Raw genomic sequence first — 72,089 nt, 5'->3', positions numbered from 1 at the left:
AAGCAACGAAGAGTGGTGGTGGTGGGAGACTCACTACTGAGAGGCACCGAAGCAGCCATCTGCAGACCGGACATAACTGCAAGAGAAGTATGCTGCCTTCCAGGTGCGATGATCAAGGATGTGACCGATAGGATACCAAAGCTCTTCAGCTCCAAGGACGTCCACCCATTTCTTCTGATACATGTTGGCACCAATGACACGGCAAGGAAGGACCTACCGACAATCTGCAAGGACTTTGAAGAGTTGGGGAAGAAAGTAAAGGAACTGGATGCACAGGTAGTTTTTTCTTCTATCCTTCCAGTAGACGGGCATGGCACCAGGAGATGGAACAGGATCCTTGATGCAAACAACTGGCTAAGACGATGGTGCAGACAACAAGGATTTGGATTCCTGGACCACGGTGTGAATTACTGGTATGATGGACTCCTCGCCAGAGACGGACTACACCTCAACAAACCTGGGAAACACACATTCGCCAGAAGACTCGCTACACTCATCAGGAGGGCGTTAAACTAGAAGAAGAGGGGACGGGAAGAAAAACATTAGACTCGAACAAAGACGACCCAGGAAAACATACTCAGAAGGGAGGTAAGAACATTTCTAAAACAATCCACAGTGAGGAGATTGGAACAAAACAAAATCCTCTAAACTGCATGCTCGCAAACGCCAGAAGCCTGACAAACAAGATGGAAGAACTAGAAGCAGAAATATCTACAGGTAACTTTGACATAGTGGGAATAACCGAGACATGGTTAGATGAAAGCTATGACTGGGCAGTTAACTTACAGGGTTACAGTCTGTTTAGAAAGGATCGTAAAAATCGGAGAGGAGGAGGGGTTTGTCTCTATGTAAAATCTTGTCTAAAGTCCACTTTAAGGGAGGATATTAGCGAAGGGAATGAGGATGTCGAGTCCATATGGGTTGAAATTCATGGAGGGAAAAATGGTAACAAAATTCTCATTGGGGTCTGTTACAAACCCCCAAATATAACAGAAAGCATGGAAAGTCTACTTCTAAAGCAGATAGATGAAGCTGCAACCCATAATGAGGTCCTGGTTATGGGGGACTTTAACTACCCGGATATTAACTGGGAAACAGAAACCTGTGAAACCCATAAAGGCAACAGGTTTCTGCTAATAACCAAGAAAAATTATCTTTCACAATTGGTGCAGAATCCAACCAGAGGAGCAGCACTTTTAGACCTAATACTATCTAATAGACCTGACAGAATAACAAATCTGCAGGTGGTTGGGCATTTAGGAAATAGCGACCACAATATTGTGCAGTTTCACCTGTCTTTCACTAGGGGGACTTGTCAGGGAGTCACAAAAACATTGAACTTTAGGAAGGCAAAGTTTGAACAGCTTAGAGATGCCCTTAATCTGGTAGACTGGGACAATATCCTCAGAAATGAGAATACAGATAATAAATGGGAAATGTTTAAGAACATCCTAAATAGGCAGTGTAAGCGGTTTATACCTTGTGGGAATAAAAGGACTAGAAATAGGAAAAACCCAATGTGGCTAAACAAAGAAGTAAGACAGGCAATTAACAGTAAAAAGAAAGCATTTGCACTACTAAAGCAGGATGGCACCATTGAAGCTCTAAAAAACTATAGGGAGAAAAATACTTTATCTAAAAAACTAATTAAAGCTGCCAAAAAGGAAACAGAGAAGCACATTGCTAAGGAGAGTAAAACTAATCCCAAACTGTTCTTCAACTATATCAATAGTAAAAGAATAAAAACTGAAAATGTAGGCCCCTTAAAAAATAGTGAGGAAAGAATGGTTGTAGATGACGAGGAAAAAGCTAACATATTAAACACCTTCTTCTCCACGGTATTCACGGTGGAAAATGAAATGCTAGGTGAAATCCCAAGAAACAATGAAAACCCTATATTAAGGGTCACCAATCTAACCCAAGAAGAGGTGCGAAACCGGCTAAATAAGATTAAAATAGATAAATCTCCGGGTCCGGATGGCATACACCCACGAGTACTACGAGAACTAAGTAATGTAATAGATAAACCATTATTTCTTATTTTTAGTGACTCTATAGCGACAGGGTCTGTTCCGCAGGACTGGCGCATAGCAAATGTGGTGCCAATATTCAAAAAGGGCTCTAAAAGTGAACCTGGAAATTATAGGCCAGTAAGTCTAACCTCTATTGTTGGTAAAATATTTGAAGGGTTTCTGAGGGATGTTATTCTGGATTATCTCAATGAGAATAACTGTTTAACTCCATATCAGCATGGGTTTATGAGAAATCGCTCCTGTCAAACCAATCTAATCAGTTTTTATGAAGAGGTAAGCTATAGACTGGACCACGGTGAGTCATTGGACGTGGTATATCTCGATTTTTCCAAAGCGTTTGATACCGTGCCGCACAAGAGGTTGGTACACAAAATGAGAATGCTTGGTCTGGGGGAAAATGTGTGTAAATGGGTTAGTAACTGGCTTAGTGATAGAAAGCAGAGGGTGGTTATAAATGGTATAGTCTCTAACTGGGTCGCTGTGACCAGTGGGGTACCGCAGGGGTCAGTATTGGGACCTGTTCTCTTCAACATATTCATTAATGATCTGGTAGAAGGTTTACACAGTAAAATATCGATATTTGCAGATGATACAAAACTATGTAAAGCAGTTAATACAAGAGAAGATAGTATTCTGCTACAGATGGATCTGGATAAGTTGGAAACTTGGGCTGAAAGGTGGCAGATGAGGTTTAACAATGATAAATGTAAGGTTATACACATGGGAAGAAGGAATCAATGTCACCATTACACACTGAATGGGAAACCACTGGGTAAATCTGACAGGGAGAAGGACTTGGGGATCCTAGTTAATGATAAACTTACCTGGAGCAGCCAGTGCCAGGCAGCAGCTGCCAAGGCAAACAGGATCATGGGGTGCATTAAAAGAGGTCTGGATACACATGATGAGAGCATTATACTGCCTCTGTACAAATCCCTAGTTAGACCGCACATGGAGTACTGTGTCCAGTTTTGGGCACCGGTGCTCAGGAAGGATATAATGGAACTAGAGAGAGTACAAAGGAGGGCAACAAAATTAATAAAGGGGATGGGAGAACTACAATACCCAGATAGATTAGCGAAATTAGGATTATTTAGTCTAGAAAAAAGACGACTGAGGGGCGATCTAATAACCATGTATAAGTATATAAGGGGACAATACAAATATCTCGCTGAGGATCTGTTTATACCAAGGAAGGTGACGGGCACAAGGGGGCATTCTTTGCGTCTGGAGGAGAGAAGGTTTTTCCACCAACATAGAAGAGGATTCTTTACTGTTAGGGCAGTGAGAATCTGGAATTGCTTGCCTGAGGAGGTGGTGATGGCGAACTCAGTCGAGGGGTTCAAGAGAGGCCTGGATGTCTTCCTGGAGCAGAACAATATTGTATCATACAATTATTAGGTTCTGTAAAAGGACGTAGATCTGGGGATTTATTATGATGGAATATAGGCTGAACTGGATGGACAAATGTCTTTTTTCGGCCTTACTAACTATGTTACTATGTTACTATCTACATTTTGGGTAGCCAGACGAGTCCTTTTTTCTGTTAGTATTGAACCTGCAGCACTGAATACGCTTTCTGATAGGACACTAGCTGCCGGGCAAGCAAGCTCCTGCAATGCATATTCTGCCAATTCTGGCCAGGTGTCTAATTTTGATGCCCAGTAATCAAATGGGAATGACGGTTGAGGGAGAACATCGATAAGGGATGAAAAATAGTTTGTAACCATACTGGACAAATGTTGTCTCCTGTCACTTTGAATTGATGCTGCAGTACCTGTCCTGTCTGCGGTCATAGCAAAATCACTCCACAACCTGGTCAGAAAACCCCTCTGGCCAACGCCACTTCTGATTTCTGCCCCTCTAACTCCTCTGGTCTGCTGGCCCCTGCAGCTCGTGTGAGAACGATCACGGGCGCTGTGTGCAGGGAATGCCAGAAGCAAACGGTCAACAAGAGTTGATTGTTTGGTTGCTAATATTAGTTCCAAGTTCTCATGTGGCATTATATTTTGCAATTTGCCTTTATAGCGAGGATCAAGGAGGCAGGCCAACCAGTAATCGTCATCGTTCATCATTTTAGTTATGCGTGTGTCCCTTTTGAGGATACGTAAGGCATAATCCGCCATGTGGGCCAAAGTTCCAGTTCTCAAATCTGCGGTTGTGCTTGGTTGAGGGGCAGTTTCAGGCAAATCCACGTCACTTGTGTCCCTCCAAAAACCAGAACCCGGCCTTGCCGCGCCACCAATTTCCACTGGCCCCGGAAAAGCTTCCTCATTAAAAATATACTCATCCCCATCATCCTCCTCGTCCTCCTCCTCCTCTTCGCCCGCTACCTCGTCCTGTACACTGCCCTGACCAGACAATGGCTGACTGTCATCAAGGCTTTCCTCTTCCTCAGCTGCAGACGCCTGATCCTTTATGTGCGTCAAACTTTGCATCAGCAGACGCATTAGGGGGATGCTCATGCTTATTATGGCGTTGTCTGCACTAACCAGCCGTGTGCATTCCTCAAAACACTGAATGACTTGACAAATGTCTTGAATCTTCGACCACTGCACACCTGACAACTCCATGTCTGCCATCCTACTGCCTGCCCGTGTATGTGTATCCTCCCACAAAAACATAACAGCCCGCCTCTGTCCACACAGTCTCTGAAGCATGTGCAGTGTTGAGTTCCACCTTGTTGCAACGTCTATGATTAGGCGATGCTGGGGAAGGTTCAAAGAACGCTGATAGGTCTGCATACGGGTGGAGTGTACGGGCGAACGGCGGATATGTGAGCAAAGTCCACGCACTTTGAGGAGCAGGTCGGATAACCCCGGATAACTTTTCAGGAAGTACGGCATCACCAGGTTTAAGGTGTGAGCCAGGCAAGGAATGTGTTTCAGTTGGGAAAGGGAGATGGCAGCCATGAAATTCCTTCCGTTATCACTCACTACCTTGCCTGCCTCAAGATCTACAGTGCCCAGCCACGACTGCGTTTCTTTCTGCAAGAACTCGGACAGAACTTCCGCGGTGTGTCTGTTGTCGCCCAAACACTTCATAGCCAATACAGCCTGCTGACGTTTGCCAGTAGCTGCCCCATAATGGGAGACCTGGTGTGCAACAGTGGCAGCTGCGGATGGAGTGGTTGTGCGACTGCGGTCTGTGGACGAGCTCTCGCTTCTGCAGGAGGACGAAGAGGAGGAGGAGGGGGTGCGAACGGCTACAGCCAACTGTTTCCTAGACCGTGGGCTAGGCAGAACTGTCCCAAACTTGCTGTCCCCTGTGGACCCTGCATCCACCACATTTACCCAGTGTGCCGTGATGGACACGTAACGTCCCTGGCCATGCCTACTGGTCCATGCATCTGTTGTCAGGTGCACCTTTGTGCTCACAGATTGCCTGAGTGCATGGACGATGCGCTCTTTAACATGCTGGTGGAGGGCTGGGATGGCTTTTCTGGAAAAAAAGTGTCGACTGGGTAGCTCGTAGCGTGGTACAGCGTAGTCCATCACGGCTTTGAAAGCTTCGCTTTCAACTAACCGGTAGGGCATCATCTCTAACGAGATTAGTCTAGCTATGTGGGCGTTCAAACCCTGTGTACGTGGATGCGAGGCTAAGTACTTCCTTTTTCTAACCATAGTCTCATGTAGGGTGAGCTGGACTGGAGAGCTGGAGATCGTGGAACTAGCGGGGGTGCCGGTGGACATGGCAGACTGAGAGACGGTGGGAGATGGTATTGTTGCCGCCGGTGCCCTAGATGCAGTGTTTCCTACTACAAAACTGGTGATTCCCTGACCCTGACTGCTTTGGCCTGGCAAAGAAACCTGCACACATACTGCAGGTGGTGCGGAAAATGGTGGCCCTACACTGCCGGAAGGCATGTTGCGTTGCTGAATAGCTTCATTGGCCGAGGGTGCTACAACCTTAAGGGACGTTTGGTAGTTAGTCCAGGCTTGCAAATGCATGGTGGTTAAATGTCTATGCATGCAACTTGTATTGAGACTTTTCAGATTCTGTCCTCTGCTTAAGGTAGTTGAACATTTTTGACAGATGACTTTGCGCTGATCAATTGGATGTTGTTTAAAAAAATGCCAGACTGCACTCTTTCTAGCATCGGATACCTTTTCAGGCATTGCAGACTGAGCTTTAACCGGATGGCCACGCTGTCCTCCAACAGGTTTTGGCTTTGCCACGCGTTTTGGGCAAGATACGGGCCCGGCAGATGGAACCTGTTGCGATGTTGATGCCTGCTGCGGCCCCTCCTCCTCCGCTTCAGAACTGCTGCCGCCTGCACCCTGTTCCCCCAATGGCTGCCAATCGGGGTCAAGAACTGGGTCATCTATTACCTCTTCTTGTAGCTCGTGTGCAACTTCGTCTGTGTCACCGTGTCGGTCGGTGGTATAGCGTTCGTGATGGGGCAACATAGTCTCATCAGGGTCTGATTCTTGATCATTACCCTGCGAGGGCAATGTTGTGGTCTGAGTCAAAGGACCAGCATAGTAGTCTGGCTGTGGCTGTGCATCAGTGCACTCCATGTCAGATTCAACTTGTAATGGGCATGGACTGTTAACTGCTTCACTTTCTAAGCCAGGGACGGTATGTGTAAAGAGCTCCATGGAGTAACCCGTTGTGTCGCCTGCTGCATTCTTCTCTGTTGTTGTTTTTGCTGAAGAGGACAAGGAAGCGACTTGTCCCTGACCGTGAACATCCACTAACGACGCGCTGCTTTGACATTTACCAGTTTCACGAGAGGAGGCAAAAGAGCTAGAGGCTGAGTCAGCAAGATAAGCCAAAACTTGCTCTTGCTGCTCCGGCTTTAAAAGCGGTTTTCCTACTCCCAGAAAAGGGAGCGTTCGAGGCCTTGTGTAGCCAGACGACGAACCTGGCTCCACAGCTCCAGACTTAGGTGCAATATTTTTTTTCCCACGACCAGCTGATGCTCCACCACTACCACTACCCTCATTACCAGCTGACAATGAACGCCCCCGGCCACGACCTCTTCCACCAGACTTCCTCATTGTTTTAAAAACGTAAACAAACTAACGGTATTTGTTGCTGTCACACAAATTACACGGTGAGCTATAACTTCAGTATGATTTAGCTACCCCTTTACAGGTGAGTGAGACCACAACGAAAATCAGGCACAATGTTACACACTCTGTTGTTGGTGGCAACAAATGAGAGAGATGCCACACACGCAGGACTGTCACTGAAGCACAAATGTAAATATTAATCTCCCACTGTTTTTTTTTTTTTTTTTTTCAGGGAGACTTTAGGAAAAAAAAATAATAGAATAAAATGATTTTTCAGGAAGAATTTAGAAACCAAATAAAATAAAATGATTTTTTCAGGGAGAATTTAGAAAACAAATAAAACAAAAAAAGGCTTTCTATGGCCCACTGAGTGAGAGATGACGCACACAGGAGTCAGGAGTGGCACACAAGCCCAGAGGCCAATATTTATCTCCCACTGATTGATGTAGTGATTTTTTCAGGTAGATTTTGGAACCTAAATCAAGCTAAAAAAATAATAGGCTTTCTATGGCCCACAATTGGAGAGAGAGAGAGATGGCACACCCAGGAGTCAAGACTGGCACACAAGCAGAAAGGGCAATATTAATCTCCCACTGATTTATTTTTGTTGTTTTTTTCAGGGAGACTTTATGAAAAAAAGTAATAGAATAAAATTATTTTTTCAGGAAGAATTTAGAAACCAAATAAAATAAAATGATTTTTTCAGGGAGAATTTAGAAAACAAATAAAACAAAAAAAGACTTTCTATGGCCCACTGAGTGAGAGATGACGCACACAGGAGTCAGGAGTGGCACACAAGCCCAGAGGCCAATATTTATCTCCCACTGATTGATGTAGTGATTTTTTCAGGTAGATTTTGGAACCCAAATCAAGCTAAAAAAATAATAGGCTTTCTATGGCCCACAATTGGAGAGAGAGAGAGAGATGGCACACCCAGGAGTCAAGACTGGCACACAAGCAGAAAGGGCAATATTAATCTCCCACTGATTTGTTTTTGTTTTTTTTTCAGGGAGACTTTAGGAAAAAAAATAATAGAATAAAATGATTTTTTCAGGAAGAATTTAGAAACCAAATAAAATAAAATGATTTTTTCAGGAAGAATTTAGAAAACAAATAAAACAAAAAAAGGCTTTCTATGGCCCACTGAGTGAGAGATGACGCACACAGGAGTCAGGAGTGGCACACAAGCCCAGAGGCCAATATTTATCTCCCACTGATTGATGTAGTGATTTTTTCAGGTAGATTTTGGAACCCAAATCAAGCTAAAAAAATAATAGGCTTTCTATGGCCCACAATTGGAGAGAGAGAGAGAGATGGCACACCCAGGAGTCAAGACTGGCACACAAGCAGAAAGGGCAATATTAATCTCCCACTGATTGATTTATTGATTTTTTCAGGTAGAATTTAGAACCCAAATAAAGCAAAAAAAAAAAAAAAAAGGGCTTTCTATGGCCCACTGAGTGAGTGATGATGCACACAGGAGTCAGGACTGGCACACAAGCCCTGAGGCCAATATTTTTCTCCCAATGATTGATGTAGTGATTTTTTCAGGTACATTTTAGAACCCAAATCAAGCAAAAAAATAAATAGGCTTTCTATGGCCCACTATTTGTGAGAGAGATGGCACGCTCAGGACTGGCACACAAGCCCAGAGGCCAATATTAATCTCCCACTTTTTTTTTTTTGTTCCAGGGAAAATTTATAAACCCAATAAAAAAAATAATAAATAGGCTTTCTATGGCCCACTATCTGAGAGAGAGAGATGGCACGCTTAGGACTGGCACACAAGCCCAAAGGCCAATATTAATCTCCCACTGATTGATTTATTGATTTTTTCAGGTAGAATTTAGAACCCAAATAAAGCAAAAAAAAAAAAAAAATGGGCTTTCTATGGCCCACTGAGTGAGTGATGATGCACACAGGAGTCAGGAGTGGCACACAAGCCCTGAGGCCAATATTTTTCTCCCACTGGTTGATGTAGTGATTTTTTCAGGTAGATTTTAGAACCAAAATCAAGCAAAAAAATAAATAGGCTTTCTATGGCCCACTGACTGAGAGATGGCACACACAGGAGTCAAGAGTGGCACACAAGCCCTGAGGCCAATATTTTTCTCCCACTGATTGATGTAGTGATTTTTTCAGGTAGATTTTATAACCCAAATCAAGCAAAAAAATAAATAGGCTTTCTATGGCCCACTATTTGTGAGAGAGATGGCATGCTCAGGACTGGCACACAAGCCCAGAGGCCAATATTAATCTCCCACTTTTTTTTTTTTTGTTCCAGGGAAAATTTATAAACCCAATAAAAAAAATAATAAATAGGCTTTCTATGGCCCACTATCTGAGAGAGAGAGATGGCACGCTTAGGACTGGCACACAAGCCCAAAGGCCAATATTAATCTCCCACTGATTGATTTATTGATTTTTTCAGGTAAAATTTAGAACCCAAATAAAGCAAAAAAAAAAAAAAAAGGGCTTTCTATGGCCCACTGAGTGAGTGATGATGCACACAGGAGTCAGGAGTGGCACACAAGCCCGGAGGCCAATATTTTTCTCCCACTGATTGATGTAGTGATTTTTTCAGGTAGATTTTATAACCCAAATCAAGCAAAAAAATAAATAGGCTTTCTATGGCCCACTATTTGTGAGAGAGATGGCACGCTCAGGACTGGCACACAAGCCCAGAGGCCAATATTAATCTCCCACTTTTTTTTTTTTTGTTCCAGGGAAAATTTATAAACCCAATAAAAAAAATAATAAATAGGCTTTCTATGGCCCACTATCTGAGAGAGAGAGATGGCACGCTTAGGACTGGCACACAAGCCCAAAGGCCAATATTAATCTCCCACTGATTGATTTATTGATTTTTTCAGGTAGAATTTAGAACCCAAATAAAGCAAAAAAAAAAAAAAAAAATGGGCTTTCTATGGCCCACTGAGTGAGTGATGATCCACACAGGAGTCAGGAGTGGCACACAAGCCCTGAGGCCAATATTTTTCTCCCACTGATTGATGTAGTGATTTTTTCAGGTAGATTTTATAACCCAAATCAAGCAAAAAAATAAATAGGCTTTCTATGGCCCACTGACTGAGAGATGGCACAGACAGGGATGGCACTCTAGCAGAAATGTCAATCTTAATCTCCCACAAAAAAAAAACAGGGAGTGTCCTTCAATTACTATCTCCCTGCAGTAATCTCAGCCAGGTATGGCAGGCAGCAATAAGGAGTGGACTGATGCACAAATTAAATAAAAAGTGTGTACAAACAAAAAAGATAGCTGTGCAGAAAGGAAGGAACAAGAGGATTTGTGCTTTGAAAAAAGCAGTTGGTTTGCACAGCGGCGTACACACAGCAATGCAGCTATCAGGGAGCCTTCTAGGGCAGCCCAATGAGCTACAGCGCTGAGGGGAAAAAAAAAAAAATGTAGCTTCCACTGTCCCTGCACACCGAAGGTGGTGTTGGGCAGTGGAAATCGCTACAGCACAGGCGGTTTGGGGGTTAATGGACCCTGCCTAACGCTATCCCTGCTTCTGACAAAGCGGCAACAACCTCTCCCTAAGCTCAGATCAGCAGCAGTAACATGGCGGTCGGCGGGAACGCCCCTTTATAGCCCCTGTGACGCCGCAGACAGCAAGCCAATCACTGCAATGCCCTTCTCTAAGATGGTGGGGACCAGGACCTATGTCATCACGCTGCCCACACTCTGCGTTTACCTTCATTGGCTGAGAAATGGCGCTTTTCGCGTCATTGAAACGCGACTTTGGCGCGAAAGTCGCGTACCGCATGGCCGACCCCGCACAGGGGTCGGATCGGGTTTCATGAAACCCGACTTTGCCAAAAGTCGGCGACTTTTGAAAATGAACGACCCGTTTCGCTCAACCCTATATGTTTGGCCTCCTCTCCTCTGACAGCCCCATTCTTGAGCTAGATAAGGGTCCCATGGGTGGAGGCAGTGTCTATCATACATTTATGGTAAATCATGGTGAAATTACTTCATAACCTGTTTCGTTCTCCTTTCGCAACCAAAGCTGCTTTGGAATTCCTGTTGGTTGACCATGGAGGCTTCTGCGTAGCTCCAAACTATTGTCAGATATGAGATAGTTGTCAGGTGAGTAATCATGAAAGGATGAAGAACTTGTAAAAGGAAGGAACCTGGGAATAGATGAAGACATTAACCTGTCTAGTTCTGATATGACACAAGTGTCTCGGGGAGGAATCTAAGCCTAGAAAAATGAAGAAGTTGCCGAGGAGGAAATAACCCTAGACCGTGCCACTTTAAAAATGTGGTTATCATAAACCAGAAGGACGGATATAGACAGAGACAAGAACTGAGTGATACAGATACCACAAAGACGAGGGTCATCATTTGGCACAGCTCTTGGTGACGTCACACTGAGGAAAAAGCCCCACAATTGTAGGTCAAATCGTGCCAACCAACTGGCACCCATGTTGTCCACCTGACAAATTTTGTCTTTTAGATGCTATTTTTGCATCACTAGACAGTTTTCAAGTGTTTAGAAAAGTAGGTGCCCTAAACGGAGTCCTAGATAGAGATGAACTAACGTGTTCGGAAAATGTTCTCCAATGACACAAGGTCTTCTTTAATTGGCTGTTCAACTCACATGTCCCTGGGGCCATGTAAAAAGCGGACATCTTGTTTTGCTAGATCCTGTCCTGTGTGAAATCGATCTTCCAGAATTGAAGTACATTCTGAAAAAACCCATGTGTCAGTCTCCGGAAGCCTCGTTAGATACTCCAAATCGTTGGTGCTAAAACTGTGTTTCAGTAGCAAATCAGAAGGCCAGATGTCAACTTAAAAAGTGTTAGGTATAACAGTGTTGCTCAGGCACGCTATCTAAGAAAATGGTGACTGAATGCTGTGGGCCTACGGTTGTGAAACAGCGGGGTACAAGAGGGGAAGGGAACTTACAACATGAGTGGGAAAAAGCAAGGTCGTGGTGGAAGGGGGAATAGGCTTGGTGTTTGACGTGTACAGTGGGTTAGGCGTTAATACTAATGAAAGATCAACTGAACAAACATCATCTCATCCTATCCAAAGACCACTGACAACATCTGTTAGAGACCTTTCTACTCGACTCCCTTTCTCTGGAAGCCTCACAGCGGTACACCTTGTGGATAAAGGACAGAAAGAGCATGTGCTACAGTGGATGACAAGCGCTGCATCAAGTGGCCCCTCCTCCTCTTCCTCCATCTTAACACCACACACAGTACAATCCTCAGAGGTGGCACCCCAATCACCCTTGTCAAAAATTTCCAAAAGCTCAACTGACTGTCGGAAACCTCAGATGTAGGGTCAGTAGGGTCTGAGCAGAATCCAGACCCTCGTCAACAGACGTTAACCATCAAGGGTGGAAGTGATCCTGATGAGACTCAGATGCCAGAGGTGCATGTGGACTGTACTGTAGTGTCAGGACAGGAAGAGGAGGAGGAGGGTGACTCTCAGGGTGAGGAGTGTGAGAACAGAGAGGATGATGATGAGGTTGCAGACCACACTTGGTAGTTAAGCAGCTGAGTAGCTCAGCAGAGAAGGTGGAGGAGGAAGGAGGTTGCGTTGTGGCTTCCCATATAGACATGAAGTGATGCAATCACGGCAAGCACTGTATCCTCAACTCCAACTCTGGCTGTGGCCAGCAGCAGTTGCGAGTGTGCAGTTTGCAGGGGTGGCAAAGAAAAAAGTTACCAGTAAATTTACTCTAATTGTAACCCATAAGTAGTAATTAATAACTTAATTGTCCAACGAGGAAGCCCATGTGAAACGCGCACTGGGGCTGAGGATCAGGAAGCAAAGAGGAATAATTATGGGTGCTAGAATTGTGTGTTTTTAGTGCCTATATCTGCATAGTATAGGTACTTTTCCTAGTTATTAAATACTACTTATGGTTTACAATTAGAGTAAATTTACTGGTAACTTATCTGTAGGAATGTACTATTGACATGATATGGGAGACACTACAATTACATGTGGCCATACATAGAGGCATTATTCCATGTACATAGTAATTACCTTTCACCTGCTCTCTATATCCCTCAGAAATACGCTATGATTGCTCACCCCATTACCTGAGTCTTTTTATTAATCATCTTGTTTGTTGTATGTATTTATTATCATTACTTACGTTTTTTTATACAGTAGAATCTAATAAACTTTTCCAGTTTCTAATTGACGATCGCTGACTCAATGTTTTCTATATTTAACGTTGGCATAATGATGTAGCAGAGTTGGTACCATAAGGTATCAGAGTTGGAAACATGATGTAGCAAAGTGGAACCACAATGTAGCAGAGTTTGCAAACTGATGTAGCAAAATTAGAACCACAATGAATAAGAGTGGAAGTACAATGTAGCAGAGTATGCACAATGATGCAGCACAATTGGATAATGATATGGCAGAGTTTATTATTATTATTTATTTATGTAGCACCATTAATTCCATGGTGCTGTACATGAGAAGGGGTTACATATAAGTTACAGATATCACTTACAGTAAACAAACTAACAATGACAGACTGATACAGAGGGAAGTGGACCCTGCCCTTGCGGGCTTACATTCTACAGGATTATGGGGAAGGAGACAGTAGGTCGGGGGTTGCAGTAGCTCCGATGGTGTTGAGGTTGCCGTATAGTCTTTACAGGCTGTAGGCTTTCCTGAAGAGGTGGGTTTTCAGGTTCCGTTTGAAGGATCCAAATGTGGTGGATAACCGGATGTGTTGGGGCAGAGAATTTCAGAGGATGGGAGATATTCGGGAGAAGTCTTGGAGGCGATTGGGTGAGGAGCGAATAAGCGTGGAGGAGAGAAGGAGGTCTTGGGAGGACCGGAGATTACGTGAGGGAAGAAATTGAGAGATTAGTTCAGAAATATACGGAGGAGAAAGGTTAAGGATGGCTTTGTAGGTCAGTGTTAGTAGTTTAAACTGGATACGCTGGGAAATTGAGAGCCAGTGAAGGGATTTGCAAAGAGGGGAAGCAGGAGTGTAGCGAGGAGAGAGATTAATTAGTCGGGCAGCAGAGTCAGGCCGGGATCACACATGTCAGAAACACGTCCGTGTCTCGCATGTGAAACCCAAGCTCTGGCGCCGGCACTCCAGAGCGGAGCGTGCGGCCGCATAGGAACACATGGAGCCGCACGCTCCGCTCCCAAGTGCCGGCGCCAGAGCTTGGGTTTCACATGCGAGACACGGACGTGTTTCTCGCATGTGTGATCCCGGCCTTAAGGATGGACTGGAGGGGTGCGAGAGTGTTAGAAGGTAGGCCACAGAGAAGGATGTTGCAGTAGTCTAGGCGGGAGATGATTAGGGCACGCACAAGCATTTTGTTAGTGAGGGTTGAGGAAAGGACGAATTCTGGAAATATTTTTGAGCTGGAGGTGACATGAGGTGGCAAGAGCTTGGATGTGCGGTTTGAAGGACAGGGCAGAGTCAAGGGTTTCTACGAGGCAGTGGATTTTGGGGACAGGGGAAAGTGTGATTTCATTTATTTTGATAGATAGATCAGGTAGGGAAGATATACGAGATGCATGAAAGATGATGAGTTCAGATTTGTCCACATTGAGCTTGAGGAAGCGAGAGGAGAAGAAGGAGGATATGGCTGATAGACACTCTGGGATTTTGGTGAGCAGAGAGGTGACGTCTGGGCCAGAGAGGTAGATCTGAGTGTCATCGGCATATAGATAGTACTGGAAGCCATAGGACCTTATCCTAGACAGAGGGTATAGATTGAGAAGAGTAAGGGTCCTAGGACAGAGCCTTGGGGGACACCAACAGAGAGGGGGCGAGGTGAAGAGGTAGTGTGGGAGTAGGAAATGCTAAATGTGCGGTTGGTAAGGTATGAGGAGATCCAAGATAGGGCAAGATCTTTGTCACCAAAGGAAGAGAGGATCTGTAGTAGGAGGCAGTGGTCAACTGTGTCGAAGGCAGAGGACAGGACTAGGAGGAGGAGTGTAGATAATTATCTGTTAGCTTTGGCTCTAAGTAAGTCATTAGTAATTTTGGTCAGGGCAGTCTCAGTGGAATGGTGGGGACAGAAGTCAGATCGTAGGTTGTCGAAAAGAGAGTTAGATGCAAAGTGAGAGGAAGGTTGAGCGTGATCTCAACTCAAGAGCTGGAACCATGATGTAGCAGAGTTTGTAAAATAATGTAGTAGAGTGGAAACACAATGTAGCTGAGTTGGCATAATGATATAGCAGAGTTTGTACCATAATGTAGCAGAGTTGGAACGATAATGTAGCAGAGTGGAATCACAGTGTAGCAGAGATGGCAAACTGACTGATGTAGCAAAATTCGAACCACCCTAAAGCAGAGTGGAGCCACAGTGTTGCAGAGTGGGCACAATGATGTAGCAGAATTGGATAATAATGTCGCAGAGTTGAACACAGGATGTAACAGAGTAGAAAATTTTTTAGAAAATTAGAATTGTGTAGCAGCAGCGCGGAACCACAACATAGAAGAGGTGAAAGCATCTTGTAGCAGAGTAGATACAGGATGCAACAGAATTGGCACAATGACAAAAGATATTCTGTGAAATGACAGAATGTTAATGATGGAACAAAGGTACATGAGTAACGCGCTCATCAGTGGGGGATTAATACTCAGCACTCCCACCTATAAGACGCCAGATGTAAGCATAGTGATGGCGCCGTACATCACCGCTGCCTAGTGGCCATTCTTGGGTACTGCAGATCAGGTCCATTCCTTTTAATAAAGCCGATCTGCACATAAGATATTAATATATATTTATAATATTTATATATGAAACAGCGTAAAGCGGGGTGTTGCTCTCATTGGCTAGATTTCAAAATGTATTTTACTGCCTGATTGGTTGACATGGGCCCCACCCCTGCTTTCCTCAGGTACTGGCTCTCCTGAATGGCTGGAGCTATGCGGATGTGTTTGACATGGTGGCATCACCGCAGTTCTTGTTGGGGTATAAAAGTCGCCATGTTTGGAATGAAAGGCTCAGTCTGATTTTCCACCTTATTTGCCAGTAAATAAAAGCTCATTGTTTTAGTCTTTCGTTAACGTTGCAAACAAGGCAACGGGGCTTATAAAGTTTGCATTTTATTGCCACAATCACGTTGTTGCGACCGCCTGCCATGCAAAATAGTTTCACTCTAAGGAAATTTTACCCATTTTATGGAACGTGAACCAAGTAAATGAGAAAAGAGGAACAGCCGTCACATTTAGTGTTTTTCTTTTTGCAAGTTTTTCAAAAGATTAATATTCTTACGAACCTTTGTAAATTACAACATCTGTGTTACAAAAACAAAGATAAACTCTAAAGAATGAGTCTGACATTCAGTGTCTCATATTCAGTATTTCTTCCCACTCTCGTTCTGTGTGGTGTCGGCTATCGTTCATTATTTATTCAATGTCCTGTAACGCCTAAGGGGGGTACTAGAGAAGAAGCCATGCAAAATAAGAAGTGCTTCCAGGACAGTGCAAGCTCAGTCTCCCATATAGTCACTGTGTGCCTCCTTGTCTAATTAATGACCTTAACCCTTATCCGGCTGAATAGGTACAATTGTAACTATTCCGTTTTAAAATTGCAATAACTTTTTTTTGAAAAGACGTAGAGGGCTGACATTTCGTGACATCTCTACATTTTTGGTCCAGAATATATTGGCCAAATTTCAATAAAATATCTCCACCCGCTTCCGAGATAAGGGGTCGAGATCTTTTTGCATCCATAACAAGCTGCATAGGTACAAATGTACCTCATATATTTTGAATGAAGATAATGCAAGGGAAAAAGCATAAATTTTTTTTTAATGATAATGCTATTTAACTATTATAAACAAGTAAAAAACTGTTCATTTACATTATAAAAGAAAATGTAAGAAACTTTTTTTTATTGATTTTCTTTGCAAGTAATGCATGTTGGCTTTGCTACAGAGTGTTCATCGCAAATGGGTTTCACACAAACCACACAAGACTTTCTAGTCTTGCGTTGTTTTCGCCTCAGGTCTCTGCAGACATAGCAACTACCAACAACAGGGGAGGGTCCACGACTACCATGAGGTATTTTGGGGCCAGCTGCTGGCTGCGATGCTACCACAATGCATCGTCCAAGCACCATTTCTACTGCACCTCGAAGAAAATGGTTTCTCATTATCATTTTGTTTGTACTACGATCTTCAATTGCAATCATACACAGCTGATTTGCGAGATCTTTCAGGAACTTTCTTCGTTGATCCTTTGCCCTGAAGCTTGGATTGTGTTCTCTGTAGATGATGTAGGATGCTAACCCACTGACATCAATCATATTGTAGAAAAATGCCAAAGTCCAACGTGATGTTCGTCGTTTCACAGTGTACTCTCCCAACATTTTATCCATAACATCAACGCCACCTTTTGTTATGTTGTAGTATTTTATTATCTCTGGCTTGGCTGCTAGTGTCTCTTCAACTTCTCCCGTCATGTGCATAGATGATAGAAGCACGACTGATTTGTTCTTCTTTGGTACATATGAACAGACTGTTGCATCATGATTGTAGGCAAAATTTGTCGAGTATACAGGCCTTTCTTTGGCAGGCTGCATGTTGTTAGGTAGGAACCTTTTGTTTTTTCTCACTGTACCAACTAGTGTCATGTTCCAGGAGTTCAATACCTTAGCTAGTTCCATGGTTGTAAAGAAGTTATCGGTGGTGACATTTCTTCCAGAGCCTTTATACGAGCTCACTAGGTCCAATACTGTTCGTTCTCCAATGTTTACTTGTCGAGGACCATCAGTTGGTTTCCCAGTGTAGAGCTGACCTTGTAAAGGGTAGGCATTTGATGAGTCACAAGCCCAGAAAATCTTTATGCCATATTTAGCTGGTTTTGAAGGTATATACTGGGTAAATTTAGTATGACCTCTAAATGGAAATAATTGCTCGTCGACGGTGATACAATGATATGGCTTGTAGGCTCTCTCCAGATTACTGTTCAGCATTGTCCAGATGTCCCGTATTGGTGCAGCTTTATCTGTTTGCACACGTTCTGCACGTGTATTTTCGTTGTCAAACCTGATAAATCTGAGTATCATCTTGAAGCGGTCACGAGACATGGCTGCACGTATAAGAGGCAGAGCAGCAACATTCCACATTTCCTCCAGATTCTCTTTGTTGGCTCTGTGCACACCAGCAGCAATCAGTATGCCCAAAAATGCATGAAGTTCAGTTTCAGTAAATTGCTTGAATGTTTTTTGTGGTGGCCGTTTGGAAGAATCAGGAAAACGTTGTACCAGTTCGTTGTTGTAAGCATCACAAACTCTCTTGGCCTTTCGATTCGTTTCCCGTAATATGATGTCACACATCTCGGGAGTCATGATGGACTTGAATAGCTCTTTTGCTGTATATAGGTTGCTGATTGCTGCAGGGCCACCTCTTTGTCGTAGGACATTACGAGATTTTGTTTGTGCATTTGGCAGTGGATTACTGCACCATTGAGTTTCATCCTTAGCAGTCCAAATGTCGCCTGCACTTTGAGGCACAGAATCATCCTCAACACTTTCGTCTGATTCGTATTCATTTTCATGCTCTATGACCATTTCTTGTTCAATGTCTGAATCTTCTTCAGTAACATCCACTTGTGGTACATAGTTTTCATCATCAGATGGAACATATGGTTCATCCTCATGCTCAGAATCAGATTCTTCTAGCATTCGCATTATTTCATCAGACGTAAATCTGTAAATATGAAAAAATGTAAAATAAATAATTTTCCGAAATACTACATTATTGGCTTTTCACAAAATTATACTAACCTGCAAACACGTTTTCTTGGATTATGGCGGAAACTAGATCCAGCATTACTATCACTCATGATGACTTGCTAGATGAATTTTGGCTTCGTATTTTGTGCTGAATATAAATAAAACATCGTAAAACAATATGTAGATACTAATTATTATCCATTTTTCGTATAAAAATTATACCTATAGTGATAAGTTTCATACAAAATATATGTAAGCCAAGTCCAGGCTGAAAGACAATTTGACTGTTCTGTCCCCACATAATGAGAATAAAGGTATAACTGGCTGTTAGATGCTGTGAGACTTTCCTACCTTCGTTTCCAAGAAATTGAAGACTTCACAAGCCTAGAAATGTGTGCTCACAGCAATGAGATGAACAGCAAAATGGCTAATGAGAGGAGGGAGGCAGGAAGACAAGTAGAAGCCACTCCCAGTTTGAATTAACTTAATTGACAGCAACATAAGTGACCAGTAACAACACTGAACAATAGATATCAGCATAACATTTGTAGCTGAATGAACTTTAGTTTCTGAAACCAAGTAAAGTCTTCCCACAGTGGAGGTATATGTGAAGGTACAATTGTACCTATGCAGCCTGTTAAGGTTGTAAAATTATGCAGCCTGACAAGGGTTAAAAGGGAATGTGTCATCAGATTATGAACCATTCGTTAAATCAGATTTCTTTTTTTTAATGCAGGTATTGTTTATACATCTTTGGGAAAACGTTTTTTTACATATCAATTCTGAATTAGAAAAAAAAATAGAAATCTTGCCATTTTCACATTGAGTATCGGGGCTTTAATTAGACTCCAACTTTCTGTTGCTTTGTTACATGCACATGCACATTAGCCGCAATGGTCACATGTCAAACTTATATTTTGTACTAAAGTGTCTAATGAGCGTGTGCAAAAGTTTATTATTAAAGGGGGCAGGATGAATTGTGACATCGCCGCTTATTATTGGTGGAGCCTGTGTTATTGGCTGTGTATAGGGGTGTTATCGGCCATTGTAATTCTGCCGGTGATGATAATGAGGCTGCTGAAAGCTTATTCTGAAAGGACAGAATTTCCATTTTTTGTCCAGGGTCTAGAGGGCATTAATACCCTTCTTCATGCTCCTAGGATTTTACCAGAAATTGGCAGCCATGTAGCGAAGAGCAATTGCACGATTCTCCACTATGCTATAAAAAAAAATTTGGAAACTGATTTTAGACATATATTTCCCAAATGATCCTGTAACATTCATATAAACAGCAGCAAAAATGTAAAGGGAACTCTTACTGTCGCTCTTATTAATTCTCGTCTGGACTATTTTAACTCTCTACTAATCGGTCTCCCTCTTACTAAACGCTCCCCTCTCCAAACCGTCTTCAATGCTGCAGCCAGGATCATTTGCCTTTCCAGCTGTTACACCGATGACTCCACACTGTGCCAGTCGTTACACTGGTTACCCATCCGCTACAGAATCCAGTATAAAGTCATCTCTCTCACCCACAAATCTCTCCACTGTTCAATACCTCTCTTTCTCTCGGTCTATAACTCTGCATTCTGCAAACTGATTTAAGAATAACATCCTCAATAATCCGAACCTCCCAAGACTTCTCTTGTGCTGCACCAATTATTTGGAATGCATTACCCAGGACAATTCTATTAATTCATCTCACTTATGTAACAATTTTGCTCTTCCAAAAATGTTCTTCCAAGTCTGGTCCCTCATTAATAAAGGCAGAACGAGACAATCACATTTACACATCGGATCCTGCTTTATCTCATTCAGATAATTATTGATATAATTTAATTACAAGCCGTGTTTACAGATACTCATCGATAATTAGATACAATGGCCTATAAAGACTATCTGTGGAGATGGAGCACCAAAAGTAGAGGCAACAATGTCAACACAGTGACTCATCTCCTCCTGATTCGTTTTTCTCTATCAATGTTATGATTCCATGTGGAGCTTTTGAAATGAGACCCCCAGAAGTACGATGTCGTGATGGGTGGTGATTCCCATAACTCGTCATCTCCACTATTGAACTTATACATTTTAATAGCTCTGGTTCATGCATGAAGCTAATGCTTCTTCTATAGGTTCCGAATTGTTTTCATATGAAAATTATTGGTGCTTTACAGAAAAAAAAAAGGAAATACAAGGCTCTGTGATTGTCTTAAACCCATTATATGCCAAAAAAACAAACTTACCATTTGTGCCGTAGAAGAACTAGCAGGGTATTTTATATAGTAAAAACAAAAAATCACTCCAAAGGTGTTTATGATGATTATAGAACCCAAGTTGACCTGAGAACCAAAAAAGAGCTTGGGCACCAGAAGGTTTCTTTATCAATAACCCATGTGGGGACCTACAAACCCCTGAAAGCACCAATAAAGTGGTAAGAGAACCTGAGAAGAGAACCTGGAGACCAGCAAGGGAACCTTGGAACCAACGTGGAAACCTGTGAACCACTAAGAACCTCTGAGGGAACTTGGAGAACAATGAAGGAACAGGTAAACCAGTGTCAAAACCATTGAGGAAACCTCTGAATTACTGAGGGAACCTGGAAACTGTTGTGGAAACTTGAGAACCAGTGAAGGAACATGAGAACCAATGAGAACTACTGAGAACTTGGGAGAAAACTTGGAGAACAGTGAGGAAACATAGAAATCTGTATGGAAATCAGTGAGGAACCCTTGGAACTACTGAGGGAACCTGGAAACCACCGAAAGAACATTGAAAGCAGTAAGAAAACCTGATAACCAGTGACAGAACCTGGAGACCAGCAACGGAACATGGAATCCAATGGGGGAACCTGGGAATCACTGAGGGAATCTGAGAACTTGGGGGGTACATGGAGAGCAGAGAATGAATATGGAAACCAGTGAGGAAATCTGGGAATTACGGAGGGCATCTAGAAAGAATTGTGGAAACAAAGTAAACACTGAGGGAAGATGGAAACCTGTATGGGAATCACTGAAGAATCCTGGGAACCACTGAGAGAATCGGGAAACCATTGAGGAAACCAGAAAACCATTGAGGGAACATTGATTCCAATATGGGACTACTGACAAAACCTGGGAACCACTGAGTAAACAAGGGAAATGACTGATGGAACCTGGAAACCACTGACAGAACCTAGAAATCAGTAAGAGAACCTGGGATAGAATCTGGAGAGCAGCAAAGGAACTTGGAATCCTATGGGGGAATCTGGGAACTTGGGAGGGAACATAGAGAACAGTGAGGGAAATGGAAACCAGTGAGAAAATCTGGGAATGGAAGAGTGAAAGCTTCATCAGCTACAGGCATCCATAGCGTTTCGGAAAGAAAAGGCAAGCATCACATACCCCCTCCATTAAAGGTGGTCACCTCATCGGTGATGCTGATCTTTAATACTGTTGGTTTGAAGGCTCTGGGAAATCTTGTTTTTTGTATCTTGTATTTGTGGCAATGATTTTATGAGCAGGAGGCCAGTGGTCCATGTCAGCTTTTACCACCAGAACTGCAGGCAGAAGATTACTATTCTAGGGGGTCATCAATCATCCCGTTGGCTCTCTCTAGTCATCTGCCAGACATCAGTTCTTTAGTTCCTTTCACAGATTGAGTTTAGAAACATGATGTTTGAGCTGCTCAACAATGGTCCCTCCAGCCCTCGTGACATTAACATAACGTAGAATTCAATGTTCCTCAATAATAGAATACAGCGGGCTTATTAGATGATGTTAATTTATTAATATTATGTTACAATGTTTGGTCCAGTAGATCATCAATCGGGATCAGGAGAGAAAATCAACTCTTTTAGGATGGAGTGGATCATGCACTATGGATGTATCTATACCCCTTCTCTTTATCACCTCCCATCCCTCTGTTGAACTTGGTGGACATGCGGCTTTCTGGAATCATATTACCGGTATTTTGTTATATATTATTATATTTTATTATCATTTATTAACCATGTAACTATAAGATTGCACAAACGTTTCAGGTTACAAATTTCAGCCTTTATCAATGTTATAAAAAACAGAGTAGAATGGAGTCAAGAAAAGATGTATGCGGCAATCATCACAAAGGTCCACCAAAAATGTACATTTAGTATATTCATTAAAAATCAAAGGTAGAAAAATGTAAAAAAAAATACACGTGTCTGGACTGTAATGGAAGTCAAGTACTTTCCCATGAATCTTAAAGAATATCGATACCTTTTAGGCCTCCTTCACACGTCCTGGTGATTCCTCCACAGGAAAAAACAGTACCGGTGAGATCAATGGTCCTGGCCGTGTGTCATCCGTATGTACGTATGTGACATGTGTAGGGGATCCATGTATACTTTTGCTGTCTGTATGTACGTACAGTATATCCCGTTTGTGTGCCATCCATGTGTCCGTGTGACACTTACCGGTGCCTGGGGAAAAGCAGTACAGTTCACACTGTTCCCAGACGCCGGCTGCTGAAAGCAGCTCTCATTATTGTCGCTTGCTCTCCCTGAGCTCAGCGCTACCAGGCGACAATTTTGGGAGTTGTAAGAATTACATTTTAAAAATGACTCCCATGTAATTTTGATAACCAGCAGAGGAAAAGCTCATAGCTTGGGGCTGATGTTGATAATCTGGGAAAGGGGACAATATCCCAAAAGATTCCCAGGCTATTAACCCCTTCCCGACCTTTGACGCCACGTAGGCGTCATGAAAGTCGGTGCCAATCCGACCGATGACGCCTATGCGGCGTCATGGAAAGATCGCGTCCCTGCAGATCGGGTGAAAGGGTTAACTCCCATTTCACCCGATCTGCAGGGACAGGGGGAGTGGTAGTTTAGCCCAGGGGGGGTGGCTTCACCCCCTCGTGGCTACGATCGCTCTGATTGGCTGTTGAAAGTGAAACTGCCAATCAGAGCGATTTGTAATATTTCACCCATTATAACGGGTGAAATATTACAATCCAGCCATGGCCGATGCTGAAATATCATCGGCCATGGCTGGAAATACTAGTGTGCCCCCACCCCACCCCTCCGATCGCCCCCCCACCCCCCCGATCTGGCCGGTACACTGCTCCGGCTCCCCTCCGCCCTGTGCTCCGCTCCCCCCCGTGCTCGTGTCCGCTCCCCCCGTGCTCCAATCACCCCCCCGTGCTCCAATCACCCCCCCTGCACTCCGATCCACCCCCCCCCCGTGCTCCGTTCCACCCCCCCGTGCTCCATTCCAGCCCCCCCGTGCTCCGTTCCACGCCCCCCGCGCTCCGTTCCACCCCTCCCGCGCTCCGATTCCCCCCCCCGTGCTCCGATCCCCCCCCCCGTGCTCCGATCCCCCCCCCCGTGGTCCCCCCCCACCCTATCATACTTACCGATCCAGCCGTGGTCCCGTCCGTCTTCTCCCGGGCGCCGCCATCTTCCAAAATGGCGGGCGCATGTGCAGTGCGCCCGCCGAATCTGCCGGCCGGCAGATTCGTTCCAAAGTGCATTTTGATCACTGAGATATAATCTATCTCAGTGATCAAAATAAAAAAAATAATAAATGACCCCCCCCCCTTTGTCACCCCCATAGGTAGGGACAATAAAAAAATAAAGAAATTTTTTTTTTTCCACTAATGTTAGAATAGGGTTAGGGTTAGGGGTAGGGTTAGGGTTAGGGGTAGGGTTAGGGGTAGGGTTAGGGTTAGGGGTAGGGGTAGGGTTAGGGGTAGGGGTAGGGTTAGGGGTAGGGTTAGGGTTAGGGTTAGGGTTAGGGGTAGGGTTAGGGGTAGGGTTAGGGTTAGGAATGTGCACACGTATTCTGGTCCTCTGCGGATTTTTCCGCTGCGGATTTGATAAATCCGCAGTGCTAAACCGCTGCGGATTTATGGCGGATTTACCGCGTTTTTTTCTGCGCATTTCACTGCGGTTTTACAATTGCGATTTTCTATTGGAGCAGTTGTAAAACCGCTGCGGAATCCGCACAAAGAAGTGACATGCTGCGGAATGTAAACCGCTGCGTTTCCGTGCAGTTTTTCCGCAGCATGTGTACAGCGATTTTTGTTTCCCATAGGTTTACATTGAACTGTACACTCATGGGAAACTGCTGCGGATCCGCAGCGTTTTCCGCAGCGTGTGCACATACCTTTAGAATTAGGCTATGTGCACACGGTGCGGATTTGGCTGCGGATTCGCAGCAGTGTTCCATCAGGTTTACAGTACCATGTAAACATATGAAAAACCAAATCCGCTGTGCCCGTGATGCGGAAAATACCGCGCGGGAACGCTGCGTTGTATTTTCCGCAGCATGTGAATTCTTTGTGCGGATTCCGCAGCGTTTTACACCTGTTCCTCAATAGGAATCCGCAGGTGAAATCCGCACAAAAAACACTGGAAATCCGCGGAAAATCCGCAGGTAAAACACAGTGCCTTTTACCCGCAGATTTTTCAAAAATGGTGCGGAAATATCTCACACGAATCCGCAACGTGGGCACATAGCCTTAGGGTTAGGGTTGGAATTAGTGTTGTGGTTAGGGGTGTGTTGGGGTTAGGGTTGTGATTAGGATTATGGCTACAGTTGGGATTAGGGTTAGGGGTGTGTTGGGGTTAGTGTTGGAGTTAGAATTGAGGGGTTACCACTGTTTAGGCACATCAGGGGTCTCCAAACGCAACATGGCGCCACCATTGATTCCAGCCAATCTCGTATTCAAAAAGTCAAATGGTGCTCCCTCACTTCCGAGCCCTGACGTGTGCCCAAACAGTGGTTTACCCCCACATATGGGGTACCAGCATACTCAGGACAAACTGCGCAACAATTACTGGGGTCCAATTTCTCCTGTTACCCTTGTGAATCTAAAAAAATGCTTGCTAAAACATAATTTTTGAGGAAAGAAAAATGATTTTTTATTTTCACGGATCTGTGTTGTAAACGTCTGTGAAGCACTTGGGGGTTCAAAGTGCTCACCACATATCTAGATAAGTTCCTTGGGGGGTCTAGTTTCTAAAATGGGGTCACTTGTGGGGGGTTTCTACTGTTTAGGTACACCAGGGGCTCTGCAAACGCAACGTGACACCCGCAGACCATTCCATCAAAGTCTGCATTTCAAAAGTCACTACTTCCCTTCTGAGCCCCGACGTGTGCCCAAACAGTGGTTTACCCCCACATATGGGGTATCAGCGTACTCAGGAGAAACTGGACAACAACTTTTGGGGTCCAATTTCTCCTGTAACCCTTGGGAAAATAAAAAATTCTGGGCTAAATAATTATTTTTGAGGAAAGAAAACGTATTTATTATTTTCACGGCTCTGCATTATAAACTTCTATGAAGCACTTGGGGGTTCAAAGTGCTCACCACACATCTAGATAAGTTCCTTTCAGGGTCTAGTTTCCAAAATGGGGTCACTTGTGGGGGGTTTCTACTGTTTAGGCACATCAGGGGCTCTGCAAACGCAACGTGACGCCCGCAGAGCATTCCATCAAAGTCTGCATTTCAAAACGTCACTACTTCAATTCCAAGCCCCGGCATGTGCCCAAACAGTAGTTTACCCCCACATATGGGGTATCACCGTACTCAGGAGAAACTGGACAACAAATATTGGGGTCAAATTTCTCCTGTTACCCTTGGGAAAAATAAAAAACTCTGGGCTAAATAATTATTTTTGAGGAAAGAAAACGTATTTATTATTTTCACGGCTCTGCATTATAAACTTCTATGAAGCACTTGGGGGTTCAAAGTGCTCACCACACATCTAGATAAGTTCCTTTGGGGGTCTAGTTTCCAAAATGGGGTCACTTGTGGGGGGTTTCTACTGTTAAGCCACATCAGGGGCTCTGCAAACGCAACGTGACGCCCACAGAGCATTCCATCAAAGTCTGCATTTCAAAACGTCACTACTTCACTTCCGAGCCCCGGCATGTGCCCAAACAGTGATTTACCCCCACATATGGGGTATCAGCGTACTCAGGAGAAACTGGACAACAACTTTTGGGGTCAAATTTCTCCTGTTACCCTTGGGAAAATAAAAAATTGCAGGCTAAAAGATCATTTTTGAGAAAATAATTTTTTTTTTTTTTTTCATGGCTCTGCGTTATAAACTTCTGTGAAGCACTTGGGGGTTCAAAGTCCTCACCACACATCTAGATTAGTTCCTTTGGGGGTCTAGTTTCTAAAATGGTGTCATTTCTGGGGGATCTCCAATGTTTAGGCACACAGGGGCTCTCCAAACGTGACATGGTGTCCGCTAATGATTGGAGCTAATTTTCCATTTAAAAAGCCAAATGGCGTGCCATCCCTTCCGAGCCCTGCCGTGCGCCCAAACAGTGGTTTACCCCCACATATGGGGTATCAGCGTACTCAGGACAAACTGGACAACAATATTTGGGGTCCAATTTCTCCTATTATCCTTGGCAAAATAGGAAATTCCAGGCTAAAAAATCATTTTTGAGGAAAGAAAAATTATTTTTTATTTTCATGGCTCTGCGTTATAAACTTCTGTGAAGCACCTGGGGGTTTAAAGTGCTCAATATGCATCTAGATAAGTTCCTTGGGGGGTCTAGTTTCCAAAATGGGGTCACTTGTGCGGGAGCTCCAATGTTTAGGCACACAGGGGCTCTCCAAACGCGACATGGTGTCCGCTAACAATTGGAGCTAATTTTCCATTCAAAAAGTCAAATGGCGCGCCTTCTCTTCCGAGCCCTGCCGAGTGCCCAAACAGTGGTTTACCCCCACATATGAGGTATCGGCGTACTCGGGAGAAATTGCCCAACAAATTTTATGATCCATTTTATCCTACTGCCCATGTGAAAATGAAAAAATTGAGGCGAAAAGAATTTTTTTGTGAAAAAAAAGTACTTTTTCATTTTTACAGATCAATTTGTGAAGCACCTGAGGGTTTAAAGTGCTCACTAGGCATCTAAATTAGTTCCTTGGGGGGTCTAGTTTCCAAAATGGGGTCACTTGTGGGGGAGCGCCAATGTTTAGGCACACAGGAGCTATCCAAACGCGACATGGTGTCCGCTAACGATGGAAATAATTTTTCATTCAAAAAGTCAAATGGCGCTCCTTCCCTTCCGAGCCTTACCATGTGCCCAAACAGTGGTTTACCTCCACATGTGAGGTATTGGTGTACTCAGGAGAAATTGCCCAACACATTTTAGGATCCATTTTATCCTGTTGCCCATGTGAAAATGAAAAAATTGAGGCTAAAAGAATTTTTTTGTGAAAAAAAAGTACTTTTTCATTTTTACGGATCAATTTGTGAAGCACCTGGGGGTTCAAAGTGCTCACTATGCATCTAGATAAGTTCCTTGGGGCGTCTAGTTTCCAAAATGGGGTCACTTGTGGGGGAGCTCCAATTTTTAGGCACACGGGGGCTCTCCAAACGTGACATGGTGTCCGCTAAAGAGTGGAGCCAATTTTTGATTCAAAAAGTCAAATGGCGCTCCTTCCCTTCCAAGCCCTGCCGTGCGCCAAAACAGTGGTTTACCCCCACATATGAGGTATCAGCGTACTCAGGACAAATTGGACAACAACTTTCGTGGTTCAGTTTCTCCTTTTACCATTGGGAAAATAAAAAAATTGTTGCTAAAAGATAATTTTTGTGACTAAAAAGTTAAATGTTCATTTTTTCCTTCCATGTTGCTTCTGCTGCTGTGAAGCACCTGAAGGGTTAATAAACTTCTTGAATGTGGTTTTGAGTACCTTGAGGGGTGCAGTTTTTAGAATGGTGTCACTTTTGGGTATTTTCAGCCATATAGACCCCTCAAACTGACTTCAAATGTGAGGTGGTCCCTAAAAAAAATGGTTTTGTAAATTTCGTTGTAAAAATGACAAATCGCTGGTCGAATTTTAACCCTTATAACTTCCTAACAAAAAAAAATTTTGTTTCCAAAATTGTGCTGATGTAAAGTAAACATGTGGGAAATGTTATTTATTAACTATTTTGTGTCACATATCTCTCTGGTTTAACAGAATAAAAATTCAAAATGTGAAAATTGCGAAATTTTCAAAATTTTCGCCAAATTTCCGTGTTTATCACAAATAAATGCAGAATTTATTGACCTAAATTTACCACTAACATGAAGCCCAATATGTCACGAAAAAACAATCTCAGAACCGCTAGGATCCGTTGAAGCGTTCCTGAGTTATTACCTCATAAAGGGACACTGGTCAGAATTGCAAAAAACGGCAAGGTCTTTAAGGTCAAAATAGGCTGGGTCTTGAAGGGGTTAATAACAGTTCACAGCTATTTGTTTAGCCTTTCCTGCTGGATTTACGGGGGACCCCAGAAAAAAAAATGATGTAGAGTCTTCTTATAAATTCAAACCAGCAAAGGCTAAATAGACAGCTGTATATTGATATTAATAGCCTGGGAAGGGGCCAGGGATATTGCCCCCCCCCCCCTCCCGAGATATCAATATCAACCCTCAGCCACCCCAGAATTGACGCATCCATAAGATGCACCATATCTGGTGCATATCCTCGCTCTTCCCATTTACCCTGTGGCGGTGGCAAGTGGGGTAATAGTATTGGAGTTGATATCAGCTTTGTATTGTCATGTGATATCACGCCCAGGGGTTAGTAATGGAGAAGTGTCTATAAGAAGCCCCCATGATTAACCCCATAGTAAATTTTGAAATAAACACACAGCATGAATAAAATCTTTTATTTGAAATAAAACTCAACACATTCTGCAACCTCGACCAGGCCGAGGAGGGGATTGTGAGTGGAATGGTATTTGTTAATGCGTTAAAGAATAGTGGCAGAACGGGGACATATATACCAAGAAAAGGCCCAGGATGTGGGCCACATATACCTGGATAGGAGACATCAATATCATAAAGGGTCTTAGGATGGGGGATATAAATATCAGGATAGGAACATATATGATAGGAACAGTCCCAGGAGGGGCACATACAGTACAGACCAAAAGTTTGGACACACCTTCTCATTTAAAGATTTTTCTGTATTTTCATGACTATGAAAATTGTACATTCACACTGAAGGCATCAAAACTATGAATTAACACATGTGGAATTATATACTTAACAAAAAAGTGTGAAACAACTGAAAATATGTCTTATATTCTAGGTTCTTCAAAGTAGTCACCTTTTGCTTTGATGACTGCTTTGCTCACTCTTGGCATTCTATTGATGAGCTTCAAGAGGTAGTCACCGGGAATGGTCTTCCAACAATCTTGAAGGAGTTCCCAGAGATGCTTAGCACTTGTTGGCCCTTTTGCCTTCACTCTGCGGCCCAGCTCACCCCAAGCCATCTCGATTGGGTTCAGGTCTGGTGACTGTGGAGGCCAGGTCATCTGGAGTAGCACCCCATCACTCTCCTTCTTGGTCAAATAGCCCTTACACAGCCTGGAGGTGTGTTTGGGGTCACTGTCCTGTTGAAAAATAAATGATGGTCCAACTAAACACAAACCGGATGGAATAGCATGCCGCTGCAAGATGCTGTGGTAGCCATGCTGGTTCAGTATGCCTTCAATTTTGAATAAATCCCCAACAGTGTCACCAGCAAAGCCCCCCCACACCATCACACCTCCTCCTCCATGCTTCACGGTGGGAACCAGGCATGTAGAGTCCATCCGTTCACCTTTTCTGCGTCGCACAAAGACACGGTGGTTGGAACCAAAGATCTCAAATTTGGGCTCATCAGACCAAAGCACAGATTTCCACTGGTCTAATGTCCATTCCTTGTGTTCTTTAGCCCAAACAAGTCTCTTCTGCTTGTTGCCTGTCCTTAGCAGTGGTTTCCTAGCAGCTATTTTACCATGAAGGCCTGCTGCACAAAGTCTCCTCTTAACAGTTGTTGTAGAGATGTGTCTGCTGCTAGAACTCTGTGTGGCATTGACCTGGTCTCTAATCTGAGCTGCTGTTAACCTGCGATTTCTGAGGCTGGTGACTCGGATAAACTTATCCTCAGAAGCAGAGGTGACTCTTGGTCTTCCTTTCCTGGGGCGGTTCTCATGTGAGCCAGTTTCTTTGTAGCACTTGATGGTTTTTGCCACTGCACTTGGGGACACTTTCAAAGTTTGCCCAATTTTTCAGACTGACTGACCTTAATTTCTAAAAGTAATGATGGCCACTCCTTTTTCTTTACTTAGCTGCTTTTTTCTTGCCATAATACAAATTCTAACAGTCTATTCAGTAGGACTATCAGCTGTGTATCCACCAGGCTTCTGCACAACACAACTGATGGTCCCAACCCCATTTATAAGGCAAAAAATCCCACTCATTAAACCTGACAGGGCACACCTGTGAAGTGAAAACCATTCCCGGTGACTACGTCTTGGAGCTCATCAAGAGAATGCCAAGAGTGTGCAAAGCAGTAATCAAAGCAAAAAGTGGCTACTTTGAAGAACCTAGAATGTAAGACATAATTTCAGTTGTTTCACACTTTTTTGCTAAGTATATACACTGCGTGCAGAATTATTAGGCAAGTTGTATTTTGATCACATGATCCTTTTTATACATGTCGTCCTACTCCAAGCTGTTCAGGCTTAAGAGCCAACTACCAATTCAGTAAATCCGGTGATGTGCATCTCTGTAATGAGGAGGGGTGTTGTCTAATGACATCAGAACCCTATAGAAGGTGCGCTTAATTATTAGGCAACTTCCATTCCTTTGGCAAAATGGGTCAGAAGAGAGATTTGACGGCTCTGAAAAGTCCAAAATTGTGAGACGTCTTGCAGAGGGATGCAGCAGTCTTGAAATTGCCAAACTTTTGAAGCGTGATCACAGAACAATCAAGCTTTTCATGGCAAATAGCTAACAGGGTCCCAAGAAGCGTGTTGGGCAAAAAAGGCACAAAATAGCTGCCCATGAATTGAGGAAAATCAAGCGTGAAGCTGCCAAGATGCCATTTGCCACCAGTTCTGCCATATTTCAGAGCTGCAACGTTACTGGAGTAACAAAAAGCACAAGGTGTGCAATACTCAGGGACATGGCCAAGGTAAGGAAGGCTGAAAAACGACCACCTCTGAACAAGAAACATAAGATAAAACGTCAAGACCGGGCCAAGAAATATCTTCAGACTGACTTTTCAAAGGTTTTATGGACTGATGAGATGAGAGTGACTCTTGATGGGCCAGATGGACGGGCCAGAGGCCGGATCAGTAAAGGGCAGAGAGCTCCACTCCGCCAGCAAGACGCCAGCAAGGTGGAGGTGGGGACTGGTATGGGCTGGTATCATCAAAGATGAACTTGTGGGACCTTCTCGGGTTGAGGATGGAGTGAAGCTCAACTCCCAGACCTACTGCCAGTTTCTGGAAGACAACTTCTTCAAGCAGTGGTACAGGAAGAAGTTGGTATCGTTCAAGAAAACATGATTTTCATGCAGGACGATGCTCCATCACATGCCTCCAAACACTCCACAGCGTGACTGGCCAGTGACGGTCTCAAAGAAGAAAAAATAATGACATGGCCCCCTTGTTCACCTGATCTGAACCCCATAGAGAACCTGTGAGATCTACAGGGAGGGAGAACAGTCCACCTCTCGGAGCAGTGTCTGGAGACTGTGGTGGCCGCTGCGCGCAATGTTGGTCGTAAACAGATCAAGCAACTGACAGAATCTATGGATGGAGGCTGCCGAGTGTCCTCATAAAGAAAGGGGGATACATTGGGCACTCATTTTGGGGGATTTTGTTTTTGCATGTCAGAAATGTTTATTTCTAAATTTTGTGCAGTTATATTAGTTTACCCGGTGAAAATAAACAAGTGAGATGGGACTATATTTGGTTTTTATTAAGTTGCCTAATAATTCTGCACAGTAATAGTTACCTGCACAAACAGATATCCTCCTAAGAGCCAAATCTAAAAAAAAACACTCCAACTTCCAAAAATATTAAGCTTTGATATTTATGAGTCTTTTGGGTTGATTGAGAACATAGTTGTTGATCAATAATAAAAATAATCCTCTAAAATACAACTTGCCTAATAATTCTGCACGCAGTGTAATTCCACATGTGATAATTCATAGTTTTGATGCCTTCAGGGTGAATGTACGATTTTCAAAGTCACGAAAATGCAGAAAAATCTTGAAATGAGATTTCTCTGCCTCTGAACTGCATCAGGAACTGTATTTGTGATTCCAGACACATTTATGTATTCCCAGAAGTTCCGCTGACACTTTTTGCGGTGACCCCGTTTTCGGGGCGGGGGCGCCGGATGCTCACTCACCCAGTTGGCACGCTCTGCAGGTCCCCGTGTCTGGCGCGCTGCCAGCTTCTGCCACTTTACGTTTCCTTCTCTATTCTTCTTTTTGACTTTTGTGATAATCTGACGTCAGCCGCTAGGAGTTTACTTAAGTGAGTGGCGTCTGCGGGGAGAGCAGCAGAGGAGCTGGAACCTCGGCCGGCAGCGCTCGTCTGCCTCTGCTTTATCCCGGACTCCGGGCGGAGATGCAGATGATCACCGGATATAAACTCACCTTTATTATCGCAACTTTACAAAAATGTTTTATTTTTTTTTTCCTTTTTTTTCTTCAAATGTGAAGTTTACGTCAAGTCGCTCCGCCGGGATCATCCCTGAGCCGTAGACTGACGGATCCTGGGGCAGCTGCAATGGAGACGAACTTAACCCTTAACGCGTCCGCTACGCCAGACGGGTATGTGAGCTACTAATAAACTGTCTATGCATTATAAAGCCATTATTATAGATGTGGCTGTGCCACGTGTGCGGGTAACAGGCTCATTCATTGAGGATATGCTGAATTTATCTGCAGTCCTATGCAAAAAGCACAGATGCTGTCACCATGACAAATACCGCTCTGCTACATCTGTGTTATTCAGCACAGATCGTCTGTACGTAGCTTCACAGAGAACTGAAGGTAATCGGAAAAGATGTCAGCTCCGTCATACCGGATCATCAATAGAAATGTATGTGATCCAAGGAGATCTGGAATCTTCAGCCATATGAAAAGATCATTTACTTATTCATACCGCCAAAAGGAGCCTGCTACTAACGGAGGACAACATCCTACATAGGAACGCCGAAGTTTAGGATGTTGTCCTCCATTATTGGCAGGCTCCTTTTGGCGGTATGAATAAGTAAATGATCAAAACAATATGATAAACAGTGTGAAGTTTGGAAGTATAAACACAAGAGGGACACAATTATGCACTTTATAATATTTATTGCTAGACATAATATGTAACGTAGGGAATATATTGTAACGCATGCACTTTATTGATCACAAATGGTTGTAATTAAGGATTGTTGTTTTTTTTTTTAAAAACCTATATATATGCACTAAGATGCTGTATCCGCTGCTTGAGAAAGGCTCATTTAGAGCCGAAACGTCGCACAGACATGTGGGTCTGATTAAATCCTGCACAGTTATTAAGAAAAATGGAGTGCTGCCTTCTTATTTGAACTTTATGGACTTTGGATAACCAGTGGACAGGTTGCCTGGAGGCTTAGCACCCAGAGATAAGTAGAAGTGTTGTGCTGTTCCTTTTTTATGAATAATAGATAGATAGATAGATAGATAGATAGATAGATAGATAGATAGATAATAGATAGAAAGATAGATAGATAGATAGATAGATAGATAATAGATAGATAGATAGATAATAGATGATAGATAGATAATAGATAGATAGATAGATAGATAGATAATAGATAGATAAATAGATAGATAGATAATAGATAGATAGATAGATAGATAGATAGATAGATAGATAGATAGATAGATAATAGATAGCTAGATAATAGATAGATAGATAGATAGATAGATAGATAGATAGATAATAGATAGATAGATAGATAGATAGATAGATAGATAGATAGATAGATAGATAGATAATAGATAGATAGATAGATAGATGATAGATAATAGATAGATAGATAGATAGATGATAGATAATAGATAGATAGATAGATAGATGATAGATAATAGATAGATAGATAGATAGATAGATAGATAGATAGATAGATGATAGATAGATAGAAAGATAGATAGATAATAGATAGATAATAGATAGATAGATAGATAGATAGATAGATAGATAGATAGATAGATAGATGATAGATAATAGATAGATAGATAGATGATAGATAATAGATAGATAATAGATAGATGATAGATAGATAATAGATAGATAGATAGATAATAGATAGATAGATAGATAGATAATAGATAGATAATAGATAGATGATAGATAGATGATAGATAGATAGATAGATAGATAGATAATAGATAGATAATAGATAGATAATAGATAGATAGATAGATGATAGATAATAGATAGATAGATAGATAGATAGATAGATGATAGATAATAGATAGATAGATAGATAGATAGATAGATGATAGATAATAGATAGATAATAGATAGATGATAGATAGATAATAGATAGATATATAATAGATAGATAGATAGATAATAGATAGATAATAGATAGATGATAGATAGATAGATGATAGATAGATAGATAGATAGATAGATAATAGATAGATAGATAGATAGATAGATAGATAGATAGATAGATAGATGATAGATACTGATAGATAGATAGATGATATATAATAGATAGATGATAGATAATAGACAGATAGATAGATGATAGATAGATAGATAATAGACAGATCGATAGATAGATAGATAGATAGATAGATAGATAGATAGATAGATAATAGATAATAGACAGATAGATAATAGATAGATAGATAGATAGATAGGTAATAGATAGATAGATAATAGATAGATAGATAATAGATAGATAGATAATAGATAGATAATAGATAGATAATAGATAATAGACAGATAGATAGATGATAGATAGATAATAGATAGATAATAGATAGAATATATAATATATAATAGATTTGTCTATTCCTGTGTGTGTATAGTTTGGTGATACAGTAGGACGTTCCGTTCTGTGAGCCTCTGCTGCCTCTGCTTGCTGTCAGTGAGCCTCTGCTGCCTCTGCTTGCTGTCAGTGAATGGTCGCTGTCTCATTTCCAGCTGTAAGCTCCATGTCCCGTTCTCACAGATGAGGTTTATCTATCCTTGTGTCCTTGCTGTTATCTGCGGTCCGCACAGATTATTATCGCTCTGTATCGGCCATGTCATGTGTGTCAGTGCTTTTCCCGCTCTTCAGCTGGTACAGGGTTGTCTGAACCCCGGACTCCATTGTCGCCCATCCTCCGATCCTCAGATGTGAATTTTTTTGGATCGATATCGATTGTTTTTTTTAATTCACAAGAACAGAAGGATACGATACAGAAAGTTTATCAGAGTCGTAGAACTTTTCATTACCGGAGGATTAATGGTTATTGACATAAGACAGAATGGCTGCAGTTGTACTAACAGGGCAGATAATCATCCGCCGCCGTCACCTGCGCTACAATCGATGGCGGGCTCATATCTGAGGGCTGGTGCCAGGTCAGGAGACGTATATGGCGGCCGTCCAGCTGGATGTGGATAACACAGCGATACGAGCACGCACACCTACACACGTTCTGCTCCTGACACGTGCGCCGGGCGTCCATCTCTGGGAGCCTGACAACCTCTCTCAGAGCTGTCATATCGGTTGTCAGCCAGCTCTCTTCATAAGAGACCACGGCTGTTCTCCCGTACAGTTCATTTAAACATTAAAAGTCATAAAATATAAAATCTCCGGAGCAAAGGACAAATATTTATAAGGTGAGACTCCGACTTTTCAGCAAATGTTCCGAGTTTGGTGCCAAAGTTTCGCGGGCCAAAACTGTGAGTGCCAAAAAGTTTGTAGAAAGCGGTGAGTGATGGCCTGAAGATAGAGGACGTTTACTTCGAGGGGCATAAATCAGGTTTATTAGGAGAACAGGCGACGCTCCCACCTTGTATCAGATATTACAGTGCGGTCCCTTAAGAACATTGCCGGGGTCTTAAAAGAGCAGAAGTCCTAAGATGAGACTTATATACAGCAACTACTAAGATACCAGGACCAGATATTACCCAATACATCTGTTCACATTCATACAGACCTGTGACCGCTGCAGCCAATCACTGCATAGGACTTCATTGATTGGCTGCAGTGGTGAAATAATATCATCGCCGGAAGAGAAGGCTCAGTGAGGGACCTGAAAGGATAAAGATATAGTTACATCATATGTCGGCTCCCTGACTTTGTTGCGGGCTCATAAGCCGAGCTCGTATCTTTATTATTATTATTATTATTATTATTTATTTATATAGCACCATTGATTCCATGGTGCTGTACATGAGAAGGGGTTACATACAAGTTACAAATATCACATACAGTAAACAAACTGATACAGAGGGGCAAGGACTCTGCCCTTGCGGGCTTACATTCTACAGGATTATGGGGAAGGAGACAGTAGGTTGAGGGTTGTAGGAGCTCCGGTGTTGGTGAGGCGGTAGCTCCGGTGTTGGTGAGGCGGTAGCTCCGGTGTTGGTGAGGCGGTAGCTCCGGTGTTGGTGAGGCGGGAGCTCCGGTGTTGGTGAGGCGGTAGCTCTGGTGTTGGTGAGGCGGTATCTCCGGTGTTGGTGAGGCAGTAGCTCCGGTGTTGGTGAGGCGGTATCTCCGGTGTTGGTGAGGCGGTAGCTCCGGTGTTGGTGAGGCGGTAGCTCCGGTGTTGGTGAGGCGGTAGCTCCGGTGTTGGTGAGGCGGAAGCTCCGGTGTTGGTGAGGCGGTAGCTCCGGTGTTGGTGAGGCGGTAGCTCCGGTGTTGGTGAGGCGGTAGCTCCGGTGTTGGTGAGGCGGTAGCTCCGGTGTTGGTGAGGCGGTAGCTCCGGTGTTGGTGAGGCGGTAGCTCCGGTGTTGGTGAGGCGGTAGCTCCGGTGTTGGTGAGGCGGTAGCTCCGGTGTTGGTGAGGCGGGAGCTCCGGTGTTGGTGAGGCGGTAGCTCTGGTGTTGGTGAGGCGGTATCTCCGGTGTTGGTGAGGCAGTAGCTCCGGTGTTGGTGAGGCGGTATCTCCGGTGTTGGTGAGGCGGTAGCTCCGGTGTTGGTGAGGCGGTAGCTCTGGTGTTGGTGAGGCGGTAGCTCCGGTGTTGGTGAGGCGGTAGCTCCGGTGTTGGTGAGGTGGTAGCTTCGGTAGTGATGAGGAGGCAGCGGGGTCAGTGCAGGCTGTAGGCTTTCCTGAAGACATGGGTTTTCAGGTTCCGTCTGAAGGGTCCAAATGTGGTTGATAGTCGGACGTGTTGGGGCAAAGAATTCCAGAGGATGGCGGATATTCTGGAGAAGTCTTGGAGGCGGTTGGATGAGGAGCGGATAAGTGTGGAGGAGAGAAGGAGGTCTTAGGAGGATCGGAGATTACGTGAGGGAAGATATCCGGAGATTAGTTCAGAGATATATGGAGGAGATAGGTTGTGGATGGCTTTGTAGGTCAGTATTAGTAATTTGAACTGGATACGCTGAGGGAATGGGAGCCAGTGAGGAGATTTGCAGAAGGGGGAAGCGGAGGAGTAGTGAGGAGAGAGATGAATTAGTCGGGCAGCAGAGTTAAGGCCCCTTCACATTAAGCGACGCAGCAGCGATACCGACAACGATCCGGATCGCTGCAGCGTCGCTGTTTGGTCGCTAGAGAGCTGTCACACAGACAGCTCTCCAGCGACCAACGATGCCGGTAACCAGGGTAAACATCGGGTTACTAAGCGCAGGGCCGCGCTTAGTAACCCGATGTTTACCCTGGTTACCAGCGTAAAAGTAAAAAAAAAAAAACAGTACATACTTACCTACCGCTGTCTATCCTCCAGCGCTGTGCTCTGCACTCCTCCTGTACTGGCTGTGAGCACAGCGGCCGGAAAGCAGAGCGGTGACGTCACCGCTCTGCTTTCCGGCTGACCGACGCTCACAGCCAGTGCAGGAGGAGTGCAGAGCACAGCGCCGGGGACAGACAGCGGAAGGTAAGTATGTACTGTTTGTTTTTTTTTACTTTTACGCTGGTAACCAGGGTAAACATCGGGTTACTAAGCGCGGCCCTGCGCTTAGTTACCCGATGTTTACCCTGGTTACCAGTGAAGACATCGCTGGATCGGTGTCACACACGCCGATCTAGCGATGTCAGCGGGAGATCCAGCGACGAAATAAAGTTCTGGACTTTGTTCAGCGACCAACGATCTCCCAGCAGGGGCCTGATCGTTGGTTGCTGTCACACATAACGATTTCCTTAACGATATCGTTGCTACGTCACAAAAAGCAACGATATCGTTAACGATATCGTTATGTGTGAAGGTACCTTTAAGGATGGACTGGAGAGGTGCAAGGGTGTTAGAAGGGAGGCCGCAGAAAAGGATGTTGCAGTAGTCAAGGCGGGAGATGATGAGGGCGTGCACAAGCATGTTAGTAGATTGACGGTTGAGGAAAGGACGGATTCTGGAGATATTTTTGAGCTGGAGGAGACAGGAGGTGGAGAGAGCTTGGATGTGCGGTTTAAAGGACAGGGCAGAGTCAAAGGTTACTCCAAGGCAGCGGACTTCCGGTACGGGGGAAAGCATGATGTCATTGATTGCGATAGATAGGTCAGGTCAGGAAGATCTGTGAGATGGAGGAAAGATGATGAGTTCAGGTTTGTCCACATTGAGTTTGAGGAAGCAAGAAGAGAAGAAGGAGGATATGGCAGATAGACTGAGTGTCGTCTGCATAAAGGTGGTACTGGAATCCATGGCACTTTATGAGTTGTCCCAAGCCAAGTGTATAGATTGAGAAGAGTAGGGGTCCTAGAACAGAGCCTTGGGGGACTCCAACAGAGAGAGGGTGGGATGAGGAGGTAGTGTGGGAGTGGGAGATGCTGAATGTGCGGTTGGAAAGGTACGAGGAGATCCAGGATAGGGCGAGGTCTTTGATGCCAAAGGAGGAGAGGATCTGTAGTAGGAGGCAGTGGTCAACCGTGTCAAAAGCAGAGGACAGGTTTAGAAGGAGGAGTACAGAGTATTGTCCTGGCAGATGGTTGCCGAATTATTCAACCATCATGTGCCTTTATCAGCCTCGACTGCTGACATGTTAAACGCTGCTCTCAATCTCTGACAGAGGCATTATATGGGTGCCAGCAGGGGGCGTGTCATTTTATGCACCTATCAGAGCGCCCGTGATGTGATCGCGAAGTGCCAATAGGTTGCCATGGCAGGCGGAGGTCTGTTGAAGACTCCCCGTGCCTGTCGTAACGATCCTCCTGTGAAAGCCAGAGTTTAGCCCTTAGGAGACCGCATTTATCGCAACTAAATGCAATAAAAAGTGAAAACCAATGTTTTTAAAAATATTTTTAAAAAATGTAAAAAATATAATGTTTCCAATCACCCTCTGTTTAGGATTCGAGTTTCCTTTGCTGCACAGGAGGAATCTCGATCCGTGTCTGCTGCGGTCTCCCATTCTGCCTCAGCCGTTGTGGGCTCTGCTCAGCAGAGGCGTCGCTCCCAGCGTCTTGCTGGGACTGATTCTGTGCAGAGGGGTTACTGCTGCCTTTTCTGGCTCTCCTGTTGTACCCTGCACTGATCTGCGGCGAGCGGGCTTCTCTGGGACTAAGTCCTTATTTGCACACACTGAGCATGCCCAGGGCAAGATCTCCCGTTGGAGATCGAGGGTCACATGCTCAGGTACTGCAGCACATCCCATTGGTCCTCTTGGCAGGTCCTGAAAGGGCAAAACTTCTGTAGCTGCTTCCTGTGCTGCAACTATATAAACTGCGCATGACCGCACGGCCATGCGCTAGTATTGTCTTGATATAATGTGTGTGTGTAGATGGATGTATGTCGATGGATGAAAGCTCCTAAGTATCCCTCCCTAGTGTTGTTGACTGTTCGCGGATGATGGTAGCTATCTAGCGCCCGACTAGCCATCTGCACGTAACACACATCACAGCGTCCAGTTGCTGTGTCCGCCAGTACGGCGCCGTGCGCTTCCTCTGCGCTTTCCTTACCCAAGCCTGGGTGGTTAGTGGCGTCCGTCAGTGCGGCACCGCACGCACTCTCGTGCCTTTATATTCTATTTATTCGTTTCCTTACACACCCAGTTGCGGTGTTGTGCCAGCAAGTGTCTAATCGAACATCAATCCAGAGTAGGGGTTGAGTTCGCTGACTTCTTGCTCGCGCTCTATGTGCGGTACTGAGGTCCTGTGACGCAACAGGATCGCTTCCTTCACGCAGGGTGAAGTTAACCCATGTGTGTATACTTAGTACCACCATATAGTCCGTCTTACTAGCAGCAGGGTCTTTACCTGCACGGTGGACCTCGGACTGTGAACGCACCTAGTTTCATATCATCTATACTTGGTGCGTTCCGCCGGTCCTTAACATAATACTAGCGCCAAGGTCTGGCTAGTAAATGGCGGACATTCAGCAATCTTGGCGGTATATCCAGCAGCTGGAGGGTAGGTTGTCGGCTCTCGAGAGCTCAACCTCAGCTGTCGATGTTACCGCAGTTGCTGTACAGGCTGCTAGCGTGGCTGCAGAAACCTTGTCCACTGCCACCCCTGTTCCGACATTATCTCGCCTCCCGCTGCCAGAAAAATTTTCTGGAGATTGCAAAACTTGTAGGGGATTCGTGAGTCAGTGCTCTATTCACCTCGAGCTCCTGGCTGCACGTTTTCCCACAGAGCGGGCTAATGTGGGATTTATTGTCTCTCTCTTGTCGGACAGGGCGTTGGAGTGGGCTACGCCGCTGTGGGAGCGTTATGATCATGTGGAGCAGAGTGCTCCGTTGTTTCTGAGCACTCTGAAAAAGGTCTTTTTAGGACCTCAAGTCACCCATGACACAGCGCTCCAACTACTGGCATTAACTCAGGGTGAGTCCTTGGTCAGCCATTTTTCCGTCCGCTTCCGTACTTTAGCTTCTGAGCTGGAGTGGTCGGATAAAGCCCTTATCCCCATATTTTGGAGGGGGCCTGGCTGATCACCTTAAGGACGCTCTGGCCACTAGGGAGATTCCTGCCACACTGGAGGAGTTAATAACTGTCTCTACTCGTATTGACCTCCGTTTTAACGAGCGGAGGTTAGATCGAGCCCAGTGTAGGCAGAGGTTTCGGCTGGCTCCCACCTTCGCCAAACCTTTGGAATCTCCAATCCAGGCATCTGAGTCACATGAGGCCTTAGAGGTGACACGAGCGGGATCCAAATCTCAGTCCGCCCGTGCACATAGGGTTCGTCATGTTTGCCAGCAGTCAGGACATCTTGCCTCCAAGGGTCCTCAGCGGTCGGGGAAACGTCAGCGTCTAGTGGCAGTTGGAGGAGGTACACTAGACACGGCGACGTTTGCCTCAAAGTTGTCCTTCAAGGGGACAATTACCATAGGCCCATCCACTCTTATGGTCGAGCTATGCGTGGATTCTGGGGCAGAGGGTAATTTTATGTCTTCCTCTTTTGCCCAGCGTCACGCAATACCCTTGGTGATGCTCGCCAAGCCTGTAACCGTTCGAGTGGTAAATGGGTCAACACTACCCTCACAGATTACCCACCAAACCATTCCTTTCACGCTTTCTGTGTCTCCATCACATCAGGAGATAATCTCCCTATTAGTCATTCCTGAGGGAATTGATGAGGTCCTGTTGGGGATACCATGGCTTCGCTACCATTCTCCTCATATTGAGTGGTCCTCTGGGAGAATTTTGGGATGGAGTAAATCCTGCGAGGGTAGATGTCAGAGGGAGTGCGTTCAGGTTGCTACTACACAGGTACCCGCAGATCTTTCCTCTCTTCCCAAGCACTATTGGCCCTATGCAGACGTGTTCTCCAAAAGAGCTGCGGAGACCCTTCCGCCTCACCGCCCCTATGACTGTCCTATTGACCTCTTGCCTGGTGCTGAGCCTCCCCAGGGTCGAGTCTATCCGTTATCTCTCCCGGAGACGGAGGCAATGTCTCAGTACATCCAAGAGAATCTGGCAAGAGGATTCATTAGGAAGTCAGTGTCACCGGCAGGGGCAGGGTTCTTCTTCGTACAGAAGAAGACTGGAGACTTACGTCCATGCATAGACTACAGGGGTCTTAACGCCATCACCGTTAAGAACAAGTACCCATTACCCCTGATATCTGAGCTGTTTGATAGGCTACGGGGAGCGAGGATATTTACTAAGTTAGATCTGCGGGGTGCTTACAACCTGATTCGCATCCGTGAGGGGGATGAATGGAAGACGGCTTTTAACACCAGGGATGGGCACTATGAATATCTGGTGATGCCCTTCGGGCTCTGTAATGCCCCAGCCGTTTTCCAAGACTTTGTGAACGACATCTTCCGGGATATGCTCACCACCTCGGTCGTAGTCTATCTGGATGATATTCTCATCTTCTCTCCAGATATTGACTCCCATCGGAGAGATGTTCGCAAAGTCTTCGACCTCTTACGGACAAACTCCGTCTACGCCAAGTTGGAGAAGTGTGTGTTTGAGCAGGAGTCCTTGCCTTTCCTTGGTTATATCATCTCTGCCCAGGGTTTGGCTATGGATCCTGCCAAGCTACAGGCTGTAATGGACTGGCAGGAACCCCATTCTCTTAAAGCGGTGCAGCGCTTTATGGGGTTCATTAATTACTATCGCCAGTTCATTCCACACTTCTCAACTTTGGTAGCTCCCTTGGTTGCCCTCACCAAGAAGGGAGCAAATCCCAAGTTGTGGTCAGAGGAGGTCTGCAAAGCCTTTCTCTCGATCAAGTCACACTTCGCTAGCGCTCCCATCCTACATTGCCCCGATGTTGATAAACCATTTATCTTGGCGGTGGATGCCTCATCCGTTGGTGCTGGAGCAGTCCTTTTCCAAAAGGATGCTCAAGGTCGGAAGCATCCTTGCTTCTTCTTCTCCAAGACCTTCACACCAGCGGAGAGGAATTATTCCATTGGGGACAGGGAGTTGCTAGCCATGAAGTTGGCTTTTTCTGAGTGGAGACATCTCTTGGAGGGAGCTCGCTTTCCCTTCCAAGTCTTCACTGACCACAAGAACTTGGTATATCTACAAACGGCCCAGCGGCTGAATTCTCGCCAGGCTAGATAGTCCCTGTTCTTCTCCCGGTTTCATTTTACTCTCCATTTCCTCTCCGGGGAGAAGAACGTTCGTGCTGACGCTCTCTCCCGCTCCGTAGTGTCATCGGAGGAGGAGGAGCCTCGGCTTATTGTCCCTTCTGAGAGCCTGAGAACTGTAGCTCCGGTTTCGCTAGAGTCTGTGCCCCCGGGCAAGACTTTCGTACCAGCTAACTTGCGACCGGAGGTTCTCTCTTGGGCTCACTCCTCCAGAGTGGGTGGGCATTTTGGGACCAAGAGGACATCTGAGCTTTTGGCGAGAACATACTGGTGGCCGCATATGGCCCGAGATGTCAGGGACTATATTCAGGCGTGCGTTTCTTGCACCCAGAATCAGTCTCCTCGGCAACGGCCTGCTGGGTTGCTTTACCCTCTACCGGTGGCAGACAGGCCCTGGGAGATGGTCGGGATGGACTTTGTGGTGGGCTTACCCAAGTCGCGTGGCTGCTCCATTATTTGTGTTGTCACCGACCATTTCTCTAAGATGGTGCATTTGGTGCCGCTTCCTCGGTTACCCTCTGCACGGGCCTTGGCGGTGTTGTTCATTAAGCACGTTTTCCGATTGCATGGTATGCCTGATAAGATTGTCAGCGATCGGGGTCCCCAGTTTGCATCTCGGTTTTGGAGAGAGCTCTGCCGTTTACTCAGTATAGAGTTAAACCTCTCCTCTGCATACCATCCCGAGACGAATGGGTTGGTGGAGAGAACCAACCAGACTCTGGTGACATATTTGTGACATTTCGTCTCTGCTAGGCAGGATGACTGGGCATCTTTGCTACCTTGGGCGGAATTTGCCTTGAACAACGCCGTAGCCAATTCCACTGGTCAGACTCCTTTTCTCCTTAATTACGGCCAGCATCCGCGTGTCCCTGTGCCCATGCCCGTGTCATCCACCGATTCTAGGGTGGCAGACTGGGCGGTGGAGGCACGTGACATCTGGGACCGCACACAGGATGCCATCCGGGCCTCCAAGGAGAGAATGAGGGTTTCGGCTGATACACACCGGCGCCCCGCTCCGGTCTTTGCTCCTGGCGACTTAGTGTGGCTCTCCGCCTGTAACATCAGGCTGCGAGTTGAGTCCACTAAGTTTGCTCCTCGCTACATTGGCCCGTTTAAGGTTCTGGAACAGGTCAACCCTGTGGTCTACCGTTTGGCTATTCCTCCACGCCTTGGTATCACCGATACTTTTCACGTTTCCCTCTTAAAGCCCGTTCATTTGTCCCGGTTTTCTGAGTCATCTGCTGGGACATCGGGTTCATCCACGGATGAGTTTGAGGTGAATGCTATTGTGGGGTGCAAGGTAGTACGTGGCAAGAAATTTTATCTGGTGGACTGGAAGAGTCACGGCCCAGAGGATAGAACCTGGGAGCCTGTGGAGCACATTCGGGCTCCGCTGCTTATTGCAGCTTTTGAGCGTAGTGAGGCTCAAGGAGGGGGGGTAATGTTAGGAGTCGAGTTTCCTCTGCTGCACAGGAGGAATCTTGATCCGTGTCTGCTGCGGTCTCCCATTCTGCTTCAGCCGCAGTGGGCTCTGCTCAGCGGAGGCGCCGCTCCCAGCGTCTTGCTGGGACTGATTCTGTGCAGGGGGTTACTGCTGCCTTTTCTGGCTCTCCTGTTGTACCCTGCACTGATCTGCGGCGAGCGGGCTTCTCTGGGACTAAGTCCTTATTTGCACACACTGAGCATGCCCAGGGCAAGATCTCCCGTTGGAGATCGAGGGTCACATGCTCAGACTCTGCAGCACATCCCATTGGTCCTCCTGGCAGGTCCTGAAAGGGCAAAACTTCTGTAGCTGCTTCCTGTGCTGCAACTATATAAACTGCGCATGACCGCACGGCCATGCGCTAGTATTGTCTTGATATAATGTGTGTGTAGATGGATGTATGTCGATGGATGAAAGCTCCTAAGTATCCCTCCCTAGTGTTGTTGACTGCTCGCGGATGATGGTAGCTATCTAGCGCCCGACTAGCCATCAGCACGTAACTCACATCACAGCGTCCAGTTGCTGTGTCCGCCAGTACGGCGCCGTGCGCTTCCTCTGCGCTTTCCTTACCCAAGCCTGGGTGGTTAGTGGCATCCGTCAGTGCGGCACCGCACGCACTCTCGTGCCTTTATATTCTATTTATTAGTTTCCTTACACACCCAGTTGCGGTGTTGTGCCAGCAAGTGTCTAATCGGACTTCAATCCTGAGTAGGGGTTGAGTTCACTGACTTCTTGCTCGCGCTCTATGTGCGGTACTGAGGTCCTGTGACGCAACAGGATCGCTTCCTTCACGCAGGGTGAAGTTAACCCATGTGTGTATATTTAGTACCGCCATATAGTCCGTCTTACTAGCAGCAGGGTCGTTACCTGCACGGTGGACCTCGGACTGCGAACGCACCTAGTTTCATATCATCTATACTTGGTGCGTTCCGCCGGTCCTTAACACCCTCTTTTGCCGCATTAAAAAAAAAATGAAAAATACACATTTTTGGCATCGTTGCGTCTGTAAAAATCTTTCTTTCTTTTCCAAAATTCGGGGGTTTTGGCCGCTGCAACATTGAATTAAAATGCAATAGATTGTCCTTGCACAAGGTTCCTCTTCAGTCTAGGTTTGCTCCTGCCCTATGTATCATATTTACCCAGTAATTTTAGGATTAAATCAGAAACTCATAAATTTTTCCAGTGACCTCTAGATCTACCTACTCTTATTTGAATCTTTCTATTCATAATCATCACACATACTGTGACATCCAGCGTCGGACTGGAGCACCTTGGGCCCACCAGAGAAAATCATTCTTGGGGCCCACTATGTAGCTACATAGAAATAGATACAAGACCATCAATTGTGCGGTAAAAAGCGCTAATATCAGGGTATAATATAAGGTAGTTCACGTCTTAATAATGTAGCAAGGGTTGGGGTAGCCCCCTCACAGAATATAATGTAGCCCCCTCATAAAATATAATGCAGTCCCCTCTCATAGAATATAATGCAGCACCCCACAAAATATAATGCAACCCTCTCAGGTATGACACAGTCCCCACCATAGAATATAATGTAGCACCCCCATAGGGTATAATGCAGCCCCCCCTCATATAGTATAATGCCACCCAGCACAGAATATAATGTAGTCCCCTGAGAGAATGCAGTTCCACCACAGAATATAATGCAGCCCCCCCATAGAGTATACTGTAGCCCCCTCATATAGTATGATGTAGCCCCCATAATATTATGTAGTCCCCTGAGAGAATAATGCAGCCCCACCACAGAATATAATGCAGCCCCCCATAGAGTATACTGTAACCCCTCATATAGTATGATGTAGCCCCCATAATATAATGTAGTACCTTGAGTATAATGCAGTCCCCCCACAGAATATAATGTAGCCCCCCAGGGCCGTATTTAGAGTTTCTGCTGCCCTTGGCACTTTTAGCGCTGCCTCCCCTTTTGGTGAGTATGACACTATCGGCAGTGACTTTGGCAAAAATCGCTGATGTGAAAGTCGCCTTTTGCAGCAGATCGGGCAGTTTTTCTGCATCTGCTGCGTAATGGATCACTTATGGCAACACTGCGTTCGGCCTCAGTCATTCTCTATGGGATTTGCGGCACTTGCCGTGATCTGGCAAATGTGGTACCATACCTCCCAACTTTTGAAGAAGGGAAGGAGGTATAAAGTTTGCGGCGCGCGTAGTGCACCGCTGCAAATTTTAGGCCACGCCTCTGACTAGACCCATTTCACAACTAGTCACACCCATATCCACGTCCCAACCGCAGCCATTTGGCACTGCTGATCACACTGTTTTATATACAATAATTATAAACAAAAAAATATGGCCACACAGTGCTCCATACTGTATAATGACCGCACATGATGCTCAATACTGTATAACGGCCACCACACATGATGCTCCATACTGTATAATGGCCGCACATGATGCTCCATACTGTATAATGGCCACACAGTTCTCCATACTGTATAATGACCACACATGATGCTCCATACTGTATAATGACCGCACATGATGCTCCATAGTGTATAACGGCCCCACATGATGCTCCATAGTGTATAACGGCCACACAGTTCTCCATACTGTATAATGACCACACATGATGCTCCATACTGTATAATGACCGCACATGATGCTCCATACTGTATAATGACCACACATGATGCTTCATACTGTATAATGACCACACATGATGCTCCATACTGTATAATGACCACACATGATGCTCCATACTGTATAATGACCGCACATGATGCTCCATACTGTATAACGACCACACATGATGCTCCATACTGTATAATGACCGCACATGATGCTCCATACTGTATAACGGCCGCACATGATGCTCCATACTGTATAATGACCACACATGATGCTTCATACTGTATAATGACCACACATGATGCTCCATACTGTATAATGACCACACATGATGCTCCATACTGTATAATGACCGCACATGATGCTCCATACTGTATAACGACCACACATGATGCTCCATACTGTATAACGACCACACATGATGCTCCATACTGTATAATGACCGCACATGATGCTCCATACTGTATAATGACCGCACATGATGCTCCATACTGTATAACGACCACAAATGATGCTCCATACTGTATAATGACCACACATGATGCTCCATACTGTATAATGACCGCACATGATGCTCCATACTGTATAACGACCACACATGATGCTCCATACTGTATAATGACCACACATGATGCTCCATACTGTATAATGACCGCACATGATGCTCCATACTGTATAACGACCACACATGATGCTCCATACTGTATAATGACCGCACATGATGCTCCATACTGTATAACGACCACACAGTTCTCCATACTGTATAATGACCACACATGATGCTCCATACTGTATAATGACCGCACATGATGCTCCATACTGTATAATGACCACACATGATGCTTCATACTGTATAATGACCACACATGATGCTCCATACTGTATAATGACCACACATGATGCTCCATACTGTATAATGACCGCACATGATGCTCCATACTGTATAACGACCACACATGATGCTCCATACTGTATAATGACCACACATGATGCTCCATACTGTATAATGACCGCACATGATGCTCCATACTGTATAACGACCACACATGATGCTCCATACTGTATAATGACCGCACATGATGCTCCATACTGTATAACGACCACACATGATGCTCCATACTGTATAATGACCGCACATGATGCTCCATACTGTATAACGACCACACATGATGCTCCATACTGTATAATGACCGCACATGATGCTCCATACTGTATAACGACCACAAATGATGCTCCATACTGTATAATGGCCACACATGATGCTCCATACTGTATAATGACCCACATAATGCTCAATACTGTATAATGGCCACACATAATGCTCAATACTGTATAATGACCACAAATGATGCTCCATACTGTATAACGGTCACACATGATGCTCCATACTGTATAATGGTCACACATGGTGCTCCATACTGTATAATGACCCCCCTCCTGTATGCATGGCTCATCTCCCTCCTATCCCATATACATAGCTCATATTACCCCTCCTGTATGCATGGCTCATATTCCCCCCTGCATGGCTCATATCCCCCCCTGCATGGCTCATATTCCCCCCTGTATGGCTCATATTCCCCCCTACATGGCTCATATCCCCCCTGCATGGCTCATATTCCCCCCTGCATGGCTTATATCCCCTCCTGCATGGCTCATATTCCCCCCTGTATGGCTCATATTCCCCCCTACATGGCTCATATCCCCCCCTGCATGGCTCATATTCCCCCCTGCATGGCTTATATCCCCTCCTGCATGGCTCATATCCCCTCCTGCATGGCTCATATTCCCCCCTGTATGGCTCATATTCCCCCCTGCATGGCTCATATCCCCTCCTGCATGGCTCATATTCCCCCTGTATGGCTCATATTCCCCCCTGCATGGCTCATATCCCCCCCTGCATGGCTCATATCCCCCCCTGCATGGCTCATATTCCACCCTGCATGGCTTATATTCCCCCCTGTATGCAGGCTTATCTCTCCGCTCCTGCTCCTGCTCGGCGCGCCGGCTTATGTCCTCCTTCATTCCCCCCCCCCGTTCCCCCATCCCTCATACTCACCTGTCTTCCCACTGCACGGCCATGCCGACATCCCTCGCGCTCTGTCCCGACTCCAGGCGGCGGCGCCGGCGCAGCACCTTCTTCCTGCTTGAGCGGTCATATGACACCGTTCATTAAGATCATGAATATGCGCATATTCATGATCTTAATGAGCGGTGTCACGTGACCTCTCGTGAAGTGCAGACGCCGAGACCATCGCTGGAGCAGGCAGGGTGAGTATTCAAGGCGAGCAGGCAAGCGAGCGAGCGGGCGGCGGCGGGGGGGGCCCTGGAGCGGGGGGAGGGCCCTGGAGCGGGGGGAGGCCCTGCCAGCAGATGCCAGTGTCAGGGCCCACCGGAGGATCCTCCGGTTCCCCGGTGGGCCAGTCCGAGCCTGGTGACATCTCTGTGGTTCATCTCTCCTTATGACGTGCGCTCACAAGATTGTTCAAGATAACTCACACACTGGAAGGAACGTATCACATCTCACCTCTGAATATGACACACGTCTTATCACAGGGATTCCCCAGTGCCGCTTCCAGTAATTGCTCGATTCACGGTTCATTTCTTCTTGGAATAAAAGGAAATTAAATGTAACACATATAATCACTACAATGTACCAGCTTTAACAGTGCAACACTTTATATTGTAAACACACAGAGAAACAATGCATTAAAATAAATAAATACAAATAAACAAACTTTTAGGGGTTTTTTTCTAATAAAAACTGGATAAGAAAAGAAAAGAAACTGAAGAAACATTAAAATAAATAAACAAATAAATACAAACAAACAAACATTTAGGGTTTTTTTTTAATAAAAATTGGATAAGAAAAGAAACTGAAGAAGCATTCAAATAAATACAAACAAACAAACGTTTTGGATTTTTTTTTTCTAATAAAAATTGGATAAGAAAAGAAAAGAAACTGAAGAAACATTAAAATAAACAAATAAATACAAACAAACAAACAAACATTTAGGATTTTTTTTAAATAAAAATTGGATAAGAAAAGAAACTGAAGAAGCATTAAAATAAATACAAACAAACGTTTTGGATTTTTTTTTCTAATAAAAATTGGATAAGAAAAGAAAAGAAACTGAAGAAACATTAAAATAAATAAACAAATAAATACAAATAAACAAACGTTTAGGATTTTTTTTCTAATAAAAATTGGATAAGAAAGGAAAAGAAACTGAAGAAACATTAAAATAAATAAACAAATAAATACAAATAAACAAATGTTTAGGATTTTTTTTCTAATAAAAATTTGATAAGAAATGAAAAGAAACAGTAAAATAAATAAATAAACAAATAAATACAAAAAACTCAAACTTTTAGTTTTTTTAAAATAGGATAAGAAATGAAAAAAAAAGAAAAGACATCCTATTATTTCTTCTCGTTTATTCATATAGTAGACAAATTACATTACAAGAGATTTGTCCCGCTTGTATTTTATTAAACCCCCATCTGCCTTATAAAAAGGCAAATTGAGAGTATAAAAAACTCCCTAAAAAATATATATATTCAATTAGATTTTGTTGTTTGCAAATGTGAAAATTTGCACTAGGCATTCAGGAATAAATGTTCCTGGTCAAGAAAGAGTTAAATGTAAATCATGTTCTTAAAGGGTGAATAGGGATAAGCGGACCAGACCTTATAATAATAATAATAATCTTTATTTTTATATAGCGCTAACATATTCCGCAGCGCTTTACAGTTTGCACACATTATCATCACTGTCCCCGATTGGGCTCACAATCTAGAATTCCTATCAGTATGTCTTTGGAATATGGGAGGAAACCGGAGTGCCCGGAGGAAACCCACGTAAACACGGAGAGAACATACAGACTCTTTGCAGATGTTGTCCTGGGTGGGATTAGAACCCAGGACCCCAGCGCTGCAAGGCTGTAGTGCTAACCACTGCGCCACCGTGCTGCCCAGGCACAGACCTTTCAGGTTCTTCGGTGTTAAACGTCAAATACGGATTTTCCCCAGAAGTCCGTTGCACTGTTCGGGTTCGGAGTTCTGGGGAAAGTCAGAGAGAGAGAGAGAGAAATATTTTCCGACTCAAAAGTCCAGGTTCCCATTGTTTTCAATGGGGTTTGGGCTCTGGCTCAGACCAGGGTTGGAAAATCAGTGATTCTCATAATATTATTGCATGAGAAGAGTGCAATTCCTTAGCAAAATAACTGCTAATAATTGCATCGCAGGTTCTAGTTTTGCAATTATCTGATGTAGAAGAGTTGTCCAGGTGCATAGGAGTGAAGTTGGCGGTGCTTAACTCTGGAACACAACATGCAGGGACTGCTATGTGTAAACCTGACATAAAGGAGTTGCAGATACTGCCCTGGAGAGCCTATAAATCCTATAAATAGCCTATCCTGGAGAGAAAATTTGGATTGTAAACTTCAAAAGAATATTGTAAATCAACCCAATGTTATGTGTTATGATCTGGTGGCCTAGGAGCAGCATGAGAAGTACTCTGGAGAAGGTGGTCCCTGTACTAACCGCAAACCCTGAACCTAGCAGCGCAACTAGAAGTAGCCGTGGGGAGTACCTAACACTCCCTAGACCCCTCAGCACAGCCTAAGATCTAACTACCCCTAAAGACAGAAACAGGAAACCTATCTTGCCTCAGAGAAAATCCCCAAAGGATAGATAGCCCCCCACAAATATTGACGGTGAGAGGAGAGGGAAATAACATACGCAGATATGAAATCAGATTTTAGCATAGGAGGCCATACTAGCTAAAAAGAAAAAATAGAACAGAGTACTATGCGGTCAGTATATAAACACTAAAAAATATCCACCGCAGAAAATACGGATCACCACATCTGACTAAAGACATGGGGGGTATATCTGCATCTCCAGAGAAATAGCTAGGCTGCAAAAAAATCCTTCACAGACCAAGCTGGAGAAGACAAAAACATGAAAATGCACAAAGCTATAAGGTCCACATCAGGTGGACAGCAAAAACAAAGCCAGGACTTATCTTTGTAGAAAAACACAGCAAACTGGAGAGACCAGCAGGGAAGTGAATCCTTCAAGAACAATGGACAACTGGCACTGACTAAAGGATCCAGCAAAGCTATATACCCCAGTCAGTTTTGCAATTAGCAGATACACCTGTCCACTCCTGCAGTCCAGGCACAACTGCATTACCCTCTACAACCACCAGAGGGAGCCCAAAAGCTGAATTCACAACAGTTATGACAGCATAGCATTCACTCAGAGAAAGTAGGTCTCACGCTAAAACTGCAACTCACCTTGCCGATTCCTGTACAGACTAGAGATCCCAATCCCTAGTGGTTCCTGCATGAACTGGGATAGTCCTAACCATAGACTAGACAATGATAAATTGGACCTATTCTGGCCGTCGAGCACTTCACATTCCTCCTAAAGAACTTGAGTGCAGAGCAGAGTGCAAATTACCTACAGAAGGGAAAGTGTGCTGAAATAGAAAAAGATCCCAGAGTGAGTAAAGAAAACCAAAAAATACAAAAATAAAAGATATAAGTACTTACTGTTAGAGAATATGTGCCTACCTCTGAGAAAGAAACAGAAGATAGATGCAGGGTTAAGAACATAAACAGCAGAGAGATAAGCCCTAGCTGGTCTTTCATTGACTGGCTTAAACTACAGCAGTATGGCTGGACATCCAAATGAGACTATCACCAGCAGGAAATACCAGTAAGGGGAAAGTATATAAAGCTGCACCCAAAAGGTGATAGGGCGGAAAAATGAGTAAATGAAAACACCTGTTACCTTAAAAAGACTTTAGCAAGAATAACAAGAACTAAACACGCAGAGAAAAGGTGTATCTGCAGTAGTTCAGCGGGCCGGCAGAGAAGCCCACCATAAAGTACAAGCTCAAGGGTTCGAAACCAGATGCCTGGCACCCATTTTTGTATCAAGCTGCTACAAAAGTAAAGAAAGAATCAAAAATGCCTTTAAAATACTCGAAGAAATAAACAGATTAGGTCAGTGCGCTTCACAGTGTTAACCCATTAAAATCATAAAGAGTTCACAGGAGTCTGGCAGGGGCTTTCACACAAACTAATTATATATCCCCCTGTTATATTATTGCCAAAACAACGATTTAGAGTTTGCTCAGAAATTGCCGCAGCTCACAAATTCCATCTAGGCTAACACAGTAAATAAAAGTGAGGAAAGTGGGGAGAGGAGGGAGATGCAGCTGCATTATCTCATTATCAAAGTAAATAAACTGTAACATGGCAAAAAGAAGAGCAGTCTCACTCAAAAATGCATTTATAAGAAAGGGTCATGGGGAGAAGGGCGGGATGCAGATGCAGCATCTCAGCCAATGTCTCCTGTGATGTCACATTCAGTCAATGAGAAGTCCGAAATGCCCAAATGAATGGCCCATAACTGTGACAAATGTGACATCGAAGAGCAATTAACTCTTTAATCATCTTCAATAGAGATGAGCGGAACCAAACTGCAAATTTCGGGGATCATATCGGACATCTAGTATCCGGTGCTGAACTACGAACATGGACTTCTCCCGGAAGTCCATCCTAGTGTTCAGCGATTGGAAAGAAAGTGATGGAGGGAGAGTGAGAAGGAAAAAGACAGAGTTTTACGACTGTGTCACACCAACCTGAGAGATCTGGGGGTAGTAGATCACTGCGTATTGTGAATCGCAGATTTTCCATTTAGCCTGTGTGTTTGGATCCCATATTAAATTAATTTGGTTTCCTTTGGTGCTGAAGATCTTAACCACCCTTTTTATGCTGGTCAGGAACTAGCAGCTCCATTTCAGCTGCTTCTGATCTGGTCATTGCCTCTCCCTATAAACCTGGCCAGACCTTCTCTGTCTTGCCAGTGGAAGCTCTGCTTCCTTGCTCTTAGGAGACGTTGTGCTAAATCAGAGTTTGTTCTTGCTGTTTGAGAATTGTCTTCTGATGCTGTGTGCTTAAGAAAATTGTTTTGGAGACTAGTTGTTCAAGAGGTGTTCTGTAGGACGTGTATGTTTCTCTCCTGGTCCCTGGTCCCATTTAGTTTATTCCTCCCTGTCCCTATCCTCCTTCCTTTTATTAATTAGGGCTTTGGTGAGATAGAGGGTTTCTTTTATCCATGTTTTGTCTTTGTGTCTTCTTTGCGTTAAATTTCTTTCCCAGGCTCCATGGGCTGGGAGAAAGGACAGACCAGGGATTACCAGGAACATAGTGAAGTCGGAGACTCGGACTTCTCTACCATCAAGAGTACCCCTGGGACAGGGATAGTTAGGGTTCCAGTTCCAGGGACAGTTTTACGGCCCCCTTCCCTTACCTAAGAGAGAGGTAGAGAGGGGTAGAGAGACAAGCCCCCTAGCCCTTACTATGACAAAATTTTGGATCCCCGTTGACTTCTATGAGGTTCAGGTTCAAGTTCAGATAGACTTCTGGAACCCAAACCTTACTATGGACTAAAGTTCTCTCTAACCCGAACATCTACGGGTCTGCTCATCCCTAATCCTCAGCTTCCAAATGGACTGCTTTATACTAGATGAGTGAGCTGTGGGTAAACAATATATAATCGGCCCTCAAAGAACTCATCAATAATTTGTGTTAGTAAATATTGGGACATTTGAGTGACTTTTTGAAAATCCACCAACCCATAATATGAAGTAATTGTGGAATCTGTATTTATGTTTTCTTTCTGCATAAACATTGCTCCTTGGAAACATAAGTGCTGCTTACTGGAAGTGTAACACCCAAATATTGCCCTCCGATTTGGAGTGAACTATGAGAAAGTTAACCCCTTAGCGACCGCCGATACGCCTTTTAACGGCGGCCGCTAAGGGTACTTAAACCACAGCGCCGTTAATTAACGGCGCTGTGGAAAAAGTACATAGCGCCCCCCAGAGGTCGAATTTCTCCGGGGTATCGGCTACCGGGGGTAGCCGAGACCCCAGAGAACATGATTCGGGGGGTTTTTAACCCACCCCGCATTTGCAATCGCCGGTAATTAACCGTTTACCGGCGATCACAAAAAAAAAAAAAAAGCGATCTCTTTTTAATTTCTCTGTCCTCCGATGTGATCGCACATCGGAGGACAGAGAAAAGGGGTCCCAGGTGGCCCCCCAATACTCACCTAGCTCCCCCGATGCTCCTCGTGTCTCCCGGTGGGCGCCGCCATCTTCAAAATAGCGGGCGCATGCGCAGTGCGCCCGCCGGCCGGCACCGGGAGAATCTTTGGGGTCTCGGTTGCCGGGGGTAGCCGAGACCCCAAAGAGCATGATCGGGGTCGGTTTTACCGACCCCTGTTTTGCGATCGCCGGTAATTAACTGTTTACCGGCGACCGCAAAAGAAAAAGTAAAGTGTAATTCTCTGTCCTCTGATGTGATCGCACATCAGAGGACAGAGAAATAGGGGGATTCGGGGACCCTACAATACTCACCTGTGTCCCTGGATCCTCTTGCTGCTCCTCCTGGCCGCCGGCAGAAGAAAATGGCGGGCGCATGCCCAGTGCGCCCGCCATCTGTCTCCATCTGCCGGCCGGCAGGAGAACAGCAGTTGGGGCTAAAATTAGGGGTAGGGTTAGGGTTAGGGGTAGGGTTAGGGGTAGGGGTAGGGGTAGGGGTAGGGTTAGGGTTAGGGGTAGGGTTAGAGTTAGGGTTAGGGTTAGGGATAGGGGTAGGGTTAGGGGTAGGGTTAGGGTTAGGGGTAGGGTTAGGGGTAGGGTTAGGGGTAGGGTTAGGTTAGGGGTAGGGTTAGGGCTAGGGTTAGGGCTAAATTTAGGGTTAGGGTTGGGGCTAAATTTAGGGTTAGGCTTCTTTCACACTTATGTCGGTACGGGGCCGTCGCAATGCGTCGGCCCGACATACCGACGCACGTTGTGAAAATTGTGCACAACGTGGGCAGCAGCTGTAGTTTTTCAACGCATCCACTGCCCAATCTATGTCCTGGGGAGGAGGGGGCGGAGTTACGGCCACACATGCGCGGTAAGAAATGGCGGATGCGATGTACAAAAAAACGTTTCATTGAACTTTTTTTGTGCCGACGCTCCGCCAAAACACAACTGATCCAGTGCACGACGGACGCGACGTGTGGCCATCCGTCACGATCCGTCGGCAATACAAGTCTATGGGCAAAAAACGCATCCTGCGGGCACATTTGCAGGATCCGTTTCTTGTCCAAAACGACGGATTGCGACGGAATGCCAAACGACGCAAGTGTGAAAGTAGCCTTAGGGCTAGGGTTAGGGTTGGGGCTAAAGTTAGGGCTAGGGTTGGGGCTAAAGTTAGGGTTAGAGCTGGGATTAGGGTTAGGGTTTGGATTAGGGTTGGTATTAGGGTTAGGGTTGGCATTAGGGTTACGCTTGGGATTAGGGTTAGGTTTGGGATTAGGGTTAAGGTTAGGGTTGTGATTAGGGGTGTATTGGGATTAGGGTTAGGTTTGAGGTTAGGGTTGAGATTAGGATTAGGGGTGTGTTGGATTTAGGGTTTTGATTAGGGTTATGGTTAGGGTTGACATTAGGGTTGTTTTGGGGTAAGGGTTGTGATTATGGTTAGGGTTAGTGATTAGGATTATGGATCAGGTTGGGATTAGGGTTAGGGGTGTGTTGGGGTTAGGGTTGGAGCTAGAATTGGGGAGTTTCCACTGTTTAGGTACATCAGGGGGTCTCCAAACACGACAGCCAATTTTGCGCTCAAAAAGTCAAATGGTGCTCCCTCCCTTCTGAGTTCTGCCGTGCGCTCAAACAGTGGGTTACCCCCACATATGGGGCATCAGCGTACTCGGGATAAATTGGACAACAACTTCTGGGGTCCAATTTCTCTTGTTACCCTTGTGAAAATAAAAACTTGGGGCTACAATATCTTTTTTGTGAAAATAAAAATATTTTTTATTTTCACGACTCTGCATTCTAAACTTCTGTGAAGCACTTGGGCATTCAAAGTTCTCACCACACATCTAGATAAGTTCCTTGGGGGGTCTAGTTTCCAAAATGGGGTCACTTGTGGGGGGTTACTACAGTTTAGGTATATCAGGGGCTCTGCAATCGCAACATAATGCCCACAGACCATTCTATCAAAGTCTGCATTCCAAAAAGGCGCTTCTTCCCTTCCGAGCTCTGCCGTGCGCCCAAACAGTGGTTTACCCCCACATATGGGGCATCAGCGTACTCGGGATAAATTGGACAACAACTATTGCAGTCCAATTTCTCCTGTTACCCTTGTGAAAATAAAAACTTGGGGGCTACAATATCTTTTTTGTGGAAAAAAAAAATATTTTTTATTTTCACGACTCTGCATTCTAAACTTCTGTGAAGCACTTGGGCATTCAAAGTTCTCACCACACATCTAGATAAGTTCCTTGGGGGGTCTAGTTTCCAAAATGGGGTCACTTGTGGGGGGTTACTACAGTTTAGGTACATCAGGGGCTCTGCAATCGCAACATAATGCCCACAGACCATTCTATCAAAGTCTGCATTCCAAAAAGGCGCTCCTTCCCTTCCGAGCTCTGCCGTGCGCCGAAACAGTGGTTTACCCCCACATATGGCGCATCAGCGTACTCGGGATACATTGGACAACAACTATTGCAGTCCAATTTCTCCTGTTACCCTTGTGAAAATAAAAACTTGGGGGCTACAATATCTTTTTTGTGGAAAAAAAAAATATTTTTTATTTTCACGACTCTGCATTCTAAACTTCTGTGAAGCACTTGGGCATTCAAAGTTCTCACCACACATCTAGATAAGTTCCTTGGGGGGTCTAGTTTCCAAAATGGGGTCACTTGTGGAGGGTTTCTACTGGTTAGGTACATCAGGGGCTCTGCAAACGCAACATAATACTCGCAGACCATTCTATCAAAGTCTGCATTCCAAAACGGCGCTCCTTCCTTCCGAGCTCTGCCGTGCGCCGAAACAGTGGTTTACCCCCACATATGGTGCATCAGCGTACTCGGGATACATTGGACAACAACTATTGCAGTCCAATTTCTCCTGTTACCCTTGTGAAAATAAAAACTTGGGGGCTAAAAAATCTTTTTTGTGGAAAAAAAAAATATTTTTTATTTTCACGGCTCTGCATTATAAACTTCTGTGAAGCACTTGGGCATTCAAGGTTCTCACCACACATCTAGATAAGTTCCTTAAGGGGTCTAGTTTCCAAAATGGTGTCACTTGTGGGGGGTTTCCACTGTTTAGGCACATCAGGGGCTCTCCAAACGCGACATGGCGTCCAATCTCAATTCCAGCCAATTCTACATTGAAAAAGTAAAACGGCACTCCTTCTCTTCCAAGCTCTGCGGTGCGCCCAAACAGTGGTTTACCCTCACATATGGGGTATCGACGTATTCAGGAGAAATCGCACAACAACTTTTGTGGTCTAATTTCTCCTGTTACCCTTGTGAAAATAAGAATTTGTGGGCGAAAAGATCATTTTTGTGTAAACAAAAGCGATTTTTTATTTTCACGGCTCTACGTTATAAACTTCTGTGAAGCACTTGGGGGTTCAAAGTGCTCACCACACATCTAGATAAGTTCCTTTAGGGGTCTAGTTTCCAAAATGGTGTCACTTGTGGGGAGTTTCCACTGTTTAGGCACATCAGGGGCTCTCTAAACGTGACATGGCGTCCGATCTCAATTCCAGCCAATTCTGCATTGAAAAAGTCAAACGGCGCTCCTTCACTTCTAAATTCTGCGGTGCGCCCAAAAAGTGGTTTACTCCCACATATGGGGTATTGGCGTATTCAGGAGAAATTGCATAACAAAGTTTATGGTTAAATTTCTGTTTTTACACTTGTGAAAATAAAAAAATGGTTCTGAATTAAGATGTTTGCAAAAAAAAGTTAAATGTTCATTTTTTCCTTCCACATTGTTTCAGTTCCTGTGAAGCACGTAAAGGGTTAATAAACTTCTTGAATGTGGTTTTGAGCACCTTGAGGGGTGTAGTTTTTAGAATGGTGTCACACTTCATTATTTTCTATCATATAGACCCCTCAAAATGACTTCAAATGTGATGTGGTCCCTAAAAAAAAAATGGTGTTGTAAAAATGAGAAATTGCTTGTCAACTTTTAACCCTTATAACTCCCTAACAAAAAAAAATTTTGTTTCCAAAATTGTGCTGATGTAAAGTAGACATGTGGGAAATGTTATTTATTAACTATTTTTTGTGACATATCTCTCTGATTTAAGGGCATAAAAATACAAAGTTTGAAAATTGCAAAATTTTACAAATTTTTGCCATATTTCCGTTTTTTTCATAAATAATCGCAAGTAATATCGAAGAAATGTTACCACTAACATGAAGTACAATATGTCACGAAAAAACAATCTCAGAATCAGCGGGATCCGTTGAAGCGTTCCAGAGTTATAACCTCATAAAGTGACAGTGGTCAGAATTGCAAAAATTGGCCTGGTCATTAAGTACCAAATTGGCTCTGTCACTAAGGGGTTAAATGTGACTTGTCCTTCAAGTAATTTAAAACGATACATTAATCACACTAAATAAGTCACAGCATCCAGCTATTCCTATGGGTGTTATATATTACACAAAGATTGGAGACACTTATTTCAGTTTCTACATAGGGGCAGTATTATAGTAGTTATATTCTTGTACATAGGGGCAGTAATATAGTAGTTATATTCTTGTACATAGTGAGCAGTATTATAGTAGTTATATTCTTGTACATAGGGGCAGTATTATAGTAGTTATATTCTTGTACATAGGGGCAGTATTATAGTAGTTATATTCTTGTACATAGGAGCAGTATTATAGTAGTTATATTCTTGTACATAGCAGCAGTATTATAGTAGTTATATTCTTGTACATAGGAGCAGTACTATAGTAGTTATATTCTTGTACATAGGGGCAGTATTATAGTAGTTATATTCTTGCATATAGGAGCAGTATTATAGTAGTTATATTCTTGTACATAGGGGCAGTATTATAGTAGTTATATTCTTATACATAGGGGCAGTATTATAGTAGTTATATTCTTGTACATAGGGGCAGTATTATAGTAGTTATATTCTAGTACATAGGGGGCAGTATTATAGTAGTTACATTCTTGTACGTAGGGGCAGTATTATAGTAGTTACATTCTTGTACATAGGAGCAGTATTATAGTAGTTATATTCTTGTAAATAGGAGCAGTATTATAGTAGTTATATTCTTGTACATAGGGGCAGTATTATAGTAGTTATATTCTTGTACATAGGGGCAGTATTATAGTAGTTATATTCTTGCATATAGGAGCAGTATTATAGTAGTTATATTCTTGTACATAGGGGCAGTATTATAGTAGTTATATTCTTATACATAGGGGCAGTATTATAGTAGTTATATTCTTGTACATAGGAGCAGTATTATAGTAGTTATATTCTTGTACATAGGAGCAGTATTATAGTAGTTATATTCTTGTACATAGGAGCAGTATTATAGTAGTTATATTCCTGTACATAGGGGCAGTATTATAGTAGTTATATTCTTGTACATAGCAGCAGTATTACTGTATAGTAGTTATATTCTTGTACATAGGAGCAGTATTATAGTAGTTATATTCTTGTACATAGGGGCAGTATTATAGTAGTTATATTCTTGTACATAGGGGCAGTATTATAGTAGTTATATTCTTGCATATAGGAGCAGTATTATAGTAGTTATATTTTTGTACATAGGGGCAGTATTATAGTAGTTATATTCTTATACATAGGGGCAGTATTATAGTAGTTATATTCTTGTACATAGGAGCAGTATTATAGTAGTTATATTCTTGTACATAGGAGCAGTATTATAGTAGTTATATTCTTGTACATAGGAGCAGTATTATAGTAGTTATATTCCTGTACATAGGGGCAGTATTATAGTAGTTATATTCTTGTACATAGCAGCAGTATTACTGTATAGTAGTTATATTCTTGTACATAGAAGCAGTATTATAGTAGTTATATTCTTGTACATAGGGGCAGTACTATAGTAGTTATATTCTTGTACATAGGGGCAGTATTATAGTAGTTATATTCTTGCATATAGGAGCAGTATTATAGTAGTTATATTCTTGCATATAGGAGCAGTATTATAGTAGTTATATTCTTGTACATAGGGGCAGTATTATAGTAGTTATATTCTTATACATAGGGGCAGTATTATAGTAGTTATATTCTTGTACATAGGAGCAGTATTATAGTAGTTATATTCTTGTACATAGGAGCAGTATTATAGTAGTTATATTCTTGTACATAGGAGCAGTATTATAGTAGTTATATTCCTGTACATAGGGGCAGTATTATAGTAGTTATATTCTAGTACATAGGGGGCAGTATTATAGTAGTTACATTCTTGTACGTAGGGGCAGTATTATAGTAGTTACATTCTTGTACATAGGAGGCGGTATTATAGTAGTTATATTCTTGTACATAGGAGCAGTATTATAGTAGTTACATTCTTGTACATAGGAGCAGTATTATAGTAGTTATATTCTTGTACATAGGAGCAGTATTATAGCAGTTACATTCTTGTACGTAGGGGCAGTATTATAGTAGTTACATTCTTGTACATAGGAGGCGGTATTATAGTAGTTATATTCTTGTACATAGGAGCAGTATTATAGTAGTTATATTGTTGTACATAGGGGCAGTATTATAGTAGTTATATTCTTGTACATAGGGGGCAGTATTATAGTAGTTACATTCTTGTACGTAGGGGCAGTATTATAGTAGTTACATTCTTGTACATAGGAGCAGTATTATAGTAGTTATATTCTTGTACATAGGAGCAGTATTATAGTAGTTATATTCTTGTACATAGGAGCAGTATTATAGTAGTTATATTCTTGTACATAGGGGCAGTATTATAGTAGTTATATTCTTGTACATAGGAGCAGTATCATACTAGTTATATTCCTATACATAGGGGCTGTATTATAGTAGTTATATTCTTGTACATAGGAACAGTATTATAGTAGTTATATTCTTGTACATAGGGGCAGTATTATAGTAGTTATATTCTTGTACATAGGGGCTGTATTATAGTAGTTATATTCTTGTACATAGGAACAGTATTATAGTAGTTATATTCTTGTACATAGGGGCAGTATTATAGTAGTTATATTCTTGTACATAGGGGCTGTATTATAGTAGTTATATTCTTGTACATAGGAACAGTATTATAGTAGTTATATTCTTGTACATAGGGGCAGTATTATAGTAGTTATATTCTTGTACATAGGGGCTGTATTATAGTAGTTATATTCTTGTACATAGGAACAGTATTATAGTAGTTATATTCTTGTATATAGGGGCAGTATTATAGTAGTTATATTCTTGTACATAGGAGCAGTATTATAGTAGTTATATTCTTGTACATAGGAGCAGTATTATAGTAGTTATATTCTTGTACATAGGGGCTGTATTATAGTAGTTATATTCTTGTACATAGGGGCAGTGTTATAGTAGTTATATTCTTGTACATAGGGGCAGTATTATAGTAGTTATATTCTTGTACATAGGAACAGTATTATAGTAGTTATATTCTTGTACATAGGGGCAGTATTATAGTAGTTATATTCTTGTACATAGGGGCTGTATTATAGTAGTTATATTCTTGTACATAGGGGCAGTATTATAGTAGTTATATTCTTGTACATAGGGGCTGTATTATAGTAGTTATATTCTTGTACATAGGGGACAGTATTATAGTAGTTATATTCTTGTACATAGGAGCAGTATTATAGTAGTTATATTCTCACACATAGGTGCAGTATTATAGTAGATATATCTTTGCACAGAAGAAAGCTTCTTACAGGTAATATGGGATATTATTCTTGCATTATGATTGTCATTGATAGTGAAACAATGAATTTAGTAAACCTTATTAAAATTACTATTAGAATATTTGGAATTCCTCTGTTTCAGAATTACATTTTCCCGTCTTGAAGGAAATAAAACCCTCCTTGTGAAATCCCGGAAATCACCACCAGTGTCCTCTGTTATGATGTATGTTGGGCGCTTGTTGATTTCTTTGCTCGATGCACACACAATAGTGCCCCGATTTCTCGGCAGTCCCATGTAAATAGGTTACTTTTCAGCGACAGCTGTGTCAATACGACTTGTTTATGGACAGCACAGTATTAGGACGCTTTGGGAGAGGATATCAGCAGTCAGACTAGAGACCAGATACAATACGCACTGCCTTATCAGACGCTATGTTGACTCTGCCCACATCATGTAATCTGGCTACAAGCTGGATAATTAGAATGGAAGTTCAGCTGATAAAAAAGTGCATTACGGATAAATTAATGAACTTTTAAAAATATTATTAAGCAGCCTGTTGAAGGAATTAATTAATAGGAGCATATCATAAACAGGCTGTTCAGAAACACATTGAACGGAGCGTTTGCACAATATTTTCCTTTATTAATAATAATAATAATATTAGGACATGGACATGTTCTTTACAGTATGTTCACACCTTGATTATGGCTCGATAAACCCCCTCAAAACATTGCTGACCGGCGACTGGGCCTATCCTAGACTCTAACTTCCCATTGTTTCAGAAAATGCACATGTACATTAGCAGCAATGACCAATCTCAAATTTTATCTTTTGCATTGACGCATCTAATGAGCGTGTGCAAAAATCATTGTGATGGGAAAGGGACCCGTGTCGGCTGTGATATTGTGTTGGGTTGTTATCGGTCATTGTAATCTTACCTCTGATGATAACGAGACTGCTGAAAACTCATCCTGAAAAAAAAAACAGGAACTATGAGTTTAAAAGAGCCCTACTGGACAGTGGGAAAATTATAAGATTGCTAATTTTGTATTGATAGTGATATGAAAAAAAATCCTTCCAAAAAATAGAAAAATCTTCTGGATATATGGTTAAGCACAGATTCTATATTTTTTGTAAGTATTAGTGCAAATATGTTCTTATTCAATGGTCTTTTCACCCTAGTGGATCCTAGAGGGGTTGTTCGGTGAAAACAAGTTATATCAACAATCCATAGGATAGATGATCGCTTATTAATGGTGGGGGTCCAACTGCTGGGACCTGCACTATTAACATGGAACATGGATGTTTTATCCCTTCTACCTGATCATTTTCCTTCCCCCAGGAGTGATCTGTGATTTCTGTCCGTGCCTTGGACCCTTATTAGATTGAATTATACCTGGACATGTGATGTTTCTCTTTACTTTTGTTCATCCGTTGTGATGTGACGCTGTGTCACAAATGTGACACTGAGTCACTACTCACGGACATGTCGTGAGGCTGGGTAGTGAAAAAGTCCGGGATCAGATACCAAGAGAGCATGTCTCAAACAGAGGGGTAAGACAAAGGTGTAATCAGGTCACGGTTGGAGGTCAGAATTCCAGGAAGGTAGCAGATCAAGACAAAGTGGCTAGGCAAAAGGATGGTCAAAGGCAAGGCCCAAAAGGAGCTAGGCAAAAGGATGGTCAAAGGCAAGGCCCAAAAGGAGCTAGGCAAAAGGATGGTCAAAGGCAAGGCTCAAAAGGGGCTAGGCAAAAGGATGGTCAAAGGCAAGGCTCAAAAGGGGCAAGGCAAAAGGATGGTCAAAGGCAAGGCTCAAAGGGGGCTAGGCAAAAGGATGGTCAATGGCAAGGCCCAAAAGGAGCTATGCAAAAGGATGGTCAAAGGTAAGGCTCAAAAGGGGCAAGGCAAAAGGATGGTCAAAGGCAAGGCTCAAAAGGGGCTAGGCAAAAGGATGGTCAAAGGCAAAGTCCAAAGTCGGTCAGCAAAAGACCAGAAGATCAGAGCACTGGAAAACAAGGCACAAACACACCACCGAGCTAAAGCTATGACTGGCAATGATCTGACACTGACAGCCAGATGGCGACTGGACTATCACTCAATATCAGACAAGTTGGAAACGTGTCAATTGCATCCTTTGCTTGCCTTACATCTATTAATGAGAAACTGATTCATGCAAATTATTTTATCGACAAAGGGCATTTAATTGAAAATATTTATTACTGTGCTCGTGACAGCCGCTGACCCGCCGAGCAAGGAACGGTTTAATTAATGTCTGGCTCAACAGATTGCTTTATTAGTAGTCGTATAATAAAAGCTCATGAGGATATTTTCATATCCGGCTTGAAGATCATTATTGTTTAATAGGAAAATAAAAAAATATAAATTTTGTTAAAAACAGGTCAGTAAGACTATGGTCGCTGGGCAGGAACTCTGAGATCGCCTTCTTTATCCATGGCTCTACATTTGATTAGCTGGCCTGGCGTGACATCTTTGTTGCGGGTGACACACATGTGATAATGTGCTATTCTGGTTAATCGAAAGAATAGCCACGGATGCTGTCAGATAAAGGGCGGTTCGTAGGATTCCCGTTGAGCGGCCATTGAACATTGATGTCACCACTGGACAGATTCTTTCATATTGATTAACCCCAAATATTGTAGCTCACGGGGGGTAAAATAAAGCTGAAATATACAGAATTGTGAACAAAAGTAATATTAACAAAGCTTCTCCAATGTATTGTTCATGCGCCCTTCCATTTAAACCTCAATATTATTTTGTAGATTGTGAGCCCTCGCGGGCAGGGTCCTCTCTCCTCCTGTACCAGTTGTGACTTGTATTGTTTAAGATTATTGTACTTGTTTTTATTATGTATACCCGTCCTCACATGTAAAGCGCCATGGAATAAATGGCGCAATAACAATAAATAATAATAATAATATTATAATATTTCTGGCCATTATATCACTTGCAGCTTGTGTTTTTTATCAGTTTTCTCCTCTGTAGACTATCTCTAATTTTTAGCTGTTTCTGAGCTCGTGGGTGAAGTCGGTCTGCTATGATGTCTCCCATACGCATACATAAGCCATGTAGCTGTGAATCCAACACTGAGCTAAAACAAAACACAAAAAAGCAGCAGCATAGAGGTGTTATTCAGCAGTACTGAGCAATGTAGCTGCAAATCCAGCACTGAGCTAAAAGAAAACACTAGAAAGCAGCAACATTGAGGTATTATTCAGTACTACTGAGCAATGTAGCTGTGAATACAACACTGAGCTGAAATAAAACACTATAAACCAGCAGCATAGAGACATTATTCAGCAGTACTTAGAAATGTAGCTGCAAATCCAACACTGAGTTAAAACAAAACACTAGAAAGCATCAGCATAGAGGTATATTAGGCAGTACTGAGAAATGTAGCTGTGAATCCAACGCTGAGCTAAAACAAAACACTAGAAAGCAGCAGTATAGAGGTATTATTGAGCAGTACTGAGCAATGCAGCTGTAAATCCAACACTGAGATAAAATAAAACACCTGAAAGTAGCAGCAAAGAGGTGTTATTCAGCAGTACTGAGCAATGTAGCTGTGAATCCAACACTGACTAAAAAAAAACACTAGAAACCAGCAGCATAGGGGCATTATTCAGCAGTACTAAGCAATATAGCTGTGAATCCATAACCGGGAGGTAATGGATTAACACTTACTATAAAGCAATGACACTAGTTTATCTGTGTCTGTGCCTCTTGTTTTTACTCTATTTTTCGTTCATCTATCCACGGCTGTAATATGACTCCTCAGTGATCCATCAGTCCTTCTTCTTTAGACCAATGCAGATACTAATTGTGAGTTATGAGTTCAGGAAGCCGAGTCAAGAGATAAAGTGACTCAAAAGTGGAACAGATGTCTCTGATATATTAAAAAGTTTCTTATAATCACTTGAACTATTGATTTATGCCGTTCAAATGACAGCGAGGATTTAGTTTCTAGTAAAAGGTAGTTTTAGGTTTACTGTGTAGTCGGTGAGAGCTGACCAAACATCAGCCATTGATTGGGAACTGTTAGACCTAAGAGTATTACATGTGCCCTTTTTTATGGGAATGTTTTCACGGCAGATCATTATGTCTTAATTGTCAAGGGTCAGACTATAAATGGAGGAAATGCCAAAAATGTCAACATTTAGGTCAACCTTAGTGATCATAAAGTTCCTATAGTTGTTAATCATTTTTTTATACTCTGTTCTTTTTTTTTTCAGGGGCTCTCAAGTTGTTCCACAGAACAATCAGCTAGTCCTGGCCGTCTACATTTTCACTTTCCTGACAGGTCTACCTTCCAACTTGTTGGCTTTCTACGCTTTCCAAGCCAAGGTTCGTAAGAAGCCAACTCCGGTGGACATCCTTCTCCTCAACCTGACCATCTCAGACCTCGTCTTGCTCCTTTTCCTTCCTCTGAAGATGCGGGAGGCTGCCGCCGGGATGGTTTGGGATATGCCATTTTTTCTTTGTCCCATTACGGGTTTTTTCTATTACAGTAGCATCTACATCAGCACATTGTTCCTCATGGCCGTCAGCGTAGAACGTTACCTCGGAGTGGCCTTTCCGATTAAATACAAACTCCACCGAAAACCTTCCTACGCAATATTGGCCAGCATCATCTTCTGGTTTCTAGCCTGTGCTCACTGCAGCATTGTGTACGTGGTCCAGTACTCCATACCCCACAACGTTATGGCCACCAACCAAACCAAATGCTATGAGCAATTCAGCAAGGAGCAACTTAAGATCCTTCTCCCGGTTCGTCTGGAGCTCGGTGTAGTCCTCTTCTTCATTCCAGTCATTATAACTCTTTTTTGTTACATAAACTTTGTGCGGATTCTTCTGTCCCTACCCAACATCCAGAAGAAGAGGAAGCAGCGAGCCATCGGCTTGGCCTTGGCCACTCTTGCCAACTTTTGCATCTGCTTCGCTCCGTACAATGTATCTCATATCGTTGGATTCATACAGAACGAGAGTCCATCGTGGAGGGTGAACGCTCTCCTGCTCAGCACCTTCAATGCAGCCTTGGATCCGATAGTTTTCTACTACACGTCAACGACGGTGAAGAAAACGTTTTTCAATTTTGCAGGAAATATTTTTGTAAAATTAAGGAACCTCTGGCCGTGCAAGAAGCTCTGTTCTCCCCTGGATGATGCTCCGTTTAGGAGAGAAAGCAACACAGAAAGGTCCTCCACCTAAGACTACATGGACAATGGAGAATGTAGGATATTCGGGAGACATGGACTGTGCTTTCTGAAGAAAAATGTGTTTAGCTCGAAAAGCTTAAAGAGCGTCAAAGCTAAGAGACACTTTCATCAAAAGGATTGTTTAATGCTGCGTATTTATAATGGCCTGAGTAGCTGGACAAGTCAGAAATGTTTCATTGCTACAAATACCCAAGAGCTGCATTCACTATTCTGCTGGTGCAGTCACTGTGTACATACATTACATTACTGATCCTGAGTTACCTCCTGTATTATACTCCAGAGCTGCACTCACTATTCTGCTGGTGCAGTTACTGTGTACATACATTACTGATCTTGAGTTACATCCTGTATTATACTCCAGAGCTGCACTCACTATTCTGCTGGTGCAGTCACTGTGTACATACATTACATTACTGATCCTGAGTTACATCCTGTATTATACTCCAGAGCTGCACTCACTATTCTGCTGGGGCAGTCACTGTATACATAAATTACATTACTGATCCTGAGTTACATCCTGTATTATACTCCAGAGCTGCACTCACTATTCTGCTGGGGCAGTCACTGTATACATAAATTACATTACTGATCCTGAGTTACATCCTGTATTATACTCCAGAGCTGCACTCACTATTCTGCTGGGGCAGTCACTGTATACATAAATTACATTACTGATCCTGAGTTACATCCTGTATTATACTCCAGAGCTGCACTCACTATTCTGCTGGTGCAGTCACTATGTACATACATTACATTACTGATCCTGAGTTATATCCTGTATTATACCCCAGAGCTGCACTCACTATTCTGCTGGTGCAGTCACTGTGTACATGCATTACATTACTGATCCTGAGTTACATCCTGTATTATACTCCAGAGCTGCACTCACTATTCTGCTGGTGCAGTCACTATGTACATACATTACATTACTGATCCTGAGTTACATCCTGTATTATACCCCAGAGCTGCACTCACTATTCTGCTGGTGCAGTCACTGTGTACATGCATTGTATTTATTTGTTTTTAGTGATACATTTTATCTTGCCAAAAACACCATAATTGGCCATTTTATGGGCTCGGACTGTATTCCGATTAAATTATATTACCTTTTTTTGTAATATTTGATGCTCTTATCTATGTTATCTACTTGTATGTAATGTGCCATGCTACTGAGGACTGTACAGAAAATGACGTATTTATGGTCCGGTGGGTCTCACATAAGGAATCTGTTCAGGACAAGACATAGTACCGAGCAAGCAATCCAAATTCAGCTTCCATTTAAATGGAATTTGTCACCAGGTTTTCACATCTAAAAGCAGCATTATATAGGGACAGAGACCTTGATTCCAGTGATGTATCACTTACTGGACTGGTAGCTGCAGTTTTGATAAATTCTCTGTTTTCTCTGCTGCAAATCTATCAGTTCTCTGAATGCTGAGTTCTGTTTACCCGCACCCACACCACTGATTGGTTGATTTCTTTGTATGCTGTGCATAGGCCTAAAGCTGCCAGTCAGTGGTGGGGGCGTGGTTGGACTACATTGCAGTGGTTTTACTGCTCCTCTAGTAGTAATCTTCTGTTGATAAAACAGTGATTTTACACAAATTGCAGTAAGTGATACATCACCAGAATCAGGGTCACTGTCCCTGCATCATGCTTCTTTAAAATTAGATGATACCTCTCTGATAGATTTTTTTTAAGCAGCCAATGAAAGTTGCATTGTGATTGGTTAAAAAAATATAACAGACGCATTTTGATTGGTTGGTATGAGCAATGTATCCACTTAGAGGGACTTCATATATGGGGACCACTCTGAATCTGAATATTATGTGCAATGCAAAATAAAGATATTTTTCTACATAAAGAATTTTGTGCAAATAATTTTCATTGGGTGAAAATAAAAAGTATTTTATTGATTGTAAGAAGAGATTGTCGGGGAAGTTCCAATTTATGCCCCTGTTTTCTGAGGTTACTCTACTTCCACACGCCTTTTATTTATTTTTTTATTTTTTTATTTTTACCCACTTTTTATTTTTCATTTTATTATGTATTTATTTGTCATTTATTTAACATATTGTACCCCCAAAATGTCATCAAAGAAATTTGGGGGAACATTTCAATACTTTTTTTTATTTGATTTCCCCTGTAACTTGTTGCTTTTATATTGGCCCCAGTTACAGGGGAAAAATTCACCATCCTTGCTGTATAGTAGAGCTGACTGGTTGCCCTAGGGTTCCTGCTCTCTCTATACAAGCTATCACATGTATGGAGGTGGGGGCACCATTTTTGGAGTCCTGCATATCGGTTCTGCCACCTCTATCTGGGCCAGATTTGGGATTGCTTCCTATATACTGGTGTAGACCACTGTGGCACATTCCAGCTTTTTCCACCGTGCTCCAGCTCTGGAAGAACTGTTATGACCTGGTGGTTAGGAGCACCCGACCTGATAGTTAAACTCATACAGGACGAGCTCTGGGATGTGGGAGCTCTGCTGACCGCAAGCCCTAATCCTATCGCACACACTAGAAATAGCCGTGGAGCGCTCCTGACGCTCCCTAGGCGCCTCGTCACAGCCTAAGAGCTAGCTAGCCCTAGAGAAGAAAATAAAGCCTACCTTGCCTCAGAGAAATTCCCCAAAGGAATAGGCAGCCCCCCACATGTAATGACTGTGAGTAAAGATGAAAGTCACAAAAGCAGAAATGAGATAGGTTTCAGCAAAGGGAGGCACGACTAACTAAATAGACAGAGGATAGGAAAGGAATCTTTGCGGTCAGCACAAAAACCTACAAAAGACCACGCAGAGTGTGCAAAAGGGTCCTCCGCACCGACTCACAGTGCGGGGGTGCCACCCTGCATCCCAGAGCTTCCAGCTAGCAAGACAAAATCAAGATAACCAGCTGGACAAAGAAACAAGAACAATAATAACAATCAGGAACTTAGCTTCTGCAGGAGAAGACAGGACACCAGACAGATCCAGGAGCGAACTGAACCAATGCTAAAACATTGACAGCTGGCATGGAGAAACGATCTGAGTGGAGTTAAATAGAGCAGCAAACCAAAGGATAACCCACGTCACCTGTGTGAGGAGCTTCAGAAGCAGCAGCTCCACTCACAGCCACCAGATGGAGCCCACGGACCGAAATCACCGAAGTACCATTCATGACCACAGGAGGGAGCTCGACAACAAAATTCACAATGGTACCCCCCTTTGAGGAGGGGTCACCGAACCCTCACCAGAGCCCCCAGGCCGATCAGGATGAGCCAAATGAAAGGCACGAACTAGATCGGCAGCATGAACATCAGAGGCAAAAACCCAGGAATTATC

At 43.5% G+C, this 72,089-nt stretch overlaps 1 protein-coding gene across 1 annotated transcript; it reads left to right on the top strand.

Moving 5' to 3' along the window:
* Nucleotides 1-33,070: 33,070 nt before the first annotated feature.
* LOC138650957 (free fatty acid receptor 2-like) lies at nt 33,071-70,623 on the top strand. The gene is made up of 2 exons (XM_069740846.1): nt 33,071-33,349; nt 67,781-70,623. The coding sequence occupies exons 1-2, from the start codon at nt 33,306-33,308 to the stop codon at nt 68,754-68,756; spliced, it is 1,020 nt and encodes a 339-aa protein (XP_069596947.1). The 5' UTR covers nt 33,071-33,305; the 3' UTR covers nt 68,757-70,623.
* Nucleotides 70,624-72,089: the final 1,466 nt, after the last annotated feature.

Source organism: Ranitomeya imitator, chromosome 10, assembly GCF_032444005.1.
Source record: "Ranitomeya imitator isolate aRanImi1 chromosome 10, aRanImi1.pri, whole genome shotgun sequence".
NCBI classification, from domain to species: Eukaryota; Metazoa; Chordata; class Amphibia; order Anura; family Dendrobatidae; genus Ranitomeya; species Ranitomeya imitator.
The sequence above is the reverse complement of the archived record's forward strand: the minus strand, read 5'-3'. Positions and strand labels throughout refer to the sequence as shown.

Coding starts and splice junctions, on each gene's coding strand:
- LOC138650957 (XM_069740846.1), top strand. CDS start 33,306: ATGGAGACGAACTTAACCCTTAACGCGTCCGCTACGCCAGACGG. Junction 33,350..67,780: donor GCGTCCGCTACGCCAGACGG/GTATGTGAGCTA, acceptor TTTTTTTTTCAG/GGGCTCTCAAGTTGTTCCAC.